The 65,451-nt window shown below is 35.2% G+C and overlaps 5 protein-coding genes across 6 annotated transcripts; 3 read left to right on the top strand and 2 right to left on the bottom strand.

Moving 5' to 3' along the window:
• Positions 1-5,022: 5,022 nt before the first annotated feature.
• On the bottom strand, positions 5,023-5,618 carry LOC132062937 (uncharacterized). The gene is made up of 2 exons (XM_059455399.1): positions 5,461-5,618; positions 5,023-5,397 (listed from the first exon to the last, which is right to left on the bottom strand). Exons 1-2 carry the CDS (start codon positions 5,590-5,592, stop codon positions 5,044-5,046), a joined length of 486 nt encoding a protein of 161 aa, XP_059311382.1. The 5' UTR covers positions 5,593-5,618; the 3' UTR covers positions 5,023-5,043.
• A 7,814-nt stretch (positions 5,619-13,432) lies between these two features.
• Positions 13,433-20,632, top strand: LOC132065517 (BEL1-like homeodomain protein 7). Of its 2 annotated transcripts, XM_059458940.1 has the most exons (6): positions 13,433-13,623; positions 13,824-14,974; positions 17,548-17,921; positions 18,594-18,654; positions 18,982-19,264; positions 19,836-20,632. In XM_059458940.1, exons 2-6 carry the CDS (start codon positions 13,997-13,999, stop codon positions 20,315-20,317), a joined length of 2,178 nt encoding a protein of 725 aa, XP_059314923.1. In that variant the 5' UTR covers positions 13,433-13,623; positions 13,824-13,996; the 3' UTR covers positions 20,318-20,632. The 2 variants fall into 2 exon arrangements, with proteins under 2 accessions (XP_059314923.1, XP_059314924.1); XM_059458941.1 differs by having other exon boundaries at positions 13,433-14,974.
• Positions 20,633-22,436: 1,804 nt separating this feature from the next.
• LOC132062289 (uncharacterized mitochondrial protein AtMg00810-like) lies at positions 22,437-22,901 on the bottom strand. Its single transcript, XM_059454888.1, has one exon. It carries the CDS (start codon positions 22,899-22,901, stop codon positions 22,437-22,439), a length of 465 nt encoding a protein of 154 aa, XP_059310871.1.
• Positions 22,902-28,666: 5,765 nt separating this feature from the next.
• Positions 28,667-35,845, top strand: LOC132065516 (uncharacterized). The gene is made up of 3 exons (XM_059458939.1): positions 28,667-28,833; positions 32,195-32,535; positions 32,889-35,845. The coding sequence occupies exons 2-3, from the start codon at positions 32,240-32,242 to the stop codon at positions 35,461-35,463; spliced, it is 2,871 nt and encodes a 956-aa protein (XP_059314922.1). The 5' UTR covers positions 28,667-28,833; positions 32,195-32,239; the 3' UTR covers positions 35,464-35,845.
• Positions 35,846-51,589: 15,744 nt separating this feature from the next.
• Positions 51,590-53,106, top strand: LOC132065514 (E3 ubiquitin-protein ligase PUB24-like). Its single transcript, XM_059458938.1, has one exon. The coding sequence runs from the start codon at positions 51,681-51,683 to the stop codon at positions 52,941-52,943; it is 1,263 nt and encodes a 420-aa protein (XP_059314921.1). The 5' UTR covers positions 51,590-51,680; the 3' UTR covers positions 52,944-53,106.
• Positions 53,107-65,451: the final 12,345 nt, after the last annotated feature.

The raw sequence follows: 65,451 nt of genomic DNA, 5'->3' as shown, positions 1-65,451 counted from the left end.
TTATTACACCCCCAACCCGGCCGTGGGGACTATTTCAAGGGGCCCGACGACGGGTTAGTTTGCACCCTTTTACAAGAGTGTGTGTTCATTTGCATTATTCACTTAGGGATTACACGAGACCTGTATATATATATATTTATGCTTCTCGGCGAAGCGTCGTAGGTATTGAATTTGATTTGCGATTTCTTCTCTCTTAAATTAAGCTCGCGGTTATTATTGGTCACCGCTTTACATATTCGCACATTCTTAAATATCGACCCCTTTTCTTCGGGGGCCGCGTTTCATGCCACGTGGTACACCTCCACGAGTAAAAGACTTTGCTAGGAGTCGTTCCAGCCGGAATGGCAGCTCCGTCGTCTCGGCCCGGAGTGTTGCTGTGTCGAGTACTCATGTCGTGGTATTTGTACATCCTAGAGACTTTGCACAATGTCCGTGGATAGTGCGTCGGGAAGGCGAATAATTTGTAAATGTTAAAAGAGTATGTATTTTCGCATAATGATTGTTGTTTGAAAAGTTCCATGTTTTAAGAAGTTTTCGAAATGGAAGTTTCATTACGCGAATGTCTAAATGGTGTCGCTCGACTGCGAGGAGAGTCGCCGCCCATCACACCCTAGTAAGGTCGGGGTGTGACACACAACCTGAGGTAAAGCATGCATTCGTCAAGGACGAGGTAACCAAGCTCCTTAATATAGGGTCCATTCGAGAGGTAAAATACCCGTTGGTTAGCTAACATTGTGGTAGTGCCTAAAAGGGGGAATAAGTTTAGAAGTGCGTCGATTATAAAGAACTAAACAAAGCCTCGCTCGAAAGAATTCCTTTCCTTTGCCCAACATCGATCGCGATCGACGCTACCGCGGCCACGACACGCCGAGTTTCCTCGATGCATATTCCGGGTACAACCAAATACAAATGGACCCGAAGGATCGAGAAAAAACCTCTTTTATAACTAGGTTCGGCACATATTGTTATAATGTAATGCCTTCCGGCTTAAAAAATGCCGGTGCCACCTATCAGCGTCTAGTCAACCGAATGTCTGAACACCAAATAGGGAGATCTATGAAAGTTTATATAGATGACATGGTCGTTAAGTCCCTGCGAGCAGAGGACCTTTTGAAATTTTTGCAGGAAACTTTCAGCATATTAAGAAAATACAACATGAAGCTGATCCCGAAAAAATGTACCTTTGGAGTCGGATCGGGCAAGTTTCTCGGATTCATGGTGTCAAATCGGGGAATAAAAATCAATCCGAATAAGATAAAGGCAATCGAAGATATCACCGTGATAAACGACATTAAAGCGGGTACAGAGATTAACGGGACGGATACCGCTTCTCGAGCCGATTCATCTCCGCATCCTCGGATAAGAGTCACCGTTTCTTCTCGTTGCTCAAGAAAAAGACCGATTTTGCATGGACCTCGAATGTCGTGCGGCCTTGCGGCAACTCAAAAGATACTTATCAAGTCCACCTTTACTCCACACACCAAAGCGCGAACGAGCATTATATCTATACTCGGCGGTGTCCGAGATCGGTGCGAGCGGTGTCCTCGGGTTCGAGGAGAACGGCACGCAATATCCGGTTTACTATGTAAGTAGAACTCTCGGTGATGCCGAAACCAGTACCCGCATTTGGAAAAACTCGCTTTGGCTTTATTAAGTGCATCTAGAAAATTGAAACCTTACTTTCAAAGTTGTCATCCCATATGCGTCGTAACATTGTACCCCCTAAGGAACGTCATGCATAAACCCGAACTCTCAGGCCGACTAGCAAAGTGGGTTGTGGCGATTAGCGGGTATGATATTGAATACAAACCCCGAACTGCAATTAAATCCCAAATATTGGAGGATTTCGTGGCCGATTTCGCACATTTACGATCCCCGAGGTCAACAAGGAAATGCTTCTTGCCTCGTGGACTAGCACGGAAGTCGGGACCCTTACACGGACGGCGCGTCTAATGTGAAAGGGTCCGGTTAGGGATCGTTCCCAAGCCCCCTCGGTGACACAATAAGACAATCTATTAGTCCGCCGATTTAACCAACAACGAAGCCGAGTACGAGGCTACGATTGCAACAGTTTGAACTGTATAAAAGCTCGGGAGCCGAGATCGTAGAGAAGTGCGATTATCTCTTGGTGGTCAACCAAACGAACGGAACCTTCGAAATCAAAGATGACAAGAATGCGGAGATACCAAGAGAAGTTGCAAAGCTGTCCTTCGCCGGTTCAAGGAGTGGACTTTGGAACACGTACCCGGGATCAAAATAACGAAGCATACGCCCGGCAACCGGGGTCTTTCGGTCGAATCGGAAGGTTCGCCTCCGAGCCGTGGGCACAGCTTGGACAAATCGTTCATAGAGACCGGCCACGCCGAGATAAACTCGACTAACCTCACTTGGGATCGGAGGAACAAATACATAGACTATCTCCAAATAGGGAAGCTACCATTCGATGCCCGAATCAAGAGCCCTCTCGAACCAAGGTAGCTAGATTTTTGTTTCGTCGATGGCCGGTTATCGAAGATCATTCCACGCCCCTCGGTGAGATGCCTAGGGACCAGGGGAAACCCTACGTTCGGGGAAGTTCCGAGGGCATTTGTGGAAACCATTCGGGAGCCGATTCATCGTCCGGCAAGTTGATCGCAGCCGGATACATCGGGAACGAGATTATGGGACGCCAAAACCTTCGTTTAAAAATGTAACGAATGCCAAAGGCACGCCCCGTGGAAGAGCTTCATCCGGTCCTCTCCCCATAGCCATTCATGAAACGGGGCATGGATATAGTGGGACCTTTGCCATGGGACCCAGGTAAGACGCAATTTATCTTACTTACGACTGATTATTTCTCTAAAATGGGTCGAAGCAATGTGCACTCGAGAAAGTCAGAAAAAGAGGTCATTGATTTCATTTACGACCATATAATGGCCGATTCGGTACCAAATGAGATCGCGTGTGATAACGGAAGCAAGCTCATAGGTAGCGAGGTCGGCAAAGTTTTTGAAGAATACAGAATAAAGAAAATCTTATCAACCCCGTACCATCCAAGCACGAATGGTCAGGCCGCGTCTACCAATAAAATCATATTGCAGAATTTAAAGAAGAGACTGGCCGGTTCGAAGCACCGATGGAAAGAGGTTCTGCCCGAGGTTTTATGGGCTTACCGCACAACGGTAAGATCAAGCACCAGGGAGACTCCATTTTTCCTTGTATACGGAGTCGAGGCCCTGATACCCGGTGGCGTCAGGAGCCGAGCTTGAGATTCTGTTATGCCACTGAGAACTCGAACCATGAAGCAATGACCGTCAATTTGGATCTCGTGGATGAAAGAAGGGAAGCTGCTCATATCCGGATAGCCGCACAAAAACAGAGGATGCAAAGGTATTATAATCGAAGGACAAACCTCAGACATTTTCAAATTAGGGACTTGGTGCCGAAGGTCACACTTCATACGAAGAACCCTCACGAAGGGAAATTAGCCCCGAATTGGAAAGGTCCATACCGAGTAACTGGAATAACCGAAAAGGTTCTTATCAGCTCGAGAATGAAGACGGACACCGCCGAAAAAAAACCGGAACGTGGACACACCTAAAGCGATATTATTGTTAAAGGTATGAATAACTTTCTTTTGCTTTCTTCTCTCTCGATCTAACCATGCAGGGATGCAGCCCGAGGGACAACGAAACAACACACCGGATACTCGAAAGTCATAGACTTAGGACTGAAAGCACGTGCTGCACTCTTTTTCCCTTCGACCGTTTTGTCCCCAAGTGGGTTTTCGGCAAGGTTTTTAATGAGGCGGCGCTCGAACAGCGTGCTATGCATATAGTAGCATAGATCGAGATCGGAGATCGGGAGGCCGCACATTCGTCGTCAATAATTACCCGAGCCCTCATACTTCGAACTCGAGCCTAGGGACGCTATACCATGAGTTAAGTGAAAACTATGTAAAAGCCAAGGCCTGAACGATAGGATCAGATGTAAGGACCAAACGATCGATTGAATCATGTCCACTTAGTTTGTTCTTGCCGCGGCAACAATTACGAATGCATCTCTGGCCCGTTTTTTCAATAAAAAAACTTACTTCGATCAAAAGGATCAGATGTTTCCAAATACCAAAAAATGCTATGGCATAACAGTTAAAGACTACGGTCTAAAAAATAAATGCTATGGTATAACAGTTAAAGACTACGGTCTAAACTATGGCATAAACAGTTAAAGACCACGGTCTAAAAATGCAAAATTATCACGATTGGGTCTGTCTTGCAAATTATGAATAAAGCAACGACTAACGACAACACGAACTAAAGACCTGTCGTGGGCCGTTACCATTCGAATTTTGTCCTGGCTGAAACAATACGACAAATTTTAATGAAGGCATAAACCGAGCAAACACTGAAACGTGGAAATACTTTGCAAATATCAAACACAAATTTCGATTCATTCATATATAAAGTAGATTTACAAAGGCTCGGACAGTGGCCTCAAAACAAAGATGCAAAAACAAAAGAGGGGGCACGAGGCCCCGAACCTAATCTTCATCCGACCCCTCGGCCTCTTCATCGGCTGACTCGAGATCGATATCCGAATCCTCGGGGTCGAACGCAGCCTTTGCTTCTGCTTCAAGCTCTTTTGCTTCCTCGATCAAATTTGATAAGTCCACACTAGTGGCTTGAACTTCTTCGAGGGTTTTCTTCTCGGGACAAACACCGCTCGTACTCGCCCCTCTAAGATTTCTTGGCCTTTTCGGCGGCAAATAAGTCACATCGGCCTTGTATCGCTCTAACATGTCGTCATAACCCGAGATCTGATCAAGAGCCTTTCTATGCTCGAACTTGCGTATCGGTGATGACCCAAGCCAATCGATATCTCTCACTCGGCAGCAACGAGCGGATGCGCTGCGGCCGTTCCCGCCTCTTCATCGGCTGACTCGAGATTGATATCTGAATCCTCGGGGTTGAATTCAGCCTTTGCTTCCGCTTCAAGCTCTTTTGCTTCCTCGATCAAATTTGATAAGTCCACACCAGTGGCTTGAGCTTCTTCGAGGGTCTTCCTTCAGGACAAGCACCGCTCGTACTCAGCTCTAAGATTACTGGCCTTTTTGGCAGCAGTCACATCGGCCTTGTACTGCTCTAACATGTCGTCATAACCCATGATCTGGTCAAGAGCCTTTCCATGCTCAGTTTGCAGATCGGTGATGACCCGGCTCAATCGATCCCTTTCCACCTCGGCCGCAGCAAGTGATGCGCTAAGGCCGTTCATTTGTTCCTCTGATGACCGAAGCTGCTCCCGGAGAACATCACATTCGGCCATAGCACCGACGGTTGTTTCGTGGAGGGAATCAAACTCGGGTTTGATCCCATCAAGCTCTGCCCGGAGTTGATCAATCTGGCTAACATAAGCTCGGGCCTGAGAAGCAAGGGCATTAGCATCGGCTATTAAAGATTTATTGTAAACTTCGAAAGCCTTTACCTTCTCTGCCAACTGGTCACGTTCCCGTTTGGCTTCGGCAGCTTCGTTTCGAGCCGCTGCTAAATTCGATTTAAGGATGGAAAGATCAGGGAGAGACGAGATATATTGCAACTTCTTTTCATATAGAGTCATGAGCTCGTCCACCTCCTGACTCTTACTTTCGAGCCTCTCGAGTCGACCCACTTCATGCCTAAGCCGGTGGAAGCTGTACGGTGAAGCACGGAGGCCTATAAGGGAAAAAGGAACGGTTATTAAAATGAGGCATGAAATTAAAAGCTGAGTAAAAAGAATATAAGGACGAGACTTACCCGATTCAATGCATGCTGAGCCTCGTTGAAAAGGCACGATTCGTCGACTTCGGCCATTTTCTTATGGTCCTCTTGGGACACCAGAGGATACAGATAGATGGATACCCCAATAGGACCCGATAACATATTCATATCGGCCGGCACCTTAAAAGTAATTAGCCTCTTCCGACTCGGGTCGACACTAGGGGCAGGAAACGATTTCTCCAACCTGGAATCAGAATTAACCCCGAAACGCTCAGCTACAGGGATGGGCAAATGCTCGAAACCCGACATACCCGGAGCAGGTATTTCATAATCCCCATGACCGGCCGCCCTTTGCTCGGTCACCTTGCCTTTGGCTTTTTCGTCATCGGTGGGAATATCCACCAATGGCGGCGGAGAATCCTGTATGCAAATTATCGTTTCAGATGAGGCCACAGCTTGTATCGGAAGGACGGAGCCAATACCGTACAAAGGCGGGATAGTAGGTACCTTAGAGCCTGATACCGATGAAGTTGCCCTCGATCCAGCAGCTGCGGCTGGCAATTTTTCAGTACTTCGGGTAGAAGTATGATCGGAGACCCCGACTTTCGACCCGAAGATCCCTGCATCCGTCGACTTCGAGATATCACTCGGAATTCGACTTGAACTTTCCACCAACGGTGGAGTAATTGCAACAGAACCAGTTAAATCATGCTCGAGGAGCTCGTCAATAAGACGATGCCCACCCAACACCTGATCATCGTCGTCTGAATGGTCCAATAATTGACCAACGACCTCAGCATCCAAAGCACGAGCCGAGATATCTTCCGACGAGGTCTCTCCAGTGACGTCTCTCGATCTTTTCTTAGCCTGGGATGGAGCTCGAAATGATTCGGAGGATTTTATTTTCCTCCTTACAACTAAGTCTCCCTGATCGGGAGCTTCGGTATCCTGCTCATCAGCTGAGGTCTCGGCAGTTTCCTAGGCCCAAATTCTGGTGGCCTTTGACAAGCCTGTGAAGCAAAGGGAAGAACAGTCATTACCTAACTAATGTGGCATACTACACAGGGTAGAAAGGACGACACTCTAAGAAGAAGACTTACCATGGGTCCCGGCCTCCCAACGGGACCGGGATAAACGCCTCCAGGTGCGTTCGGCATAAATAAGTTGGGAACATATTTTTCCAATCCATTGGTCGAGGTTAGGAGCCGCACCAAGTGGTTCGAAACGGTCACTGTACACACACTAAAAAAATAAAAAAGTTCGATGTCGGTACAGGCGCGCGACGGAATCGCATCGATGTAAAATTACTTATGGTAATTTCTCGGGGAAACGGTAATTTTGGATCGCATCCGTCGTCCCGATTCGGACAAACTCGCCTCGGCCAGCCCTCGGTCCCTATCTTCGTCTAAACCGTGAGAAGCACTTTTTGCAGCTCGTTTTGAATGTTTTATCATTCCCCCTTTGAAGACACGGGGGCTGTATAGGCGAAGAAGGTGTTGCACCGTGAACGGAATGTTCGCGTTTGTAGCGAAATAACGGAGGAGCACAACGATCCTCCAAAATGACGGGTAAATTTGGCCGAGGGTGATCTCGTACCGCTTGCAGAAATCGACCACCACAGAGTCGAGTGTGGTGAAGGTGAAAGGGTAGGTATAAACACTCAAGTACCCGTCCACGTGGGTCGATATGGCTTCATCTTGGTCGGGAATAACGACCTCCTTCCCTTTCCACCCACAATCTTCCTTAGCTTGTTCGAGTTTATTCAGGGGTATCGTGCACAGATAGACTGATATTTTGACACCTCGATCCCCCTGTTGAGAAGGTTTCTCGACTTTGAAGTCCCAAATTGTCGAATAGTCTTGAGGAACGAAGTCAGTCAGCAGTGGCTCTAGTTTAGGAGCCGAGGATGTCTCATTTACCCAATACATACTCGATATCGACAACAGAAGTCCTCGATTATTCTATGAACGGGGAGGGCGAACCCTATGGCAAAGGGATACGTGTATGACAACGAGTAACCGGGAACGTGGTGATTTATTTTCACACCCTCCCCAACGGGAAGAAGGTCAACATCCGCGCCTAGATGGCAATCTTCCCTGACCGTGATAATGGCGCTATCGTCGACATAAGACTCGAAATCTTCCACCGGGTCAAGATGGTGCAAGACTTTGCAGTCATTCGTGTAAATAAACCGACGGGACAATACCCTCGGAATAGATTCTAACTCCATCGAACCAAGCGGCTCCCGACGAAGGCATGAATGAAGACTGATCTTCACCCTGAGTGAATAACGGTACGTAGGCCACGATCGTGGAAGGTCCTTCTTAATAAAGGGTATCCTCACCCTGGAACAAGAAGATTGAAGATCCGAAGAGTATTATGGGATCAATGCAGGAATATCAGTAGGTTTAGAGGTGGAACAAAGTGAGATTTGGAGAAGTGAGGATGCATGGAAAAGAAAAAGACAAACCGCCGGGCTTTATATAGAAGAGATTTAAGAGATCCCAGCCGTATCAAGAGTTCGATACAAGGAGGATTCCCAAAAAGATTTGGTGGTCGGGTAATAATGACCCGCATCGGGCGGGAGATTTGACTAAAAGGTTCCGTCCGGGTAATTAGAGGCGGCTCGCCTTATTCGGGGTCCATTCCCCGCCGTCGTGAATCGCACCTCGGGAAATGGGGGGGACTATCAGATACGGGTAAAACCGAGGACACATGCACGCTCGGTTTCCCGTCGTCATGGTTATGCTCGGTCACAATACGACCGTCTCACCAGGAACGAGGTCTCGAGGTCGGGCCAGGATAAGGCGATAAAGGAAGGGCGATTGATTGCCATTAACGGGAGATCGAAATATCCGTCCTCACCCGGATATTTCGGCGTCGATCTCGGCAATACAACTGTCACCAGATTTACTTGCTTTATTTAGAATTGTACTAGGGTTGAAACTCCTCTACTATATAAAGAGGAGGTCATCATTCATGAAAGGGGTTGGCAATAACAAGGAAGGAAATAGTTTACATCAACAATCATAAGAATCTTATCAAATCAGTTCCCATCTGTTCTTGAGTTTCATTTTATTTGTACCTCGTGAGAGCTTGTAACAAAAAGGGTATCGACCTCGGTTTCTATACCCGAGGCCATACGGATTTAGCATTTGGTTAGATCGATTCTTTGTCCACTTTCTTGACATATCTCGCTATTTAATCTTTAATTGAATTTAGCCACATATCTTTGGCATCCCGTATAAATTTAACTGTTCTACGTTTTAAGGTTAAACAGATTTCACGACGATCGATTAGGTGAAAGGGTTTATTAAGTTATCGGAGCTCGAATGAGGATACTGCTTTTTGAAAAGCGCGGATACTATAACAAGTTAATAAATTGAGGGAGGAAAGAAGAAAAGAATAGTGAAAAGACCTATGTTCGGCCGGCAGATGTTGACAAACTAATTTACATAAAAATTCCAAGGACAAAATATAGAAAGGATGAAAAGAAAGATGAAAAGAGGTACGAGGTGAAAGGGAAAAGAAAGAAAGAAACAATTGTCTTGTGCCCATTATGGCCATCTAAAATGAGAATTGCTACGCTTTATTAATGTTACACACGTCGCAAAAATACAGTTAAATCATCCTTTTCAATCAGCATCTTTAACAAAACCCTTTTTTAAAATATTATTTAAGGAAGTAGTAGTATGTTATGAAAAAGTTGTTCAATTAACTAGATACTTTTAGGCAAATGAATAAATAATTGTGATTTGTGACGCTACTTAATTAAACGGATGGAACACTTGGCATCGAAAAAACTTTGAGTTTATCGACCGACTTGGATTTTACTGTATTTCATATTCCTCCCCTAGATTTGTCTTCAAAGTATTACGTGTGGATATCATTCATTTATTGCGTGAGCCACCATCCAAAATTGTAGTGAAATGAATAGGATCGCTTCACGCATAATTAGAAATTTCTAATTTAAATCTTGATAATAAAAAATTATGACTATTGATGATTTTTCTCGATGCAATTCGAATTAGTTCAACCCAAGAGAAATATCGAACACCGGATGAATTTTTTTCATTGCATCAGTAATCACCAAGGATTGTAGAAATGAATGGGATCCTCCACCTTTAACTAAAAGTATATGATTCGAGCTTTGGAATTGAAAAAAATCTTGATAGTAATACCTTTTCCTTTAATGAACCTCATGCAAATTTAAATGAGTAGTTGGAGACTTATATTAAGTACTGAACACCTGATAAGAAATCGAAACTAAAATTAATTCTATCAGTTGAGGATAATAATTCTTTGGTCATCTTTTGAAAGCCGTACCATGAAGTCTAGGTTTCAAAACATTATTGATCCATATATAGTACACTTAACATAAAGTCATTGGTGGTGTACACAAATTCTAAAGAGTTACTTTTGTCATCTTTTTATTTTATATTTTTACCGAAAACTTACTATGAAAAATAATATCTCCACTTTAAATTTGAAAGTTTACTTTTATTTAGATATATTAACACAAAAATGTATCTGCAATTACGTCATATCATAAGAATATTTAACATATAATTTAATTTAAGAAAAGTTCTCTTCTTATTTTAGGTGTAAGTGTTGATATATATCTTAGTTGAAATGAACAATTAGTCCAACCACATGTACTCTATGGTCAAATCAGGTGCGGAGCCCGCGGAGGGAGGAAGGGCCAAGGGGTATCCGAACCTCCTTCGGTAAAAAATTACACTGTTTATAAATGATTAAAATTATTTTTTATGTATATAGTAGACGCTGAATCCCTTTGACTTCTTCGTGTATTTATTTTTTTCATAGTTTGAACTCCTTTAAAGAAAATTCTGATTTTGCCCCTGGGTCAAACTATCAATTATTGTTATTATTATTATTATTATTATATAGGAGATGCTTCTCACCTTTTCTAGCTTCAAAAAAGTAGTTTTTCTTTAATGCATATTAAAAGAGCTTGCGCCATTTCTTTTTATTGATTGATGAAACTTTACTGATTAAAATTCTTGTCATCATTTTCCTACTCCTCTTAACTCTTGCCCCATACAACATGCTAAGTGTGAATGAGGAAATGGATTTTTTTTAAAAGGCAGTTAGTGCACGAACCATTTCACGTTCATTTAGAGTTCCGGATGTTGACAACCTACTGATCTGATGCAAGTATGAGTAATTGATTTCATGGTTCAAACCCCTAATTTATACATCACAGAGAGATAAATTTATTTTTGCTTTACGGCTCCGTAATATTTAAATGTCACTTTCTTGTCAGTGAAACTATTTGCACAATATAATTTAATAAAACAGACAATATAATTTAATAAAACTAAGTGAAAATGAGACTATCATCAAGTTGTTTTCAGTCGACAAAATAGAAAGCTGACAGATTTTTAAAAAGCTGTTTCATGATATAAGCAAAAGAAGAAAAAAATTCTAATTCTTCTGATAAAATAATCAATTCAATGAAAGCTGAATATTCTTGGATCTCAGAAAAAGGATCTGATTGTATCTTGAAGGAGTAACTAACTGTTCCTTTAATATGGATATAGTAATTTCCCTGTCAAGCACATGATTTGTGAAGTATATATTTGGTTCTTGATTTTAAATGTACTTCAAGAATGTGACCTATACTATTCAATAGAGTATATGAAATCCAATACTGAACACTTTTTTCTTATCGAAGTTGTCATATGGTCCATGACATAGGTACCTAGGAGGAACAGGATATATATACTTATATAGGAATTCATTTTAACGCTTTTGTTTTAAAAATTACATTATGTGTATATGAAGTTAATTTTTTTAACGTCTATATAATAGATGTGACTCCTCGATGAAAATATGTTGCGTCCATCATGGTTACCTTTTAGTACTCCTTTCGTATCATTTTTATGCGGCACATTTTCTATTTTGATCTGTCCCAAAATAGATAATTACAAACAATTCAACTTTAAATTTTAAATTTTATTTTTAATAAGATGATTTAGAGTCGCACACAAATATTTATAGCTTATTTTACATCAAAAATTTCAAATGTATTTTGAAAAAAATAATCCATATCCAATCAAATATCACCGCATAAAAGGAATATTAATTAGGGTTGGACGTTTCACAATTTTCTATTGGGGACCAACTAAAGGTATTCTGACATTTTTTCTGGAAGTCACAACACAATGCAGATATGATATAATTTAATAATTTAATAAGTAGGTTATTGAAACTCAATGATTGGGTGTGTAATTAATGTTAGAATAAATGTTCACGTTTATCCCTCTAATTATGATTTTTTTTTTTAAATTATCTTATATAATACTTTTGGGACCCTAATAGATTTGTTATTAGCAAACCGCTTTATATTTGTCTTTTATCTAACAGAGCCCTAATGTGGACGGGAACTTTGCACTCCGTCAAAATATTTTAGGAAAAAAAAATCAAGATTTAACCATCTAAATTTTATGTTTCTTGGATGGTTCAGTTGAAATAGCTTCTAATTAAATTTTAGAGAGTATTTTATAACAAGAAACACCATTTTTTGAAAAATATTTGCCTACGTAGCAAACATACCTAAGAGTAATACTCCAACCATTCCAATTTGTTTAACATTATTTCCTTATTAGTATGTCTAAAAACAGATGATATATTTGTATATTTTTTTTGTGAGAAATGTTTATAATCACACAATTATTATAACATATTGATAAAGTCATCCCAAGAAAAACAAATTAAATACCCAAAAAAAAAAGGGCTATAAGTAGAAATACAGAAAATTCGAGGGATTTCTATCATCTTGTGTTATCAATTATTACCGACCCAACAAATTGGTGGAAGAAGATCATCTCCTCATTTGTCATATGTTTGGCCTACCTTTTTTCTTTTAACATAATAGTCGTAGTAGTCGGGCCAGCTTACGAGCATTGCACATCAATTGATTTTAGAAAATATCCGTTATTACTTTTTTTTTTCCTAATAATTTTTAATTTTTCACTCAATATCTATTTTGAGACACCAATTAACTTTAATTTGCACCGTTATAAAATTCATAAATGGGAGAACGCTTTCGTTTTCTAGTGTTACTTCACTATACGCTTTTTCCGTTTAAAGAATTTAAAAAATCTAAATATGTTTAGACTCATCTATCGACTGTGCCAGCATCAAATCATTTTATAATAGTGAAGGAATGAGTTTTTTTTTTTTTTTTCCCTAACCGGTACGTACCTAACCTAACACCAAATAAAATTATTAAAAACATAAATATTCAAAGAATAAGAAGACGACGACGAAGAAGAAAAGGATTTAAGTGATTTTGGTATCAAATCATATTTACTTGTTACAGTAGATAAATTGTTTGGTTTTTATGAATACCATGCCAATTTTTTTTTTTTTATGAAGGATTAATACCTATAAAACTTGTAATTGTACCGTTGATTTATATAAGTTAAACTCACCACTAATTAAAAGAGTTTAAGACTTTAAGTGATACACACCACAAGTCAACATTATGTCGTTTTTACCGGTTATAATAGGTAACTGTTTTATTTTTAAGATCACAAATTCTACATTTAAAAAGACTAATTACCTGTAAATACGCTGACAGTGTATATGGCTTAAACTCTTACTAAACACGGTCACTTTTTTTTTTTTTTTTTTTTAATTGTGTTTAAGTGTGGGGTGGAGAGGATAACGGGTATATGTTGGGAGACTTGCACTAATAAAAATCTCTTTATTCATATTCCTCTTTTGTGTTTTGGAGTTTTGCAGAAAATATCTGTCTTCCTCCCTTTACAATAAAGACTCCCTTTCTTCCTTATTTTCTTATTTCATTTTTGCAGCTAGTTTATGGAAGAAGATATTTGATATAGCCTACATATATGTCACTGTAAGCACAAATTTTCTACTCAATTTTTTCTCTCTTAGTTGACACATCAAAATCAAAATCCTTCCTCAATCAAGATTTCATATTTGAGCTGTTATTTAATTATATATTACTCGTATGCTATCTTTGTCAATAATGATTCCCATCTTTAGGGTCTTGCATGGATTTATCATAAGCTTTTCCCTCTTACTTTTTAATTTCAGGTTCCATCATCAGCAAGTGTTAGAAGTGACTTCCATTTATATATGGATGGCCTAAGCTTTCTTCAACAAGATTTTCTTGAAATAGTTTTCTAAATAGCACTCTAAATAAAAAAATAAAAACTAATTTTCTTGATTGGTTGTGAAGAAGGATTTTTTTTTAGTTGGTGAAATCTATGGCTATGTACTATCAAGGAGGCTCAGAAATCCAAGCTGATGGTCAGACACTTTATTTGATGAACCCTAACTATATAGGCTATTCTGATACACATCAACAACAACAGCAACAGCAGCAACAACAACAATTAGCCAACATGTTTTTCTTGAATTCCGCGGCCGGAGGGAATTTTTCTCACGTGGCCCTCCCTTCGCAAGCCCACGCGCAGGGACACCTCGTTGGTGTCCCCCTCCCAGCCGGTTTTCAGGATCCAAACCGTCCTTCTGTTCAAGAAATTTCTACCTCTCATCATGGACTTTTGTCGCGTTTGTGGAGCTCTGTTGACCAAAATAGTCCCGGCGGTAGCGGTGGTGGTGGTGGTGGAAATGGAAGCCAATCACATATGCCATCATCCACGGTGGTGTCTCCCAACTCCGGCGGAGGCACCACCACCACGACGGACTTTGCTTCCCAATTAGGGTTTCAAAGACCGGGGTTGGTGTCACCGACACAGGTGCACCATCAAGGTCTTTCTCTAAGCCTTTCTCCACAACAACAACAACAACAACAACATCAGATGATCAATTTTAGGTCTATTCCACTAGACCACCATGAAATTTCAACGGAAAATCATCAAGTCGGAATACTATCATCATCACCATCACCGAGACCAAATACTAATAATATGGATCATACTCGAGGATCGGGGGCATCATCATCATTTTTGATTTCTAATGGAATGATTTTTGGTTCTAAGTACCTAAAAGCTGCACAAGAACTTCTTGATGAAGTTGTTAATGTTGGACAAAGCATCAAATTAGCAGATGGCTTAGAAATTGGTGTTAAGGAGAAGCACAAATTGGAGAATGAATTAATTTCTTTGGCTAGTGATGATGTTGAAAGTAGCAGCCAAAAAAATAGTGTTGTTGAGCTTACAACTGCTCAAAGGCAAGAACTTCAAATGAAGAAAGCTAAGCTTGTTAGCATGCTTGATGAGGTATACTTGTAATTCATATATTAATTAAATATCATATTCTATATTTTTTTCTTCTCTTCTTCATTATCACCTGCAAAGATCAACATCAAGTTTCTTGATTTGGATAGGAGTTTCAATTGGGCAAACTCCACTATTAAAAAAACGCAAAATAAATTCCAAAGGACTTCTGTCTGAAATCCATCAAAAATTCAAACTTTTCGACAAATTTCTGACAAAACACCAGTCAGAATTCTACCTTCTTAGTAGTGAAATCAATTAAATGATCCAAAAATTGTTTAATTGAATTTCCTATAAAACGTCTGTCAGAATTAACATTTTTTAGCAGTGAAATCAATTTTGTCAGAACAATTTTGTGTATCTTAAAGGTTGAGAAGAAAGGCTGGCCTTTTCCCTAAATTCATCATTTTCTAGTTATTTATTTATTGCTTTTTTTTTTTTTTTGAGAAAATTACACCATAGGTCACTATACAAGAACTAAGAACATAAATAGCACAACTTTTCATATTCTACAAAAAGAACACTATTTATTACACATTTATAACATTTAAAAATAAATATGTGACAATGGGAATGTCCCCTAAATTACGGAGTGATATCTTGTTTTCTTTATTTTCATTTATCCATCATTTAATAGATAAACCATCATTTATCTCTCTGATTTAAGGATAAGCATCTACCAACTTATCTATCTTCTTCAACCAATATATCCTCCATCTCCTATTAATCATTCCTCCATTCTTTCATTTTATTTATAAAAAACATATCCGAAAAAAATAATTATTATATGAGGTATTGCATACAAAAGTATTATTTAGTTCACACAAAAAATTTACACGAAAAATAATTATTATATGAGGTATTACGCACACAATATTATTTAGTTCACACAAAAAATTATACGAGGTATATAAAATTAATTATGTATATAAAATAATTATACAAGGTATAGCAAAACTTTACGAATATTATTCTATGTATAATAATGTATATTATTAATTCTACTGTAATATTATTGATTATATAAAAATATAATCAATAATATTATAGTATAATTATAATAATGTATATTATAATTGAGAGTAATATTTATGATTATAATAATCTATATTACTAATTATACCACTAATATTATATATAATAATAATGATTGAAAAAAGATGAATATATATTAAAGATAGAGAAGAAAGGTAAAATTACAATTTAAATAAAAATAATCATTTCTTACAAGATTCTTTAGAAGAGAGAAAGATAATTCCATTGTGCACAAAATCTTTGGGACAAAAGGAAATTAGAGTCATTGCAATTTGTTTAAAATAGAACTCTTATTTAATGTGTCATAGACTGTTAATTACATTTTCCTGCTAACAATATGTAAATATTATCATATTTTTGTCTACTTAAGTTTTTTTCCCTTTTTTTTTTCTTTTTCTCTTTGGGTAAAGGAGGGGTCAAGTTACTATTGATTCATATACTAGCAATAATTGTTGGTTTTCAAAGGTGCAATTTTGTTCATGTTGAAGCTATAAGCACTTCCAATAAAGAGTCACCAATCATGTTGGTTCTATGTGATACATACAAAATAGACAAAATGTGTGGTTCTACATTTTCTTCAATTGGGGTCCAACTAAAGTTAAAAAAATTAAAGACAATAAATCAGAGAGACCTAATATGTCTTGTTGGGTTGACAAAAAATCAACAGCACGTGTTCTTATTCAATTTCTCTTTCACTTGGAACCTTTCAAGTTTGGAAATATTCTTACCTTTCATTTGAGAATCACTTAAAAAACTTTTTTCCCCTCCAGAATATTTCTTGATCATTTGGACAAAAGTTCAATTTGAAAATAGTGAAATAACCAAGTTTTGTTTTATAATTTTGTCCATTATTTCGACTTGAACCCCGGACTAAAGAATTTGAAGCCAAAAAGCTGGTTCGAGGAGTATCTCCAGTCGAATAATAATGATTTTTCAGTTATAAAACTTCAACTTTCATTTTCAAGTTATGTCTAAATACAATTTTTTTTCATCTTCAACTTTAAATACTCATGCTGTTTAACTTCAACAATTTGTCCAAACGGGGAAAGACCTGAGTCCACTTGTTTTATAATTTTGTCCATTATTTCTGATTGAACTTGAAGTAAAGAATCTAAAGTTGAAAAGCCGGTTTGAGAGTATTTCAAGTAAAATAATGATTTTTCACCTACAAAAGTTCAATTGTTTTCAACTTCAGCTTCAAATATTCGTTCTTTTTACCTTCAAACAGATATTTTCCAGACCGGAATAGTTCACTTGTTTTTAGTTTGTGTTGAAGATTTTTCTTGTATCTTTTTGTTTTGTTTAAGCTATATACACTTTAAGTGTGAAAGACTTTTTTACATGACTATCAAGTCACTCAATACAGGTAAGCCTCCTTAAGATATGAGATTTACAATGGTGAAAATAAGACAGACTAATTGTTACAACATATAAAAGGGAAATGATAATGTAAAATTTTCTTACACTGACGGTCTGTATATTTTGAAACTCTTTTTTTTTTAAAATTTATTATTACTGTTTAATTTACTTGAATTTTGTAGGTGGATCAAAGGTATAGACAATACCATCACCAAATGCAAACAATTGCAGCATCATTTGAGCAAGCAGCAGGAATGGGATCATCAAAATCCTACACACAACTTGCTTTGCATACAATTTCAAAGCAATTTCGATGCCTAAAAGATGCAATTTCTGGGCAAATAAAGGCCACAAGCAAAACTTTAGGGGAAGAAGAGAGCATGGGAGGAAAAATTGAAGGATCAAAGTTGAAATTTGTGGATCATCAATTACGCCAACAACGTGCACTTCAACAATTGGGGATGATGCAACCAAATGCTTGGAGACCACAAAGAGGTTTGCCAGAAAGAGCTGTCTCAGTACTTCGTGCTTGGCTCTTCGAACATTTTCTTCATCCGTAAGTACCTGTTGAAGACGTAATTAAGTAAATAAACACATGTATTTAAGCTTTCAGATAAAGTAATCTCACAATTCAACACGTATATGAGTAAATACACTTATTAGGCGTTTGAATATGAATCTCATGATATTTGAAAAAAAAAAATAGTATTTAAAGTTAGGCTGACAAGGGTATTTGGAAATTTAAGTATTGTGTTTGGACATTAATTTTAATTGAAAATAATGTTAAAGTTTGTCAGAGATTTTTTTTACTTGAAAAGTGGTTAGAACCATTTTCTCAAACGTAACTTAAAAAATTCAACTTTAATTTGGAGTGAGAATTGACTATAATGTACAATAAAAAGTTTTTAAAAAAGGAAGTTGAAAAAAGCAAAAAATTATATGTTCAAACGGGCCCTTAGTTTCAAGTTTCACCATCAGTACTTATTATTTTAAAAAATACCTCATTGTCAAATATGTTATAGCAAAAGGGTTTCTATTACATAAAGAGTGTGCTCTCTCTATGTAACCTTTTAAACTTTTAAATGAGATTTACAACAAACACATTTAAGAAATGAACTTTGATCACTACTAAAAAACATTTTACACCATTTAGAAACCTCATAAAGAACTCACATATACCATCTTTCTCAAATTTTATAGATATAGCATCTTTGTTTTTGTCGTGCAGGTATCCCAAAGATTCAGATAAAATCACGCTTGCTAAGCAAACAGGACTAACGAGGAGCCAGGTTCTTGAAATTTTCATTATCAGCTTCTACTACTTGAGTAATTTTGATACTTTGTCTATCCCAATTTATGTGACAGTGTGCATATTTTCTCTTTTAGTTTGTCTAGAAAAGGATGTTATCTTTCTATAATTAGAAATAAGTCAACTTCATTTTACCCTTGATAGAATGATTTATAATCACACAAATTCAAAAATCTTTCTTTCTTTCTTTCTTAAACTCCGTCCCAATCAAATAATGTTGCATAAATTGAGACGGAGCGAATAATTAATTAAATTCTTGAAATACTTTCCTAAATACAACTTCCTAATTATAATGTATGAAATGCAGGTATCCAATTGGTTCATAAATGCTCGAGTTCGACTATGGAAGCCAATGGTAGAGGAAATGTACATGGAAGAAGTGAAGAATAATCAAGAGAAAAATGGTTTAGAAGAAAATATTGTGAACAAGAATGAGCCTAACAAAGAAGTAGTTGGCTCAAAATCAAGTGCTCCACAAGAGAAACCAATTAGTAGCAATATTCAGGATGCTTCTCCCACAGAAATTTCTACTTCCACCATTTCAACATCTCCGACTGGTGGCTGCGGCTCGCTTCCGGCTCAAGCTGCAGGTCAGTTGGAATATAAGCTCGGCTCTTCATAATATATTATGTCTGGAACGATGAGGATGAAAGAGGAAGATAAACATACAGATTCACTTTGAGATTATATTAAACACTACTCCTTTCTTATAAAACACACTTTTTGTAGAGAGTCTTGGAGCAATAGTAAATTTGTCTCGAACGAGTTCAAGTAGTGGAATCAGCTACTTACATTAGGTTAGGCGGTGTGGTCCTTCCCCGGACCATGTAGCATTCTTGAAGGAGATTGTTGGAGCAACATTAAAGTTGTCTCTGTGTGCCTTTAGATTACGGATTCGAGCCGTGAAATCTGCTACTGATTGATGCGTGGATCAGGCTAGGTTGTCTAGATTACACCCTTTGACGCACAACCATTCCTTAACCCGCATAAACACGAAATGCTTGATGCAACTGCCCTTTTTGACTCTTACAAAACAACACACTAGATTCAAAAGACAAATGAACCTAGCTAGACATTTATTTATAGTAAAAAGTGTCTCTTAGATTTTAGTTTGTCTCTATATTTAGACACGTTGTCTAATTAACATGTTTCTCTCAACAGGTTTCTCCTTCATTGGCTCATTAAACATGGAGAACATTGGTGATCAAAGGAACAACAAAAAGCCAAGAAATGGCATGCAGAATTCTTCTAGTGCAATTCTTTCAACGACCAAAAGTGAAAAGCTCAACAGTGACAACACACAGTCAAGAGACTGTTACCCACTAATGACTCCCTATACAATGGATGATCAATTTGGGCAAAGGTTTAATCCAAATCATCAACAATTGGCAACAACAAATTTTCATCAAGGAAATAATGGTCATGTTTCTCTTACTTTGGGGCTTCCACCAAATTCTGAAAACCAACACAATTTTTTGCCTAATAACCAAAACATTGGATTGGGAAGTAGGCTTGAAATGGGAAGTCATTATAATAGAATGAGCAATCCACCAAATATTCCACCAAATATTAGCTTTGAAAACATTGATTTTCAGAGTGGCAAGCGATACACGACTCAACTATTACCAGATTTTGTTTCTTGATACATATAATTTGCAGGTAAAGCTTGGAACATGAAGACCTTGGACATTTTCAAGTACCATCTTTTTGATATATAAAAGAAGGGATTGGAGATTTAGTCATGTATATGTATAGGTAGGAATTTTACTTAGTATAGCTAGGTTATACTTCTAGTTTCCAATGAAGATACAATTATTGTATTAAGATATCTAGCTTGGATTATTTAAAGTTGTTGCATGCATGCAACAATAGAAAAAACAATTCTCAAACTGTATTATGTTGTGAATCTGTGCTTGTTTTTGTCTCAATTTTCAGATATTTAGATAAATATTTACAGCGCAGCATCATGAAATCTCTAGCCTCTTTGTTTCGTTTTTGTAATTCTCCTTTAATTTGTCCCTTTTTCAAAGACTAGTGCTATCTTGATTGTATGGTATATAACTACATATCTTTTCATTGTCAATTTTGCAAGAAGTATGAGCTTGCTTTAGATTGTATCAAGGAAAAGTTGAATGATACATTGCTAAAAAAATCGATGGAATGGAAAACATGAATTTCCGATGAAACGAAAACGTGAATTTCAGATGAATGTTCATTGAAAATTGGCGCAGTCTTTAATGATTTCCGATGAAAGTCCGTAGGAAACATTTCGGACAAGCCAATTTCTGACGGAATCCATCATAACGTTACCTTTTTAGTAGTTATAGTTCTCAATGTGAACAGCCCGACAAAAGAAGCAAGTTATGCTCTCTTTCCTAGTTAAGAGATTATAAAATGTTATGAATGGGGCTGGACCAGTCTTAGCAACGTAGCCCAACACCTAATTAAGTGGCTATGTTTGAGATTCAGGTTAATAAATAACGACTTGTGGCAGAAAAATAGGTTTATGCATATTGTTGAGAAAAATATCATAACCTTCTCAATTTCCTTTTAAGGACTGTTACGTTGCTCATTGTTTGTTGTTCCCTTTTCTCAGTTGTAATTTGGTACATTGAGTATAATATACATCAATGTTTGAGTTGGACATTAGTTTTGTTACATAAAGTCTCGCCACAATTATATAGAGGTTGCTAGCTAATTAAGATCGTGAGTTATTGTTACTTTTAATTGAAAATAGTTTTTATTCACTGATTTTAATTAATTTTTAGTCTCAAATATATGGCTTTAAAAAACATGATCAAGTAGTTAACTCTAAATGGTTCTCCACCGAGCCTCTCGTGGTTGTATCATGTATGTGCGTCAACAAACAATATGATCATCACCGGTTTGAAAATATGAGATCTAATTAAATGTGTTGTTGAATCTCCCAAATTTGTGAATTTGGAGTCAAGTGATTTTTCCCCAAGAACCTTAATTTGAATTCCATACAACAACACCACCAAACCCACTACACTCCCACAAGTAGGTCTGGGGAGGGTAGGATATGCGCAGAGCTTACCCCTACCTTTGTGAGGTAGAAAAGTTATTTCCGATAGACCCTCAGCTCAAAAGAAAAGTAACTAATGCAAGATTTTTTGTTTATAAGGTAAGGTAAAGATAGTTGAATAAAGGGAGAACAATTTGGAATAAAAAATTGTGATCTGATTCAATGAGTAGAACAGTAGGATATACAACAGAATTATACAAAAAAAAATAGTCCTAATTGTCTCCTAATTACAAGCCTAATGACATGGGAAGATCCCTGATTAATGAAGAGATCCCTGATTTTGGGATGCTAAATAAGGTACATTCAACACCCTCCCTCAAATGTATGTTGTGTATGACAGAACATGAGTTTGGACAGAAGATAATTGTGTCGACTTCTTGACATGGCCTTTGTGAACAGTTCAGCCAGTTGATCTTTTGAGGATATATATCTCAAGTTAACGCTCCGATCTTCAACTAGTTCTCTAATGTAGTGACAGTCTACGTCTATGTGCTTGATATTTGCATGATGAAAGGGGCTGGTTGCTATTCGGATTGCACTGGTATTGTCTCCATATAATGTGGTTGATCCTTCCATTTTGATAACAGCCTTCGTAGCCAAATGATTTCAGAGCATGCAGCAAACATACTTCTATACTCTGCCTCTGTGGATGACTTCGATGTTCGAGATTGTTTCTTGCACTTCCAAGAGATCATGCACGAGCCATGCATTATGCACTAGCCTGTAGTGGATCGTCTTAAATCAAGGCATCTTTCCCAATCTGCATCAGCGTATCCCACAATGTCCAACGATGAAGATGATGGAAATAAGAGACTTCGATTCACACTACCTCTTATGTATCTAATAACCCTAAGCAAAGCTGAGTAGTAAATGTTGTAGGGCTTGGTAACGAATTGACTTAACACTTGTACTGCATAGGAGATATCAGGACGACTCATCGTAAGATAGATAAGTGATCCAACAAAACGTCTATACAAAGTCTGATCTCCAAAAAGCTCTCCTTCCTCTTTTCTGTATTTCGTATTCGCTTCCATTGGAGTATGAACGTCCTTCTTATGATCAGTGAGATTCACTAACTGAACAAGATCTTCTGCATACTTTTGTTGACTCAATCGTATGCCTTCTTTTCCATAACTCATCTCCAAAACCAAAAAAATTGTTAGCTTTCCTAGGTCCTTCATCTTGAACGAGGAGTGTAACAGGATTTTCAAATGAGAGATTCCAACTTCATCGTTTCTCGTGATAATCATGTCATCTACGTACATGAGGAGAATAGTAATGCATAAGCTAGACCGACATAGGAATAATGAATAATCTGAGCTGCTCTGAGTAAAACCAACACCTAGGATTGTAGTTCTAAAATTTTAAACCAAGAGCGAGGAGCCTTCTTTAATTCGTAGAGAGATTTCTTAAGACGACACACCTAATTCGGACTATAATATTTGTAACCTGGGGGTGGATTCATGTAGACCACTTCTTACACGTCTCCATGCAGGAAAGCATTCTTCATGTCCAGTTGATGTAACTTCCAACTTCTTATTGACTCTAGAGCAAGCAATATACGTATTGTCGCCATCTTAGCTACTTGAGCAAAGGTTTCATCATAGTCAATTCCATACTCCTGCTTGTACCCTTAAGCTACAAATCTTGCTTTGTATTAATCTAAGGATCCATCAGCTTTCATCTTGATTGAGTACACCGATCTACTTCCAATAATTGTTGCATCTGTTGGTCTATCCACCATATCCCATGTATTATTCTCCTCAAGGGCAACTAATTCGTCATGCATTGCATCCTCCCAACATTTCTGACCACTAGCCTGCATGTAAGAATTTGGCACAACTATAGAATTCAAAGTTGTTAGTAAGTCATATAGTCGACCATATTCACCTGTTGAGTATCCATATCGGGCTAGAGGAGGAACATGATGAGATGATCGTCTAACGGGGTCAATGATACTTTGATGAGGAGGAAAAGATTGGTTATTAAGGTTTAATGAAACATTATGTGTGTCAGGTTGGTGAGGTAAAGGATTAACGTTCACCGAAGTGGTGTCATTTAAAAAAAAAAAAAAGGATCAAAGTCATAAGTAGTACCTGTTGTGGCAGATAAAAAGAAAAGGTTTTTTGTTTTAGTTCGACCTGTCGTCACATATGAAATTCGCCGATGGACCAGTGGTTAGGTTATCACAGCAAGCAGGATCACGAGTAGAGTTTTTTTTCAAAAAGGATATAGCAGAAGATTGCGATTCTTTTCCAGCATAAGTAAAAGAATTCTCAAAGAAGACAACATGTCGAGAAATTCTCAATAAACGACGAGTTGAATCATAACACAAATACCCTTTTTGGATATCATTGTATCCTAAAAAAGTATATTTAACAGTTTTTGAGGATAATTTATGACATTCATGACCTGGAAGAGGAACAAAACATACACAACCAAATACCTTAAGATGCGAATAGTCGGGCAATTTTTTGAAAAGAATAAAATAGGGGAAATTTGTTTAATGACCGAAGACGATTGTCTATTTATAAGATAAATAGATGTTTTGATTGCTTCAACCCAAAATATTTTTGGAACATTTGATGTATCAAGTAGAGCTAAGGCAGTTTCAACAACATGTCTATTCTCACATTCCGCCACACCATTTTGTTCCCGTGTATAGGGGCAATAACGTTGATGAATAATGCCTTTTTAAAAATAAAAAAAAAGTTGGTGAAGTTTGTATTTACATACTCCCCTCCCGAATCTGAATGAAAAACCTCGATCTTTTTCTCAAATTGGGTCTCTATAAGGTTGTAAAAAAAGTTCACAATGTTTGGTACCTCAGATTTGTGTTTCAAAAAATAAACCCCTGTATAACGAGATGCTTGTTCAATGAATAAGATAAAATATTTGTATCCCAAACAAGATATAATAGGAGAAGGTCCCCAAACATCACTATGAATTAAATCAAAACAAGTAGAATAAGTAGTATTGCTTAATTGAAATGGAAGTTTATGACTCTTTGATCTTGCACAACTCTTACAAGGAAATTTAGAGGGAAAAATAAATGAGTTTTTATCAACCCCCCAAAACTTTTTTTATACACTTTAACCCATCCCCCACCCCTATATAAACCCCTGTCCATTTTATTTTCATCCACACCAATTCACTCCTCTTTCTCTCAATTGCTCTCAGTTATGGCTACTTTGCAACAATTAGCCACTTTAAATTTCTCTCAACTAAATACTATAAAGTTTAATTCTAGTTTCAATTTTATATTTTGCAATTATTAAAAAAAAAATTATTGGCGGAGTTGGTGATTTTGCAACAATTCAAAGTAGCTCCAAAGCTTTGGTGGATTTGCAATTCTAGCCGCCTTCACTTTGGTGGAAATTAGTCCGGCAATTTGGTACCTTCGTTCCAACTCTATCTTTATTTTCCACTATTTAATTCTAGCAATTTAACTTATTGCAATTTATTTTTTTATGATTTATTTGTGTGATTTAAATTATTGCTATTTAATGATGTCGAAGAGAGTGAGACGTGGTGGCGGTAGTGGTAGTGGTAGAGTTGGGTTTAAGGAGAAAACATTTGTGAGCGAAACACCTAATTTAGGTATTAATATTGGTGGAAATAATCCACTTTTAGATCATGAGGTAATGGAACACTATACCGGCACTTTTAATGAAATTGATGATGATGATGAAACACAAGCCCCCGAAAATCCCATAGGAGATACACATCCTGCACAATCACATACATAAGACAAACCGCCAAAAGCTCGTAAGCCAACCGCTAGAGTTTGGAAATTTATGACTAAAGATAAGGAAAGACAATTAGCTATATGTACTATATGTGGAAAAGAATTTGCTTTCAGGCAACAAACTAGTAAGGATGGTGGAACGGCTTCACTAACGGGTCATATGAGAGCTAAACATAAGGATGTTTGGGGAGAGCAAACGGGTTCAAATGTGGGGGGTATTCAATAAACAATAGACCCACGAACCGTTAAATTTTTTAGCTATGACAAGAAAAAAGATCATATAGAAATAGCTAAATGGTTGCTTTTGATGCTCTACAATTTTCCTTTCCTTCGGGTTTGGATTTTGTTACTTATATTTAACGTTGTTATAATCCGTTGTTTGAGGGTATTCCTAGAAGTACTTGTAGATCGGATATTATTGATTTATATAAAAAATATAGATTTTTATTGCGCCATATATTTAATTCTTTAATTGTAGTGTTTCTCTTACCGCCGATATTAGTCTTAGTCTTAACAAGTTAGATTTTTTTCTATTACATTTCATTGGGTTGATAATAATTGGGTGATGCAAAAAAGAATTATGGCTTTTTTATATGATAAAGGGAAAGATCGTCATGACGGAAAATTTTTAGCGGATTCAATGTCAACTATTATGAATTTTTTTAACATTTATAGAAAAACATTTTGTATTGCTTTAGATAATGCTTCTAATAATACAAAGGCGGTTGGTCTTTTAAAAAGGGAATTAAACCCTCCGCTAAAAAATATTTTTCATGTGAGATGTAGTTGTTACATTTTAAACTTGATTGTTAGAGATGGTCTTGACTATTTTGAAGATTCTATTCAAAGGGTTAGAAATGCGGTTGATTTTCCTTTTTTTAATGCTAATAAGCAAAAAATGAGAGATTTTAAGAATTCTTATTTGCAAAATAACCTTAGACCTAGGAAAATTCAAGTAGAAGTTGACACTAGGTGCAACTACACTTACATTATGTTACTATTTTAATACGGAAAGTGATGAGTGGATAAATAATAACGATTGGGAAAATGTTAAGGAATGTATTGAACTTTTACAAAAAAATTATAATGCAACTCTTCTTTTTCTAGACAATTCTATCCCATGGTACCCAGAATTTTAGCCTACTTAACGGAAATAGCTAGAGTTTCATATGAGTATAAAGATAAATCCGGTTATCAAGCAGCTATTTTTTCTATGACAACAAAATTTAAGAACTATTTTTTTCCCATCCCAACTTTATTTATATTGGGTTCTCTTTTAAATCATTGTTTTAAAATGTCTTATACTAGAGGATTGGTTGGTCAAATTTATAAATATTTAGAAATTTCCGAGGGAGTTAAACCATCTTCACTTGATGCCGAGCTCGCGGTTGATGCCGAATTTAGAAAAGCTTTTACTCATTATTCTACTTTGGAAGAAAGTGTTACACCCGTTGCTTCACGCCCTACTACTTCTCAAAGTAGCAAAAAGGGTTTGTCGAGTTTGTCGAATTTAAAATTTTTACATTCACATCCAACTCCTTCTCATAATGCAAACTTTGATGAATATCACCTTTATTTGATGCAGCCAAATGTGGATATCAACCAACTAGATGATTTGGATGTCTTAGCATGGTGGAAGAAATACAAGGCGAGTCATCCGATACTTTCAAGAATGGCTCGAGATATCCTTACGGTTCAAATATCAACTGTGGGTTCGGAAAGCGCATTTAGCCAAGGAAGACAACAAATTGGAGACCACAGACACTCATTATCCAGATTTAGCTGGCAAGTACTAGTTTCCATTCGCGATTGGATTAGATCGGAGCGACACAGCCAAAACTTAGAAGCGGTGGAAGGCAAAGAGGAAAAGATTGAAGATTTGATAGCAAGTGGAGTAGACCAAATGGAAGACTTTGAAGATATCTCAATGACCGAATTTAATATTGCGGAGATTAGCGAAATGATTCACACTTTTTGATTTTATTCTTGTACTACTTTTTTGCAACTCATGTATTATTTGCAAGTTAAAAAAAACTACAACTTGCAAATAAATGTTATCCATTAATAAATAAAATATATGGCTCATTGAGCTTTCTTCTATTTACTTGTGTTCATATTCTTACTTATATTAAGTTAGGAATATACCTAAAATATACTAAGAATATAATTATAATATACATCTACTTAAATTAAAAAATAGAAAGTTATATACTTGGAAAATACTTAAATTATAATACACACACACACAAACACACACACACACACACACACACACACAGATATATATATATATTATAAGTAGCTAAGCATATAAGTTAAGTTTTTTCTAAGTTTATAAATTTTTATTTTATAACTTAAGTATATTTATATTATAAGTATATTCTTAGTATATATTAGGTATATCTAGTATAAATATACTTAAGTTATAAATGGAAAGTTATAAACTTAGAAAAAACTTAACTTATATGCTTAGCTACTTATAATATACACATACTTGAGTTTTTAGAATTTATAATATTTATAAGTTTTTAGTTAGTAAATATATAAACTTAATTTATGATACATATAACATATATATATATATATATATATATATATATATATATATATATATATATATATATATATATATATAAAAAAATGTAGTTATAAACTTATATAACATATATAAATATACCTACAATATACTAAGAAATACTATAATATACATATACTTAAGAAAAACAAAAAAAAAAACACTTTTTTTTACGTTTTTACCTTGCCGGGTCCGGTTTCCAAAATTCCACCCGGTTAACCGGTGGCCAGTTCCGGGTTTTTGACCGGAAACCGGCCGGTTTTCTAACCGGCTACAGGTCCGGGCCGTTTCCAACCGGTTAACAGGCTTAGTTTTCACCAATAACGTTGTATAATATTGTATATTGAGCTACGTGGCCGTATATTTTTGAAAATTTTTCATTTAAGTTTTGATTGCCTTGTGGTTCTAAATTAAAGATGTGTTTAACGTTGAATTTTGTGGTTTTAAGTTTACGATATATAGTGTTTGAATTGTCAAACCTACTAAATATAGATTAATACGCTTTTTTTTTTTTGTGGATAAAAAAAAATGAAAGTAAGTTAAATTGGGATGAAGAGAGTAATTAATATGTTATTTAACTTTACTATAAATTAAATGATAGAAGAGCATATATTGACACAACAAATGTTTATTTAATTATTGAGTGTCAAATTTGGAGGCAATATGATAGTGAGATCCAAACAAAAGGATCCTAACCCAGACAATCCATTCTTGAAAATCCGACAGTGAAGTGGCGGACCTCGTCAATGGTGGACAAATCCAAAATACTAAGAAAATCCTCAGATTTAAGGTAAGATGTTAGAAAAAAAAAAAAAAAAAAAAAGAAGCCCTTTTCTTGAAAATATAGAAAAAAGATATTGAAGGTGACAATCAGTAAAGAAATGAGCCTAAATTTGCATATATTGAGTCTTTAATTTTGTGTTATTATTGAAATATATGCTATAATGTTACAAACCAAAGTTTTTTTTTCTTTCTTCCTGAAGGTGACCATGAGGAAAAATATGGATTTAGTTGACACTAATGTCCTTTTTATGCTATTTCTTTACTTGCTAGAAATTTTAGAAAATGAGGGTTGATGAAGTTGCTGATTGTTGCTTATATTGAGTCTTTAGTTTTTGGTTATTGTTTCTAGATAAGCTTTAATGTTATAAACCCAAGATCCCTTTTCTTCTGAAGGTGACAATTAGAAGAAGAAAAAAATGGATTTAGTTGATAGTGTCCTGTTTTTATGCTATTTTTCTTGATTGCTAGGAATTTTAGAAAATGGGGATTGATGAAGTTGCTACTTTTCATTTCTCCTGTTTGATTTTATTCATGTATTTTGTTTCTCCAAGCTATGGAATTACATCCACTTTCCCATTTTACTTGAATCTCTGGTGACAATGAGAAAAATTGGAGTTAGTTGACACTGTCCTTTTGTTAATGACATTACTTACAACAACAACAACATACCCAGTGTAATCCCACAAGTCGGGGTCCGGGAGAATAGAGTGTAATGTGCGAGCACCTTACCCCTACCTTGGGAGATAGGGAGGTTGTTTCCGAAAGACCCTCGGCTCAAGAGAAAACATGACCAAAAAGTTAGACAAGGACCGAAGAAAGTGGAAGTCATGACAAAATAGTAAAGATAAGCACTATGAAGAAAAGTAATAGTAAATGCAGCAAACTAATACGATAATCGAAGTACAAGAGATAGCAGATAGTAACAGGAAATCGAAGGACAAGAAACTACAAAGGTAATACTTTGCCTACTAGTATGAAAGGATACACGAGACACGCTCTACTATTTACGAACCTTCTACCCTAATCCGCGTCCTCCACAATCTCCTATCTAAGGTCATGTCCTCGGTAAGCTGTTAATGATATTGCTTAAATACTAAAAGTTTAGAAAATGAGGGTTGATGAAGTTGCTGCTTTGCATTTTTCCTGTTTGGTTTTATTCAGGTAATTTTTTGAGAATGATTTTTTTTTTTTTTTTTTAATGAATTCAGGTAATTTGTTTTCAAGCTATGGAATTACATCCACTTTCCCATTTTACTTGAATCTTTGGTGACAATGGTTAGAGTGTGAAATTTGGGCAGTGAAGTAAGAGGTATATGGTGATGCAGGCTACTTTTATTTGGCATTTTGGTATGAGATCACTAATGTAGCTCAGACAGACTTATGAGATCACTAATGTAGCTCAGACAGACTTTGGAACAGATTCTATAAGATCCTAGCATTTGGGCAGGGGCGGAGCTAGCTAGCATTCCGCGAAAGAAACTTTTGTCCAATTTTGTTTCATATCTAAGAGCCCTTTCTACATTTTTTTCCGATTACATTACGAAATAATGTAGGGGTAGGCCGAAGAAGTATTGGGGAGAGGTGATTAGACAGACACGCAGCGACATACCGAGGACATGACCTGGATAGGAGGGTATGGAGGACTCGCATTAGGGTAGAAGGCTAGTAGATAGCAGTTTGTTTTAAAAGGGAGGCGTAAGGCGGGGCGTTTACGGAGGAGGCGTAAGTCCGAGGCACGGGCGTAAGCCCCATGGGTTAAATTTTTTAGTATTTTATAAAATGATATAATTATAATAAATACTTTTAAATAGGTGAAATAGCGTAAAAAAATTGAAGAAAACTATAAATAAGTGACATATATATATATATATATATATATATATATATATATATATCCACCCTCACAAAAAAACTAATTAGAACAATCTATTATACGCTACTTACAAGTACAAGTGATCGCTCGTTACTTTTTTCGAGATAGTAAGACAAGATAAATAATTGGAAAAGAACATATATTAGGCATTCGGCAATAAAAAAAGGTCTTGACTTTTAAATTTAATGTTTTTTCCTTTTTAAAACATTTGAGTAATTAAATGTTGACTTTTGAGAATTTGGGCATTATACTAAGGACTTATTTAACAAATTTCGTTTTAGTTTGAAGAAGTTTTCTGGGCTTACGCCCCAACTCGCCCCAACAACAAAAAACTCGCCCCAAACGCTCGGGCGTACGCCCCGAATTGCTGGGCGTACGCCTTTTGGGACTTTCGCCCCGACCCATCGCCCGGGGCATTTTTGGTACGCCCCGCCCCAGGGCTCACCCCGGGACTCGCCCCGAAAACGCCTTTTAAAACACTGGTAGATAGTATCGTTTATCCTTTCATATTAGTAGTCGCATTATCGCAATATAAGTTCTTATGCTTTGATTTCTGCTACTATCTGTTATTTCTTGTACTTTGATTATCTTATTTTATCTGTGATAGCTACTGCCCTTTGCAAACTGCTTCATCATGGCTTAGTCGCTTTCGTTATTTTCATTTCCGTATCGCTTTGAATTTCTTGGCCTTATCTGACCTGTTTTTATGCTTTCTATTGAGCCGAGGGTCTTTCGGAAACAGCCGTCCTACCTTGGTAGGAGTAAGGTCTGCGTACACTTTACCCTCCCCAGACCCCACGTTGTGGGATTTCACTGGGTTGTTGTTGTTGTTGTACATTACGAAATAATGAATTGAGTTCGTATAGGCATTTCAGATGCTGCTAGTGAAATAGCCCTTTTGAACCGGTTTAACAACAACTATCCAATATTCAGGGGACCCTTTTCCTGAACACATATGTGTTTCTGCGGGTCTTAGTGTAATTGGTTTGTCTGGAAATATATGTATCCATATTTTTCCATCACGACATGCATTTCGTGTCATTGCTTGCCGGCCTGCTTCTATTTGTCTAGATGTAATCCAAGCAGGTTCAAGTGCCTGAAGAGCATACTTACCAAAAGAAACATGATAATACAGAATAGATGAAAACTTTCCCGGTTTACTGAACTGCTTTTCTATTGTGCTTGCACCTTGAGTTCTGTGTTCGTTAATCTTTTAACCGGTAGAACCCAGTAGCTTTAGCGTAAATCCTGTAATTGTGTTAAATTCACTTAATATGTATAAATAATTTATCAAGAACCCATTAACTATCTTTTCTAGAATCTAGAACACATAAACTCAAAATCCTTGCTCCACCTCTGCTGATCTGGGCAGTGAAGTGATAGATTATTAACATATTCGAATCAGTCCTACACATCCTTTTTCACCTTCTCCTTTATTAATTACGTAACAAGTGTTGGATATCTTAATGATTGATTAGCGTCACGTTTGATGCAGATCCATAATTATTGTTAAAAATTGATCATTGTCCCTCGATTTACAATGTCGAAGACGAAGAGTGTTGAGGTTTGGTGGAAAAGTGAGAATTTGGGTAAGCGGAGATGGGTTTTCACGGTTTTTCTTGGGATATTGATTCTTCATGGATTGGCTATTCTAGTCTTCACCAGAGGGTTCCTCCTAACTCGCACTGAACTTTCACAATATAGCCATTGCTCTGATATTCAACAATCTCCTTGCTTATCTCCTTCTCAAGATGATCAAATGGTCAACCATTCCAAAGGCTGCTGGACGAAACCAGCCGTTGATCGCATTGTCATCATTGTTCTCGACGCTCTCAGGTAGGGGTGTCAAATGGGCTAAGTTGATAAATTGTTACTTGGGCTAAAATGGGCTAAAAAGTGGGTCATAATCCAACCCACCCAATTCTTACTAAATTTTATTTTGTTTGTTCATTCTCTTATAATTTATTAAGAACCTTATAAAACTATTGTTTTTCTTCATTATGACTATATATATCATATCAAACAAATAATATTTTGACAAAGTTTCTCATGTGTTAATTTGGGCTACATGTCAGCCCAATTTTTAGATGCACTGAGCTAATAAATGGGTAGTTCCTTGATTCGCCCAAACTTGGGAGGGTTGAGCGGGTCATGTTTTCATGGGCTAATTTTGCCACCCCTACTCTCAGGTATGACTTTGTTGCTCCGAGCACCTTTTTCGAAGAGAAAAAACCGTGGATGGACAGATTGCAGGTGTTACACAAGTTGGCATCTCAGCCAGGTTCATTTGCTAAGATCTTTAAAGCTATTGCTGATCCTCCAACGACCAGTTTGCAACGTCTAAAGGGATTAACAACCGGCGGGCTTCCAACTTTTATTGATGTGGGTAATAGCTTTGGTGCACCAGCTATCATTGAAGATAATTTGATATATCAGATGGCTAAGAATGGAAAACGAGTCGTGATGATGGGGGACGACACGTGGGTTCAACTGTTTCCTGATCATTTTAATATATCTCATCCATTCCCTTCTTTTAACGTTAAAGACCTCGACACGGTAGATAATGGATGCATCGAGCACTTGTTTCCGTACTTGTATAAAGAAGATTGGGATGTACTTATCGCACATTTTCTTGGCGTGGATCATGCTGGACATATTTTTGGTGTTGATTCTACTGAAATGATAGAAAAGTTGGATCAGTACAATGGGATTTTGGAGAAAGTTGTTGATGTTTTAGAAAGCCAAAGTGGGCCCGGAGGGTTACATGAAAATACTCTGCTTCTTGTGATGGGTGATCACGGGCAAACCATCAACGGTGATCATGGTGGAGGTGCTCCAGAAGAAGTTGAAACGTCACTATTTGCTATGAGTTTGCAAAAGCATCATCCATCTTCCTTACCGTCCGAAACAGATAGCTCGTCTTGTCGACTTGACTTGGAGAAAAGGAAGATATGCACTAGCTCCATCGAGCAGCTTGACTTTGCCGCAACAGTATCTGCTCTGCTTGGTATTCCACATCCTTTTGGAAGCATCGGGCGTGTTAATCCTGAACTGTATGCATTAGCTGCTGGTACTTGGAACTTGGACAATTTTACTCCTGAAAGTGGAATAAATCTCTCAAGTTTAGAGAAGTGGATGCAGAACTATGTCAATGTCCTCTGCATGAATACATGGCAGGTGAAAAGATACATTGATGTATATTCAGCTTCATCGGTGATAGGATTTTCGGACAAAGATATGTTTCACGTATCGAATCTCTACGCTCAGGCAAATGATATTTGGTTACATACCAAGGAAGATTTTACATCGTTGCCTCAACTGCAGAAGCAAGTTGAAGCTTATACTAATTTCTTGTCGAGTATTGCTGCACTTGCTCGTTCCAAATGGACAGAGTTCAATGTAAAGATGATGGGAACTGGTTTATGCATCTTGGTGTTCTCTCTTTTTGTTCACATTTTCACCATCAAGAAATTGGACAAACTATGCAGTAGTTGCTATCTTCCTCGTGGTGGAAATTTTGTAATTTCTTTCGAGGCTATTTTTGCATATGCTGCTGTGCTGATCCGTGCTTTCAGTTTTCTTTCAAATAGTTTCATCTTGGAGGAAGGTAAAGTGGCAAGTTTTCTATTGGCCACGGCTGGAATGCTTCAATTACGTCATGCAATAGTGAAAAAAATGATGCTTCTTGAAGGACTTCTTTTTGTTCTGGTGGTTCCTCTTCTCAGATTCGGTATTGAACTTGGACAGTCAAAACAGGCTGTCAATTCTTTATTTTTGAAGTCATTTCCTTCGTGGACCGTAGGAGTTGAACAATCCACCAACTTATGGATTTATGTTGCTGATATCTTGCCCTTTTTAGTGCTTATCATTTTAGCTTATATACTTTACAAGAACATCAGACATAGTTCCAGTCAGGACATATTCAAGTTTGTTATTATTGGAACCATATTTGCTTCTTCTCTTGTAGCTCTAGCTTGGGCTTTAGATGGTAACTTATTTAGCCCGAGCACGATGATTGTGGATATAAAAGCATATTGGATTCCTCGGATCATCTATGTTTTTGGTCTTCTGCAACTATTGTTATTAGCAATATCCCTACTTTGTGGTAAAGAGAAAAAGACTTCGGGCTTGGAGGAAGGTACAATTGTTAAAGCAACTGCCATGTTATCTGCATGGAGTTCGACAATAATCATTTTATCTGGGAAACAAGGTCCTCTAGTTGCTCTAGCAGCGGTAATTCAAGGGTGGTGCATAATTAGGTTAATGATGTTAGAACAAGACTGCAATGAAAGTTCAACTTTATATTCTTCTCCGGTGGCAAAATCGAGCCTTTTAGCCGTGTGCTTATTTTTCTGCACTGGACATTGGTGTGCCTTTGATGGGCTCCGCTATGCTGCCGCTTTCGTTGGGTTTGAGGAATTCAACCTTGTTCGTCAAGCCGCCCTTCTTACCGTCGATACATTTGGTTTCTCCCACATTCTTCCAGTAATGGGACTTCCACTTATTGTTGCTTGCCGCCGACGTCCAGAGGTAGTCCAGGCTGAGAAAAGGAAACAACTGTTTTTTTTCCAGTTATGCCAGGTCTATTTGATGTATGGACTTATTATGGCTATATCTATGACACTTACAATTATATGTGTTACGATTCAAAGGCGGCACTTGATGGTATGGGGTTTATTCGCTCCAAAGTTTGTCTTTGATGCTGTGGGTCTTCTTCTTACCGACTTCTTCATATGCTTCGCATCACTGTACTATTTTGCATGATCAAATCTACAACTTCTTGAATGGTTCTATTCCATTGACATCGGTATATCGTTGTAGGTAAGGTAACATTTCGTTATGTCCTGATTCGTTCTCAGATTTTGATTGATTAATACAGATGTATAGCTACCATTTAAGGCGTTGACCTTAAGTCGGTAAATTTTGATGGATTATTAGAAGATCTTGTTGTGGTTAGCATTCTTTTAACGGAGGCAAAAACATTAGGTAATTTTTTTTCCATCTGTCCAAGGTTTGTTGGATAGAGTTACTTGGTACATGTGCCGGTGGGTGGTAACATTATTATAGTGTTGATTGTGATACGTTGAGATATGTTTCTAATGATGTTAGATCTTACCGAAGAGAATTGTTCTTATTGTTTTACCTATACTATGTTTTTTTAGCATTTTCACTTAGAAATTAAGTTGTTGTACTAAAGTCATTTCTGGTGTTTGCCTCCTGTCTTTGAGTGTCCGACTATTATACTGTGCTGGCAACTGGTGAGAGAGATAATTCTCTGCCCAATAAGTATCTTTGGAATTAATCGAGGTGTCCTTTGTCGCCCCCGACACCATGATTATTAAAAGAATGACAAAACACGAGGGATGATGCACACTCTCCAAAAATATCGTTTGATGTGTGTTAGATTCTTAAAAAATAATGCATTGTTGTAGAATCTGACACGGGCGCTTTAACATAGCTTATCATCCATGTTGGACTGGAGAAGTGCTCGCTTTTCAGTCTTGTGCTGAGTATATCTGTTTACGTCAAAACTGGGTCAGTTTCTTTCTTTCTTTCTTTCTTTCTTTTTTTTTTTTTTTTTTTTGGTTGTTGTTTGTGTGTGTGTGTGGCTGCCAATGCTCATATTCAAAGCTGACTATTCCAATTGACACTGTTTAGTAAGACAATGAAATGAATATGGTGTGTTGAATGGAGCAAATCATTTACATGGAACCTTTCTGTCATTTTCTTATTAATCTGTTTCAGTCAATTCTTCTTCTTGCTCTCTGTCTCTTCTGTCGTTTCGGTTGATTTGTTTCTTTGGTAAAAGTCCAAGAGACTTCATAACTGATAACACATGTGGATAAAGAGGCGGCTGCAAAAATGAAAACCCAGTGTCTCAATAGGTAAAATGAGTGTGCATTGGGGTGCGTGCACGGATAGCCTATTTTATCCAGTTTAGACGTTTCAGAATTAACGTCAAATTTAGGAGACTTAAGTTGAACAGTTTTGCATGTGTAGTTACAAACTTCCAAGACATATATGGATGTGATGTTTTGGCTTGACGTCTCAAACTTCTAAAGAAATATTTTCGTTCATGGTACCTTATTCATTTTATCAATAGGTATTGAATTATTCATCCATTTTATTTCACTCATGGTCAGAGGTGGATCCAAAATTTAAACTCTGTGGGTTCAACCTTAAGATTCTTAGTGTAAACCTGTCGTATTTTAAAAATTATGCGTTCATGTCTATTATTTATTGCAGTTTTAATAAATTTTTACACATAAATTTATGCTCCGCATCGAAAGTTGGGGGTTCCGGAATCCCCACCTAGCAAGCTAGATCCGCCACTGCTCATGGTACCTACCCGTTTCATCTATGGTATATCAATTTTGATTGATCCCTTTTCAGTCCAAAACTAGCCAAATTAAATAAAATTACAAAAAAATTACAATAGAATAATCGAAACTTTGAGAAGAAAAGGAGCATGTCGCATTAACACTCGGTGCCATGGAATTTTTGTTAACCAATAAGACCAAAGCTTTTGAAGGAGGATGAACTTTTATTTAAAGTTTGCCTAATCGGCAATAGGTTAAATGATTATAAAAGGTGAATATAACGTAACCAATAATATGAAAACTGGTCATCGAGTGCAATTAATATGTGCTCATTTTCAGTCAAACACCAACAAGAATTTGGCACATATTAAGACAATACCATTTGATAAGACATTTTAATGCTATACTGAGTCATTTTCTATCACAAATGCTTGATGTTATGTTTGATCAATTTTAAAACCCTTCTAGATATCGTCTATGCACTTTCAAGGGATTGGACTGTACTCCATCGACCATATACCCACATGTCACAATATTCTCCAAAGGGATTAAATTGACTTGACCAAAAAACAAATTGACACCTTACATATATAGTCTGTAGTCCACTTTTTATAAATTGGCAACTGTCTGATTGGTGTAGAAAAGTCATATTTGGGCGGTGAGGCATGTGATTCAAAAGGGAAAATCCACAAAATAAAATAAAAAGAATATTGCTCAGGACTATTTCAAAATGAAATTATTAATTACTAAGGGGTCGTTTGGTAGCTGGTTAGAACCTAAGTTATTCATGTATTAAATTCAGTATAAGTAATATCATGTCTGGTAGCATTCTTTTGCTATGCATAAAATTAACCACGCATATATAGTGATTGGTTTGCAATTTGGAAACCCGCATAACTAAGACATGTATAAGTTACGAAGGTATGTGTTATTTTAAGCAAGATAGAAGATGGAATAACTAAATCCCGTGTACAATAATACATAGATTCTCTCGCAATTAATCAATGTCTTACTAATACCTGCATAACTCTAATCAACTATAAAACGACCCCTAAATGCTTATGTGGCCAATATACGTTATTTCTAATTTTTTTTGCTTTTCTTTTTCTTTTCAATCTCTACTTTTGTTTTCTTTTCTTCCTCCTCGACCAGCCCCATTGATGATGCCATCACTATTGTTGATTCTGTCATGATAAATTGGTATGACTTCATATTATATTCAATTCAATTGTCTTATTCACAAATCATCTCGAATCATCATGATTAGGAGTACAACCAAATAAGAAAAAATATAGAGAAAGTCCATATACTGCACCCTAAGCTTGTCTCAAAAATCATTTACATACTTAAATTTTACGGGTGACATCTTTACCCCTATCTATCTTAGGAACTATTATCCTCTTAATTGATGATGATGTGACAAAGCAAGTTTAAGAGCCTGTTTGGATGGGGCTTTTTTTAAGCAGCTTATAAGCCGAAAACAACTTATAAGCCCAAAAAAAAAAAAAAAAATTGGGGTAAAAAAAGTCCATCCAAATAGCCTAACTTATTTTTTTGGATTTATTTTAAGCACAAAATGACTTATAAGTTGGCCAGCCAAACACTCAGAAAAGCTGAAAACAACTTATAAGCTAAGCCAAACGAGCTCTAAATACCTTCTCAAAAGTGCGTGAAAGGCAAGAAAAAAGCTAAAAACGGACTAACAGCCCGCTTGCATTAGGTAAAAAAAAGTGCTTTTTAAGCATAAGTCCTTAAAGTACTTTTTAAGTGCTGAAAATTATTTTATAAATAAGCAGTTACGTGCTTGGATAAAAGTGCTTAAAGGGTTTTTTGAAGTAAGGGTAATATTGGAATTAACAGAGAATATAAGGGATAAAAGGATAAAGTTGTTGGTCAAATTAAAATGGCTTTTAAGCCCAAAAAAAAATAAGTTGGGGTTGACCAACTCTTGGTTTTGGCTTATTTTAAGCACTTTTTAACTTAATTTAAGTTGTTTTCTATTTTACCATACACCCAAATAAGTTAAAAATGGCTTATAAGCTGGTTTGACCAACTTATAAGCCAATCCAAACGGGCTCTAAATCATGAACGTGTCATTTTCGAATTGGTTGTTATACAACTAATAACCTGTTTGGCCAAGCTTCTAAAATCAGCTTATTTTAAAAAGTACTTTTTGTACTTTTCAAAAAAGCACTTTTGACGAAAAGCAGTTTGTGTTTGGTCGATTAATTAAAAAAACACTTTTGAGTAGTCATTAGTGTTTGGCCAAGCTTTTAAAAAGTGTTTCTATTTGTATTTTTCTCAAAAGTACTTTGCAAAAAAGTGCTTTTGGGCAAGTGTTTATTTTTAGCACTCAAAAATTTTCACTAACCCCAAAAGCACTTATTTTCTCCCAAAAACTTGGCCAAACACCTCACTTTTTTTTTCAAATAAGCATTTATTGAAAAAATAAGTACTTTTGGGGAAAAAATAAGGTTGGCCAAACAGGTTATAAGTATACTTAAATTTATGATTTTCTTTTCATTTTTATTTTCTTTTTTCTTATTCTTCACTGTTTTTCTTGTTGTTTTTTCTCTTTCTTCTTGTCACCAAACTTAGCAGAATCTTCACTGCTGCCGGTTACCGTCATTAAGCTTAACGTTTATTGAGTTCGATCTATCCATTGCAAGGATCAAATTTTGCACTAAACTAGAACCTTTTAAAGTTTGTTTTAAACAATATATGGAAAAGGGCCTAAAATACCCTTGAACTATTGAATTTGGTGCAAAAATATTCTCTATCCATCTTTGGGGCCTAAAATATCCTTGATGTTAATCTTTGGGGCCTAAAATATCTCTGACGTTAACCTTTGGGGCCTAAAATACTCTTATTTTTAACGGACCCCTTTCATTTATTACGTGACACCTTTTGATTGATTGACAATTTAATTAACTTAAAATAATTAATCTCCCCATCTAACCCGATCCAACAAATAAAACCCCGCCCGCCCCAATTAAATCCCTATTCCACCGTATTAAAAAAAACATACAAACCCCGGTCATTACAAACCATATAAAAAAAAATCCACGAACCCATTCCATTGCAAATCGTGAATTGTGGTGCTTCAATTATGATGGTTCATTTTTTATCTAAATTATTTATGATTTTCAGCATTTCACTCTGCATATCAGCTGTATTCTTGATCGGCCTTGTTATTTATGTGACTGTGATATATATATTTTTGCTGATGATACCACATCACCCAAAATTATGTGAATTTCCAGTTCCATGACTTTTATCTTCATCTTCTGTCATTGCTTATGATGAGTTGTGATATTATGAAGCCAATTACCATACCCGTGTACCATATGAAGTAAGGTTTTAGTAAACGTTATGAATGTGGACATTACTGAGCTTAACATGTCAAAATTTGAGTAGAAATTATGGTTTGTTCTCTTTGGGTTCACGATTTGTAATGAAATGGATTCGTGGATTTTTTTGATATGGTTTGTAACGACCTGGGTTCGTATGTTTTTTTTGATACGGTGGAATGGGAACTTAATTGGGAAGGGTCGGGTTTTATTTGTTGAATTGGGTTAAATGGGGGATTAATTAGTTTAAGTTAATTAAATTGTCAACCAATCAAAGGGTGCCACGTAATAAATGAAATGAGTCCGTTAAAAATAAGGGTATTTTAGGCGCCAAAGGTTAACGTCAGGGGTATTTTAGGCCTCAAAGGTTAACGTCAAGGGTATTTTAGGCCCCAAAGATGGATGGAGGGTATTTTTTCACCAAATTCAATAGTTCAAGGGTATTTTAGTTTATAGGTTCTAGATTCTGTTACAGACAACTTATTAAGCTAGCATTTGGCTATAGATCATTCCCAAAAAGAAAATTGAAAAACTAGATTTTGGGTGAAGTTTTTCAAGTTTTGAAAATATGTTTGGCCATAGTTTTTCAAAACATATTTCACTTTTTGTTTTGGAAAAAATGAAATATTACTTATTTCTAAAAACTATCAAGAATACCCAATCATACAAAACATACATACTTGTTAATCTCAAATTATGCAGAACGTGATATTTTAATAACTGTTAATAACACACTTACTAGCTACTACAATTCGCATTACAATACAAAGATCCATTTTTATCGTTGCAACGGATTTCTATTGTTGGTAAAGCAATTTTTCCTGTTCTACTATTTGGGCACGCCTTAGCTCGTTCACTTTATAGAAGATACTGCTTTAATTGTGGAAACATGATAGATACGGCTGTAATGGAGGAACATTGTAGATAGAATTAGTTAGGTCATAAATTGATGGGATACAAAAGTTTGGGGTAATTTTTAAAAGTTTTGAAAAGGCTAAAGCAATGAAGCATAGATCTTGGCCCAAAAATAGGTCTGAGCCAGAATTTGGGATTTGAAGATTTGTTTTCAAAATCTGAAAAAATTTTATGGCCAACATAGATTTGAAAATAAATCTTTAAAGGGAAATGGTCAAAAATACCTTTATACTTTGGGAAAAGGGCTAAAAATATCATCAATTGCAAATTTCGGTCAAAAATACCCCTCCCATCATTAAAGTTTTCAAATATACATCTGTCTTAACGGAAATCTCCAAACTAATACGATTTCATTTTTAAACCCCCTTCATTTAAACCCGACCCAACTAAATAAAAAACCCATATAGGTTACCCGCTCCTGTGCCTAGTGGCTCCAGATAGGACTCGGGAACAAGTTGGTCGCATATGAATTTTTTATGTAGTTGGGTCGGGTTTAAATGGAGCGAGTTTAAAAATGAAATCGGGTTATTTTGGGGGATTTGGGAATTTCCGTTAAGAGGCTCGAACCATTTCTTCTGACTCTTTTTCAAATTTGATAAATATTGGTTGATCGTATATTTCGTTTTAGTTCTATGATTCAGAGTATCCTTTCCTATTTGATCCCTTTGAATTCCACAGGTATATTTGAAAACTTTAATGACGGGAGGGATATTTTTTACCCAAATTTATAACGAAGAATATTTTTAGCCGTTTTTCCAAAGTAGAGGAGCATGTTTTACCCTTTTCTCATCTTTAAAATATGCTAGCAAAATCTATGGCCAACAAGAGCTTAAATTTGGTATAAATTATTTATATATGTTAAGCGGTTTTATGACACAAATACAGAGTTCGAAATCAAATATTATTGAATTACGTCGAACCCGTGATGATTCACTCATGTATCACGACAGGTCGTCTTTTCCCTCGTAGAATGTTTACTTTTGAGGGGGGAAAATAGATGGAAAAGTAATTCTTTTTCAAACATGTGTTCTTTGCTTTAATCCATGCCGTATAATTGGAATATGTACTTTCCCTTTACTGTTTAAAAATCATACTGATTGAAACATTTTCAATAAATCAAACACTAAAGTTTTGAAAATGGGAGAAAAGAAGGTGCGCTGGATAAAGCTACATAGCATAGCAAATCTTTCACTTCACATTCACATAGGAGTTAGGACAACCATATTATTTTTTTCACACGTTAATGGCATTTAAAATAATTCTTTGTAGGGCCTTTTGACCGTAATTTTTCTGAAAATAAGCCAGTCTTTATGTTGTTTGTTTTAGATGAATGTATTACTAGTATTAATTTGAGTAATTTTATGTCCATAAATAAGTTCAATTCTCCACGTTTAAGTCATGCAAAAGTAGCTTTAAGTTCATTTCACTTTGTAATTCAAATATAAATCTGTCATTTTTTTTTGTTCAACTATTTCTTCTCTTTATTGGTCGATTTGATTTACCGCTAACTGTTTTAGCATTTCTTTTTCCAATATGATCATTAGACTATTCTTGGTGTCAAAACTAAATCACATGTACCATATTAAACTATAGTACGATACCTATAATAAAATCAGTTTTAGCACCCAAAAATATTTATCAGTACTTGAATTACTCTTAATCAACTAACTCAACGGACTCTAAATCAACTTAGTAACACTTCACAAAGTAGTAACTACGAAATCTCTGTAGTATTTTAAAAAAAATAGTATGCCATTATTTGAAGCCATAAATTTATGAAATGTTAATTAATTAATTCATAATAAAGAGTAACGTGTACTATATAGTTGGATCATTATTCATAATATAGTTAAATCTGGAACTCAAGTTAGTGCTAATTGCTTTTGTCGCCACCAAATTAGGTTGTGATGCAATCCTAGTTACCCCAAGGTCGTCCACATGGAGTCGAGTTAAGGAGCTCCATACATCACAAGGGTTGGACATGAAGACAGGTGCTCGTGAGCACGCATTGGGGCCGTACCGAGGATCCCAAGTTTAGAAGATAACATGGGAGAGTGGAATGGAGAAGAGTGACGAAGATGGTTATGCATGCAAAGAGGCTAATCCTTAAATGCAAGCCTTTTCAAGTTTCACTTCCAAGGGAGATCAACCAAACAAGGCTCTTATACTTCATTAAGGTTATAATTGTAATAGCTAGCTTGTCTTCCTTATTTCCCTAGTATAAGTAGTAAACTTAAACATTTCCTTAGGGTTAGACTATTTTGATTATTGTTGATGTTAAACATACTCTTTGAGAGTTGTGAGCTTGTTGACACTTTTGATTGTGTGATTGTTGAGAAGATTGGTTAATTGGGAACTTAGATTCTCTTGAGGTCATCCTAAGAGGATTGGTACTAGACTGTATGTTAAATGGAGGTTTTTGATATTATAGAGCTTTAGTTGCCAATTAGTGTCTTTCTTTATGTCATCCTATCTATCCCTTTACTTTTCTTGTTGATTTCTTGTCTTTCCATATCCATTATTGCATCAGGTTGTCACGGGGCGATAACTCTTCTATCTCTACTTAGAGGTTTCGGTTCCGAGCCCTGGAATGGAGTCGTCTTTTATAGGGAGTGTTTTACTCCCGAAAGTGAGACTTCTCAATATGAATCCGGATTAGTTAGGACCCAAAGCGGATAACCCTGGAAATGGATGGGAGTCGGCTTGGGTTGGAACGCCTTACCCTCTAACTTGGAACTTTCCGGCGCAATTCCGAATTAGTCGGGCCCTAAACAGGGCATCCCTAGCTAGAAATGAAGTCACCTTTATTAAGGGGCGCATTTATCCCTTATAATGGAACTTTCCGGTGTAATTCTGGATTGTCGGACCCTAAAGCGGGTACCCCTAGGACTAGATTCGCGTTTTACTCTCCAAAGTGAGACCTTCCGGCACGAATCTAAATTAATCAGGTCTGAAAGCGGGTATCGAACAAGAAAAACTTCAGTTTGTTTTATTAATCGAGGTCTTTTCCTTTTTGTAACTGAAGGAAAATACACAATCTACAAGAACACATAGTTCTCCTAGGAATCTCCAATATTTGTTTCGCTAGTCGATGGTGTAATCACATGCAATAAACACGAACTAAACCGTAAAGTTTCACAGTCCAAGTCGTACCTGAATTATAGAGAAAAATGCTCCACGAACAATGCATAGAATTTCTTCGCCACAAAGAAAAAGAGAGTTTTTCAGAGTTAGGAAGAAAGTTTTCTTTATTCTGTTTCTACATAAGCACGCTTTTGGAGAAATGAAAATTTCCTAATGTTAGAACTTCTTTTGTCTTATCTGAAGAGACACAATTCTTCAGATAGTTTCCCAATAGACATGTCTTTTCTCTCCTTTTTATTTATTTATAATTACAATATTATAATAAATATATAACACATATTTATTTATTTGGTTATGAATATGGGTTGACCACATGGCTGACCCAAATCCAATTTCCAACAGTAAGTTTAAAGACTTTAGTGCTAAAGCACTCTCTTCCAGCTGCCAATTACCAATTTATTTATGATTTCCTAATTTGAACGAAGGACTTCCACAATTTTCGGTGTCTAATTTGTTACCAATTTATTTTTTTCATTCAAAGATTTTATTTTAATATAACGGTCTTCAATATTATTTTGGTAAATTATATTTTTCCACAATTATAGGTATGCTTGAAATTGACTTTCAATGAATGCTAGTTGTAATATATGATCAAGTGCACCAAACAGAATATATGATCTGTTTGTCATCTTGAATAGTTCATACTTCAACAAACAAACAAAAAATTAACATATACGACGTCAAAAATCAAACTTTGTAAGTCAAAATTGGAAGCTTGATTAGTTTGACTGAAACTATATAGATCACTTTAGTTTCTCGATACTATCAAAAATTTATATGGCAAATAATGCACTTTATTTGTCCAATCGCTATCACGATTAGAACTATATATTAGATTTTAGAAATCACAATTTCTTTTTTGTTTATTATTTGAGTCCGGGAAGAATGGGCTGCAAAAGAAAAACGACATTAGAGGGTGGAAACGCTTATTATAGCATTAGAATTATATACCTAAACGATATTTGGCGATTTTTTTGTTCAATTATTTGGTAATCAGAACACACTTATCTAAGTAATTTAAATTCAAGTCACGTAAAAGCATTTAAGGAATTGAAGCGTTTACTATCAGGAATTTTTTAATTCTCAAGGATGTCCGATGATTTTCTAATTACTCTTTTTCCTTGTTTATATTCTTTTTCTAAGTAGAATCTTCAAGGATTTCATTCTATTTTTTTAATGGATATTGGACCACAAATGCATTTGGTGTAAGAGTTAGGATACTTGAATGCATTAAGTTCATCTAGATGATTCAAACTACTTGAACTAATTTGTGTAGCACGACAAGTAAACAGACTCTCAGCGACGACTTATTTACTTTCCATGCTAAAGTGGCTTAAGTGTTTTATCTTTTGGCGTGAATTTGAATTAGTCGAGCTCATCGAACACTAAGTAAGAAAATAAGAAGGCGGAGAAAAGGAACATATAGGTCACACAGCACAGAGTTTGAAGGTCAAAAGAAGAAGAAAAAAGAACAATTCAGTTAGTTCTATGAAGCAAATTCAAGGCTGGGAACTTCAAGGTATCACTTTTACGATGACAAATAATGAAATTACAATTTTTGTTATTTTAAACAGTTATCTTGTTGGTATATACTTTTTGGTAATGTCCCCACCTCTCACGTCTAAATATAGCTAGTGCCTAGTAGCAGAAGCCTAGAAAGGTATCTGAACGTACTGATCCAACTAATTAAGATTCACGTCTAATAGGAATATTGTTCCGTTGTTTACACTCATTAGAATCTTCAAGATCTTCTTTCTAATTGTTTTATTTTTTAATGGATGGACCATAAATGCATTTGGTCTAAGAGTTCAGATACTTGAATGATTAAAGTTCTTGTAGATGATTCAAATGCTTGAACTAATAGGGTATGGATTAAAATGGTAATTATTCTTAGATTACAAAAAAGGGGACCTCCCATTAGAGTTGATACTTGACATGGGCAACGAGGGAAATTAAACAAAAATAAATAATGTTGAAAGGGAGATCGATCAGTGAAAGAAAAAGAACCGTCAAATTGATGGGTGGTAAGTACTCTTTATCCGTATAGCCAGAGATCTCGGGTTTGAGCCCTGGAAATGGAGTAATATTTGATAGGAAACGATTTACTCTTCTAAAGTGGAACTTTCCGATGCGAATCAAAATTAGTTAGTCGAACCCAAAAGCAAATACCAAATCTTTGGGTGAGATCAAAAAAAAAAAAAAAAAGGATAAAAAATAACATAGGTCATAGAAGTAGAGAGTTTGAAGGTCAAAAGGAAAAAAACATTAGAACAATTTAGTTTGTTCTATGAAGCAAATTCAAGGTTGGAAACTTCTAGACATCACTTTTACGACGATAATTAAATAACGAAATTACCATTTTCGCTATGTAAGACATTTATTTTAAACATATAAATTCTGTGCTTAACATATCTATAATCCAACAAGACTAAAAATGAATAGCTTGTTCATTAAATTTATAGGTCGTCTTGCACCGCTTCATTCGATTGTCTAATCCTAAATAAAGTGAAGATTTTTTTTTTTTTTTTTAATCAATCGCTTAAATCTGCATTTCTTTCTTTAGCAGGAGGGGCAGCCTAATTTGCTAATGGATCTCTCAACGAAAGTCTTATTCTAAATCGTTGTTTATATGTCGATAAGCACTTACCTTTTGATCTTGTTGTTATATGCTTTTTGGTAGAGGCCTTGCCCCTCGCAATTCCCGGCTAAATAAAGCCAATTGCACAGGAGCCTAAAAAGATATACACACTAGTTCATTTGGTCAATAATAGTTACAGTCATGACAATTATGACTTAGAATATATACACACACGTAAGAAGGGATATAGCGCACAAGGTTGAGGTACATCAGGATGAAAAACATGTTATAGAAACTGTTTAATCGCAAATTTATGCATTTGATGCAATGACTGTATTTTAAACCTGCATTTGATGCAATGACTGTATTGTAAACGCCCTCTGTCACTGCGTGTTCCTCACTTGCTTTGACATGGATGACACATCATAACCACGTCAGTTATTTTCATAGTTAAGATCGTTATCTTTCACCTCGTTTTACAATCACCTAATTCCGAGACATATAACCTGAGATACGTCCGTTTCTTGAAATTTGCCCACCAAATCGCTTCAAGAAGAAAATCCTAGTCGATTGGTTCTTTGTTAACTCGAAGAATCACATCAATTCTTGTTCTTCGAGTTAACAAAGAACCAATTGACCAGGATCTTCTTCTTGAAGCGATTTGGTGATCAAATTATTTTGGGAATCAAAACATACTAAGATAATGTGTTCACACTATCATAAAATGTTTTTTTTTTCAAAAATTGAAAAAAAAAAAAAAAAAGAATAACTATCTGAAATATGGTAAAAATGATCCCAAAAAGAAAATATGCATGTGCAAGGCTCATGGAAGATAGATACCATATATGAAGACATTTAGAAGTTGATGAGTTCTTTAGTGATTGTAAATTATAATACACAATTTACTCCTAGAATTTTGAATTTAGTTGTTTGCAGTTTAGCTTAGTTGTCAATTTCCTCTAGCTATGTGAAGTCGTTTGAAATATTGTTATTCCAAGTTGGATTATAAATACTATTATTTCTTATATCGCACATTTGAAATCCTTTATATAAATAGAATAATAATATTGATGTTTTCGAGAGAGAAAAAAATTAATCTTTTAAAAATCACGTTTAACTAGTACTCTCTTTGTCCTAATTTATGTGGCACCATTTGACTTAACGCAAAGTTTAAGAAAAAAAGGAAGATATTTGAAATTTGTTATCTAAAACAAACCTTAGATATTTGTATGACTGTAAATCATTTCATTAACGGTAATAGGAAAATTTTAAAGTTGAGTTGTTTCTAATTATAGAGAGATGACATTCTTTTTGAGATAGACAAAAACGGAAAGGATGCTACATAAATTGGGACATAGACAGTATATGTTAATGATGTCAATTTATATGCATAAATTCTCAGTTGGATTAATCTACAAGTAACATCACAAAATGGTGAAAAACATGTTCTATCTTGATGAAGAAAAGGTAAGAAGAAAAACATAGACTCGAAAACAACTACAGCGGGTCAAGCCGAAATTAATTACTTTATTGATTCATATGCCAAACTTCAAATTAACTTTACATTATTCCCGTGAACATGAAACGATTTATACATGGACAGCAGATAGGGACCAAAGTGCATGAAGATGGAAAATAAAACGGTTACCAAAGGTTGTGACGGGACAATATCTTGATCTTTAATTAGAAACTTTGAATTCGAGTTCCAGTGGCGTAGGCAAAAAATTTCGTAAGCGATATTATATACAATTGAAAAAGTGAATGAATGAATAAATTACTATAATAACAAACGACGGCGTTACTTTTTATATTTATACCCATTTTTTAAATTTTGCTTATATATATATATAACGGCAATATATATATATATATATATATATATATATATATATATATATATATATATATATATATATATATATATATATATATATATATATATATACACGTATCGAGTAAAAATTTATTGACGAAACGATGTCCGACGACACCACTCAATTATCTCGTGTCAAGGTATATTTGCCCTTGTCGATCCTTGAAAATGGAATAGTCTTTGGTAAGAAGCGCTTTATCTTCCAAAGTGAATTTTTTCAACACGAATCGAAATTAATCAGAGTCCAAAATGAGTACCGGACACCGTATGAACAACCAAAATGAACTAGAAATTGAAGCAATAATCTTATAGAAAAATTATAATTATAATTCAAACAAGCATGCAATGTTTCGTGAACTATAGGTTAAGCAAATTCAAATTGTCATTCCAATTTCAAAAAAAAAAAAAAAAAAATCCAAAAACAAATCAAACACTCCATTGATTACCTTTTACCTTTTACTTTATATAAATAGAGTAATAATATTGACGTTTTCGAGAGAAAAAAAATTAACCTTTTAAAAATCACGTTTAACTAGTACTCTCTTTGTCCCAATTTATGTGGCACCATTTGACTTAACGCAAAGTTTAAGAAAGAAAGGAAGATTTTTGAAATTTGTTATCTAAAACAAACCTTAGACATTTGTGTGACTGTAAATCATTTCATTAAGGGTAATAGGAAAATTTTAAAGTTGGGTTGTTTCTAATTATAAAGAGGTAACATTCTTTTTGAAATAGACAAAAACGGAAAGGATGCTGCATAAATTGGGACATCAAGAGTATATGTTAATGATGTCAATTTATGGATTGGACTCCTCTCCATTTCCATTCTCTCCATTTTTCCCAAGTTCTATCTTGGATTAGAAACACATGACATGGATTAGAATTAATGGTTAAGATTTAATTGACTAAAATAAGGCCCTAACCATGATTACATAATTAATAACTTATCCATTAATATATTAAAATATATTCTCTCTCTTCCTATTTTAATATTCCATCTTTTTTTTTTCAATCATGACAACTCTTTAATGGTGATATTTTCCAGAATATAGACAACTCTTTCAGAAATATACAATTACCAATTGAATAATGGGGTCTATATTATGTGAATTAGTAAGCATCATAATTGAAAAAATGGAAAATATCACCAATTGAATAATTGGTCTATTAGGTAAAAAAAAAATTAAGTGGCAAAAAATAATTGGGTAAATCAGAAAAGATATTTTACTGGGATAGGAAAAGTAAATTAGGTAGAGAGAGAAAAATATTCTAAAATATTAATGGATAAGTTATTAATTATGTAATCATGGTTAGGGCCTTGTTTTAGTCAATTAAATCTTAGCCATTAATTCTAATTCATGTCATGTGTCTCTAATCCAAAATAAAACTTGGGAAAAATGGAGAGAAGGGAAATGAAGAGGAGCCCAATCCTCAATTTATATGCATAAATTCTCAGTTGGATTAATCTACAAGTAACGTCACAAAATGGTGAAAAACATGATCTATCTTGATGAAGAAAAGGTAAGAAGAAAAACATAGACTCGAAAACAACAACAGCCGGTCAAGCCGAAATTAATTACTTTGTTGATTCATATGCCAAACTTCAAATTAACTTTACATTATTCCCATGAACATGAAACGATTTATACATGGAAAGCAGATAGGGACCAAAGTGCATGAAGATGGAAACTAAAGCGATTACCAAAGGTTGTGACGGGACAATATCTTGATCTTTAATTAGAAACTTTGAATTCGAGTTCCAGTGGCGTAGGCAAAAAATTTTGTAAGCGATATTATATACAATTAAAAAAGTGAATGAATGAATAAATTACTATAATAAAAAAACGACGGCGTTACTTTTTATATTTATACCCATTTTTTTAAATTTTGCTTATATATATATATATATATATATATATGCGACGACACCACCCAATTATCTCGTGTCAAAGTATATTTGCCCTTGTATATATATACACACGTATCGAGTAAAAATTTATTGACGAAACGATGTGCGACGACACCACCCAATTATCTCGTGTCAAGGTATATTTGCCCTTGTCGATCCTTGAAAATGGAATAGTCTTTGGTAAGAAACGCTTGATCTTCCAAAGTGATTTTTTTTAACACGAATCGAAATTAATCAGAGTCCAAAATGAGTACCGGGCACAGTATGAACAACCAAAATGAACTAGAAATTGAAGCAATAATCTTATAGAAAAATTAAAATTATAATTCAAACAAGCATGCAATGTTTCGTGAATTATAGGTTAAGCAAATTCAAATTGTCATTCCAAAAAAAAAAAAAAAAAAAAAAAAAAATCCAAAACAAATCAAACACTCCATTGATTACCTTTTGCTTTTTGTTTTTCTTCATGTCTTGGCCCCTTAGCCCCATTAGAAAGTCAACACAAAAATGTGAGATTTTCATATCTCTTTTTAAATTGCTTAATTTTGTCGTGGGTTTTAATCAGCCACCACCTCCTTAGGCCCATTCAACCTTTGACCAGTAAAACCAAATGAAAAAAATAAAATACTCACAATAATACTAATAATTTAAAAAGTACAAATAAATAATTAAAGTGCACTAGAATTGTCATAGTCTTCATTCTTCTTCTCCTTACTCCTTTTGCTTTCTCATTCAAACTTCCATGCATTATATATATTAGCCGCTTTTGCTTACCACCAACAAAAATAACAAAAAAGAAAGAAACAAAGAACATATCTTTATTTCTCTCTCACACACACTATATATATACTTAGGTTCTTCATTTTAGTTTGTAGCCAAAGAAAAAACAAATATGGAAGAAGTAGACATACCACAATATTTTTTATGTCCCATATCACTACAAATCATGAAAGATCCGGTTACTACGGTTACCGGAATAACATATGACCGGGAAAGTATCGAGATGTGGTTGTTAACGGCTGAGGAAGAGGTGGTAACCGCCACGTGTCCGGTGACAAAGCAACCATTGCCTAAAGATATGGAGTTGTTGACTCCAAATCATATGCTCAGGCGATTAATACAAGCATGGTGCATAGTCAACGGTGTTGACCGGATTCCAACACCAAAGTATCCTATGAATAAATCGAATATTCTTCGATTAATCCGGCAGGTGAATAATAATAGTAATAATGATCAACAACTTTGTGTTGATGCTTTGAGGAAAATGGATGATTTGGTTAGTGAAAATGAGAAGAATGGGAAGTGCATGGAGGAAGTTGGTGCACTTAAGGCTATTGTTGGTTTTATTTTGAGAAGTTACAAAATTGGGAAATTATTAATTCCTGGCCTTGAAGAAGCTTTGAGGATTTTTCATTTGATTTGGAATCCATCAAATGGAGACAAGCATCATGTGAAGGATAATCATGAATTAGTCCAAGCTATTTTATGGATTTTGAAGCAGGACGAAACGAAAAATAGTTATCACGTCCTGATCATTAAGACTCATGCAATGATGGTCTTGAAGGACGTGATAGAAGCCTCGGGTTCAAATCTTCTATCAGGATTAGACCCCGAGTTTTTTCAAGGGATACTGCATACGTTACGGAAAAATAGCAGAAACTACATATCACAACAGGCGACGAAAGCGGGCCTGCAGGTGCTAATAGGTGCATGTCCATTTGGAAGGAATAGGTTGAAAATCGTAGAATCAGGGGCTATATTCGAGCTCATAGAGCTCGAATTAACTAACCCTGAGAAAAGGGTTAGTGAATTAGTGTTTTATCTATTGGCTCATTTGTGTGTTTTGGCTGACGGGAGGGCAAAATTCTTGGAACATGCAGCTGGGATTGCATTGGTCACAAAGAGGACATTGAGGATTAGTTCAACTATAGATGATAGTGCAATTCAAATTCTTGGTTTAATCTCCAAATTTTCAGCCACAAATGAAGTTTTATTGGAGATGTTGAGAGTAGGGGCTGTGTCAAAAATTTGTATGGTGATGCAAGCAGATTGTGAAGTTCATTTGAAGAAGAAAGCAAGAGAGATATTGAGAGCACATTCACATGTTTGGAGCAATTCTCCATGTATACAAATTTATCTTTTGACAAGACAATAGAGTAGGAGCACTAAAACCCTAGATTACCTTTTTAAATTTTATTTTTCTTCTATAATTGTAGCAATATACATCATTTTTATGACTGTAAAACAGCAATCAAATTTATATACATAGAAAATTAGAAACCACAATGGTTTTTATGAAGTACTTGTTGTTTGTCTCATTTTTTTTAATATTTTTTTTTTTTTTTGGCTTCTCACCCAATGTTCAGTACTCATTTTGGAGCCCGGCCAATCCGGATAGATGCGGGGAGGTTCTAGTTTTGGGGATAAAACGCTCCATGTGAAACGCGACTCCATAACTAGACCCTCTGATTAAGGATATGGGGATACTTACCATCTCACGGCAAGTTTTTGGTGGTCTCATTTTTCAGTTTACCGCAAGTAACTTGGGTGTTGAACAAAAATAAGGATAATGCTTCAAAGTATGAGTTAATCACTTAAGGTTTTTTATAATAGAAGTACGTATTATTTTGTATACTATATGTGAGGTATTCAGATCTCTATAAAATGGATTTCAGAATAAAAATTTATACTAGCACTTTGCCATTCAATTTAGAAGCCAAAAAATAGATATGGTCTGGGTGAGAATTTCATACATAATTATTTTAGATACAATTCTCACTGTTCCGATCCCTTCTCTCTTCTCCTTCCTGATCTCCAAATGCAATAGATTAAAAAAAAAAAAAAATCGTGTATAATATATGGTCTCAATCAAACTAATTAGGGCAACAAGAGTGGGTATATGGTTTCAAGCAAACTAAACTTTGTAATAAGTTTTATTCAATTGAACCAAAAAAAAAAAAATCACCAATTAACCCTTTTTTGGGATAGCTGTTTGGTAAGTGATCCTCTTTTTATTTTCTTACAACTTATTGACCTTTTAGACCACGGTCTAAAGATCCTTTTGGAGCAAATTAATATCTTTATGAGAAAATTAATAACTACGGTCTAAAATTTTGTATTGCAAACATTTGACTGAAGTCTAGTGTTCTACCTGTAAGGTTGAGAAATATATCAATACACATTAGACCCGAGTCTAATATTGTCCGGAAGGATAACTTCTCAAGAGATGCAGTTGCACAACTTTTAAAAATAGCACAAAATTTAAATGATGGCCTAAAAAGGTCCATTTGCATAAATCAACCAATAATGATAGGACCTGGGCCACTTCTTTTGTGTTTATCCAGGCCTGAGCCCAATCAGTTATTCTCATGGACTGAACTGGGGCAAATGAGTCCAGCTTGCTAAAAGTCATGCACCACAAAAAATCCTGGAAGGGTTATTAGAGATAAAGGGAGGTAGCAAGAGTTTTAAGTGTACAATTAAATATTTACAATTTTGCAAACTACAATTAAGATTTTGATGAACAAATGTTAAGCTGCATATAGAGGTAAATTACTTGATCAACCTGTTAAAATAACAACATATTATCTCACTAGTTCACTAAGAGATCGATTACAAAGATAAGGATCTATAAGTTTGAGAATGCTATGATTAGGGGTGTCAATGGTTTTAAAAAAACTGACGTAACCGACCGAACCGTACCTTACCGAACCAATTTTAGGTTTCCTTTAATAAAACCGACGGTTTTTATAAAAAAATTATAACCGTACCGAATAATTGGGTTGGTTTTTAATTTTATAAAAATAAACCGAAAAATACCGAACCGTACCGAATACATTTATATGTGTAAAATATATTCTATATATTAGATTTAAATATAATAAATATTAAAATTTGCACCTTGAGTTCGGGATGATGAAATAATTAACACCTAAAGTTTCAACTCTAAAACCTATTTTACTACTCCTATTGAAATTAAATTAGTTCTAGCGTCTCGAATAGTAACTAGCTACTCTTATTTGATACTTAATCTTAGTAGTCGCAGTTCTTGAGTCTCATTTTGATTGATTTTTGCCCCCTCGTGCGATATAAATTATACTTTTTGTCTTTGCTTAACATTGTTTTACACTACCGTAAAATAGTGGGATCAATCTTTATTCTTGTCGTCTTTCATGTCTTTCATATTTTCTTGATTCATCACCTTTTAAACAGTAAAAATGTCTAGAACTTTAGCCAAAGTCCCATTGAAGTATGCATGATATCGTGTCTTCAACTTTTACTAGTGACTATGACATGATGTTGCTTTGTTTTAAAAAAAAAAATCGAAAGTTAACCGAACCATACCAATACCGAAGAAAAACCGAGATGATGGGACGGTTTCGAAAAGTCTAATTTTGGTTCTACAAAGTGAAATAACCGAAAAATTGGTATGGTATAAATTTTATAAAATAACCGCCCGAATCGTACCACTGAAACCCCTAGCTATGTTGTTATACTTATCCTAAGTGACATATTTATCCTCGGAACTTATTTCATACGTGTACTATTCATCTATAAATTGGAGTACGACAAGCTTTAAAATTCATTGAGCCTTTTAATATGTCTTTAGCTTTTGCAATTTGTATTATGTATGCCTTCTGTTTATTAATTAATCCATGAAAGTCCTATTGTTAACTTGTCTCAAACATGCCCTTACACTAATAGTTCTCCATCATGGAAAAATTGATCCAATAATTGTCATTGGGCATCGGTAAAAGAATTTTAATTGAAGAAAAGAACATATACTAGGGCTAATTTTTTTTTCTTATGGCTCTGATACCATAATTTTGGTACCAGATATCGGAGCTCGTCTTTGGCATAGGCCCAACATATATTTATAATGTAACACCCCAATTTTTTTTTTCTTTAAGCTAACTCTTGAATTTTTGATTGACCATATCTTGATAGTAAGGGTATGTTTTACTTCGCACTTCTTGAATGTGAACTTGACGATATTTGAAACTTGTGTGAAGTGTTATGGTGTAGTATATAAACTACTCCTACTATGATTATCTTATTAAATTAAATTTATTAAATGGATTAATTATTCATAAAAGTGGGCAGCCCTTTTTATTTTATATTATTATTTTTCATCCTTAGCTTACTAAGTAAGATATATACCCTTTGGTTCTTATCCTCTCCACCACCCCTCCAATTTCGTTTTCTACAAGGAAGAAAGACACCAAAACCTCTCTTCTCTCATAAGATTCATCCACTAAATCAATCATCAAGACTTGCCTTGGTTGAGCCCCAAACAACTCCACACGATTAAGGTAAGTTGCAAACCCGTTTTTAGACTGGATCGTGTTATCGTTTTTAGCATAACTCCTTGTATAAAGCTCCGTTTTAAGTGATTCAAGATGTTCTAGAAATCTATTTCATAGCCCTACAACTTTTGTTTAGGCTTCAAAACCCAGTTTTGCTTGTATTTACTCGAAAAGGGGCGAGGAAGTACAGTAGCAGTGTGCCGCCTGCATTTTGTTTTGCAAACCTATATGTGTCCGCCGTTAGTATTCTGAGCATATCTTTTTGTACAAAATTGTTATAGGAGTGATTCAAATTTCACTGAGACCCTAAGACATATATCTACAACTTTCATTGAGGCCACAAAGTCGATTTTTGCCGTTTACTCCTTTGAAACTAAGCGACAAGACAAGACAAGAGTACCGTAGTCTTGCATTCCGGAATTCTGTTTTTTGATGGTTTAGCCGATTTTCATCGATTTCTTGTTTAGTTTCGACGTGCTGAAACTATTAAACTTAAGTAGATATTTGATTGTGTATTTAAGGTATATATGCTCTTGTACAAGCTAAGAGGAATTGTTTGACGAAGTGAACTTTGGTTGGTCTATGGCGTAGACGATCTAAACTTCGCGAGTTGTGGTAGAACTTGTTGTGTGGTAAAACGCCAAGGTTTGTGTATAAACTTGAACTTGGAATATCTTTGTTTTCTGGAATTTTTGAAGTACCTTGATGGGTTGTTTCCTTACTCTTCATCCTATATCATTGTATGGTTATTATCTCAAGTATTGCAAAACTTTCGTTAAATCGCCCACTTGTACGGATTGCTTGATCATTTTGCATTCTTGTTGGGACTTTGTCCTTCTTGTTACGGTGACTTTGTCATCGATATCGGCATGCCTCTCGATTCGGATCTTTCCCATCTTGACTTTGGATTTACATTTCGTCTTGATGATGATTTTTGTCCATTGTCGAGTACGAGTGAAAAGCCACTTTCAACATGGCTCTTGATTCTCTTGACTATTGGGTGACGACCTTTTTTGATTTGGGGCTTCGGTCCATCTTGATATTGATTGTGCTTAGTGTGATGGCATGACGTACATATTGGGCGAAATTGGTTGTTTGACAAACTCTCTTGAATTGAATTGTAAGCTTTCTTGATACTTGAACCTTCGAATATTGATTTCGACATTTGGAACTCTTCAAGGTTTTGATATTTGATACTTTGATATATTTGTTTACTTGATTTATTGTTATCTTATTGAGCTACCTATGACGGATAAGGGAATTGGAGAATCTAATGGCTCCAAGCCCAAAGTTTATACACCACTAAGCTTTATGCTTAGCGATAGTTGTTTTCTATCGTAGGTAATGTGCGGGAAGAGTCTTGAAGATGGCCATTTGGAGTAGACTTTTGGGAGCCTTAGTGAAGATCACATTTGCATAAGCATCTAGGTCTTGTAAAATTTTGGGGACTTGTACATGATCCATATGTGGCTCTTATGTATGAAATTTTGGAGGCTTGTTGGACACAAGACCATATGCTTGTAACTTGAACTTGGTGACTTGTTTTGCTATTTTAGGGTGTGCTTTCAACCCAAGTCATGCCATGTACTGGGTTTATATTTTGCCTTGTAATTATGTACAAAGAAAGATACTAGGTTCTGCGATAATCGCAAGTTTGAGTTTCGTGTATCTTATGGACCCACAGTGGTGTTGATTTGAAAATATAAATTTCAAAACGAAGTTTCTTAATGTGTTGACTATTTGAGAAGGGCATTACCATTTTAAATTGATACCCTGATATTGTATTTCATCAAAGAAATTTTTCGGAGGGTACAATGGAAAAAAAAAAATGTCGCACTTTCACCCTTTTTTCGCATGGGCCTATTTCCGCTATTAAATATTTTTGTGAATATCATTTGGAATAAGTTTCTTTTAAACGTTGTAAGTGTAAAAGTAGCTTTTGTTTCGTAAGTGGTATCCTCCCAAAGGGGATGCTACATATAATTTTATCGATGCAATCATAAGAAGGAAAATTTACTTGTCATAGCTACTTTTAGTACCTATTTAATGTTAATAACTACCATTTATTTTAATTAATAACAATAGCTAATTACTTTTCTAATTTACCTATTATAGATACAACAGTAACTCGCATTTATCAATTCACAAATACACCGTAAAAAACGCCCCCCATTATCCCAAATCCCCATTTTGAAACTCACGTAATATACATTACGTTTCTCTCTCCTTTTTCATAAATTTTAGCCCCTTTTTTTCTCCTCAGAATCTTTCCATTACCATCAAGCACGATTCAACCACAATTCATTGTGCCGAGATTTGTGGGTGGTGGTGTATTTGTGTAAGTTTTCATTATTTTTGTGTATTTTTGTTCACTTTAATTCAATATTTTTGACTATTTTCAAGCTTTTTAACTTTCAATTCTCAGGGTTTCCCAGTTTTAGTAGTGAAAAACATCAATTAATGACGGATGAGAGCATACTTAGTAGGGTTACGAGAGGTATACCCCCTACTCTTCAAAATTTAGATTCCCCTTCTTTTGATTTGGGTATTTCTCAGCAACAACATGATTTTGATGCAGCTTCTGCTGAGAAATTGGCTGCTGAAAGGAGATCCAAGAAAATCCATGATCCTATCAAACTTAGAAATCTTTCAATTGTTAATTTGGAGAACAAAATTGATTATGATACTGTCACAAAGAGGAGAAAACCTCTGATGTTGCTTCTAGTAGTAAGGGGAAAAACGTTATAGAGACAAACCCCGAAAAACAACAATTAACAGTGAATAAGCAGGTATTTTTTAATTTTATATATATATATATATATACACACACACACACACACACACACACACACACATATATATATATATATATATATATATATATATATATATATATATATATACATATATATTTGAATAAAATTGTATTTTAGATGTTGCTCAAATTCGGTTAAATTTATGATTTATGTATTTGACCGCATCTGTAAGTATATTTGAATGTATTTATTGATTTGAACAGTTCATTAATAGATGGGTAGCATTCGTATGTATTTGTTGTTTCATGTTCAATATTAAAATTTGAATGAGTTTCGTATTTGACAAACATTTTAATAACCGTATTTGTTATCAAATTATGAACTTTGTATCATGTATTTGTAATTTCACACATTTGTGTATTTTTTGAATTAATCACAGTTTTATGTATTTTTCAAAATAGGTATGTGTATGTGTCAGATAAATGTGTATTTGTGCACCTTTGTCAGCTAAACATCTTAATAACTGTATTTTGTTATAAAATTATGTACTATGTATCATGTATTTGTAACTTCACACATTTGTGTATTTTTTGAATAAATCATAGATTTATGTATTTTTTTAAAAAATAGGTATGTGTATGTGTCATCTAAATGTGTATTTGAACATATTAGAAAGTTAGATTCAAATGTGTTGTACAACTGAGTTGATGTTTTTTATGATTTTTTTTTTTTTGCTGCATTTTAGTACACATATGTATTTGATTATATATTTCGATTCTCATGTGTTGCCATTATATTCAAACTTTCAGGCCTCCAAATTCCTGGTTAAATGTCCCCCCACTCAACGGATACGTTATGTTTCATGTATGAACCATACCATTAAAGATGAGTTGTAGGACAAACTTATCGATAGACAATTCCAGCTTTTTTCCAAAACTATTTTTGGGAAATATATGCGGATTAGACAATTCTAGCTTTTTTCCAAAACTATTTTTGGGAAATATATGCAGGTGCAAGTTGTCACCGAGGTTCATGGTCAATTGTTTAGGTGTTTTATGGTTAGGGAGTTGAAGCGTAGTAATAGCAATGCGTTTGTTATCGATATTAATGGGATGGAATTGACATTCGGTCTTTTTGAGTTTGCATTAATTACTGGTTTGAAGTGTTATGGTGAGGAAATTATTTTTGATGAGGGTCGCAACAGAATTTTGGAAGAATATTTCGGTGGTTCTGTTAACGGTGTTTTAAAGATGACTTTAAATAAGTGCTTTGAAGACAAGGATTGGGGTGTTGGTGATAACACTGATGAAGATGCTGTAAAGATTGCGATCCTTTATTTCATTCATAATTACATACTTTCTAGTCAAGAAAGGAACGTCACAGTCCCAAGACATCATTTTGACTTGGTAGAGAGTGGACGGTACAAAGACTATACATGGGGTAAGGAAGCATTTGATGATTTGATTAAGAGTATTCACCACAAGATGGACAAGCCGAAACAGTTTTACTGTTTACGGGGTTTTCCTTTTGCTATGCAAGTGTGGATATATGAGTGCTGCTCTACTATTGACTCTAATTTAGCAGTTAAAAATAGAAGCCGAATACCAAGAATGTTCAACTGGAAAACAGTGAATCCAAAGCCATTAGTTAAATACTTGATGACGGGCATATTTAAGGACGGTGTGTCTAAGGTAAAATACTTACATTAAATACATGCCTATCAACTAGTATTACATTTGTATTTGTTTATTTTTTTGCTGTGTATTTGTCAAATACACAGAGGGTATAAACTGACAGTTCACAATATTTGTATTTGCAGGACATTCTTAACTTTAAAGATATTATTCCGACCATCGCAGAGGTTGAGAAGCTTGGTTTGCGTCCATACGTGATCAACAGATCTGCAACACCACCTTAAATACACCAAAAAGAAGATGAATATGTAGATTTTACCACAACACCACCCCATGTTGCTGCTGCAAAAAATACTCAAAAGAAAGATGCATCAAAATCTCCACCGCACAAGAAGCCTACGAAGATGTCAACGGCACCATTGCTTGCGCAGAAGTCACCAACCCCAATCCCAAAAACTAATACCCATCCTACAATTGGACAATCCTCTAAAAAATCTGCTTCGGTGGCAGATAAGCCTGTTCAATCAAAGGAAAAAGAAAAAGCTGCTCTAAGTGCTCACCGTGTTCCTATTAACGATGTATCTACCAGCAAATTAGATGATGTCAAAATTTTGAGGGAGGAACTTAATCAATTTAAGCAGGAAGTAAGTTTTATTATTTTTTTTGATATTTATCTAACTACCACAAATAAGAAATTTTAATGAATTTGTTGTTTTACCATTTAGTTGCTTGCTGAATTCAAGGGTGTTTTTACTGAGCTCAAGGATCTTCGCAAAGTGATTGATGAAAACTTCGAAAAGGTTTTGGAACATGTCAAAGTGAATCAAAATACAGAAAAGGTAAACAAATTAATAAATACATATTGAAATGATTGCCTTCAGTATAAGTATGAAACATATGTATCTAACAAATACATTCTTGTATTTTAGGGTGATGAAAGCGAAACTCCTGTTCCTTTACCTGATGGCAACATACATCAAGAAGCTGATGATTACATGGACCATGCTGATGGTATTCACATGGAGACTGATACAGGTGATGTACATTCAATAGAGGTACACATTTTTTGATGTATTTACCATTTTTTACTCATTTGATATGTTATTTTTTGTTAAATATAATTTAGGTATGATGCAAATTTGGTGTCTACTGGACTTTAATAAATTATGTATTTGATATTGATATAAAAATAGTAGTTTCATGTATTTGTGTACTGTATTTAGACAGCATGATGGTGGCATTAAATTCTCTGAATCTATTTGTTGTATTTAGTAGATTTTTCTCAATTTAATGTTACTGTGTTTTTCTTATTTTTTATATCTATTTGATTCATGTATTTTATATACTTTTGGGCTGTGTTTTAAATAATTTTAAGGAAAAGGGTCTTGCACCGGATATTCAAGTTGGTATTGGCAATGAGAGCGGGGATACGGTGAAAGCTTCAACCGAAGAGATTGTGGAAGGAGGTGATCTTTCAGGAGAACCCAAGACTTCGGTTGAACGTCCGGCTGATCAAACAAGAAAAGATAATGTGGAAGAGAAAAAACATTCTAATGATTCAAATAACTCCGGGATTCAAAATAACCTTAGTCTGATTCAGCCATTTTTTATTTATTTATCATACAAGTGCCTGAATAACGTTTTTTTTTTTTTTTTTTTTTGTATTTTTAAGTAGGTGATCGCATAGGTGCTAGCAAATATAGCAGCATCAGAAATGGCTAATGAACAAGTTCAAGAGGAAAAGACCGGGGAAAACACCAGCTCGACTGTCTTAGAGGAAACCCAGACAGCAGTTTGTAACGCGAAACCTTTATCTCAGTGGTTGTTGCCTGATGAGTATTACCTGAGCCAAACTCCGAGAAAAGAAATCATTTTGCATCCATCAGTCCCTCGAGCTACACGCCCCAAGAATACAAGTCTTCACCGTTTGTGACAGATTTTGGTATATATTTATTCAAGTTTTAAATTTACTTGATTTTTTTTTAATACGCAACTGTTAATGTTTAAGTATCAAATACACAGGTAGTAGTTCAGGAACGGATCATGTTCTTGTGTTTGATAACAAATATCCATTCGAGCAAGATCCCATTACCAGTCCACTAGATGTACAACTTGTTGATGAATATCATACTTGGCTTTGTAAGGGTCTGCTTGTGAGGCATGATAGCAAGTATGTTTTGATTCCAGTATTACATACAGTAATTTAACATGGTTTTTGTGAATAACTTGATGTATTTGTTTATTTTGTTGCCGCAGAAAGAATTATGAAGACCATTACCAAAAAAAAAAAAAAAGATGGCAGTTTTTTATCATGGAGTCAAATTTAATTTTGGCATCATAACTGTCGATGATAAGAACTGGTTTTACCTTTTATCGATGGATGGCCAGCTTTGGAATGATGAGGTGAATTTTATCAGGAATGACATTCACGGTTTAACAAAAAATATTTTTTTTTATGTATTTGAATGTACTCTAATTGATGTATTTTTTATCATTTCATCACATTGACGTCATTTTCTACTACTTTCGGAAGAAAGGAAAGTATGACAAAAGGAACAATTACAGGTTCAGCATTGTTGATTGCCTATTCAAGCAGAAAATTGATGTGTTCCACCACGCATATCACAATGTTGAAACCCAGACCAATGTGGCAAATGAGAGCAAGTATTGTGTGAGTATGTTAAGGGCCACAGGCTTATCTCCAATGTCCCGTGGCACACGGTTGACAATGTGCTAATACCAGTGAATATAAAAGAAGAAAATCATTGGTTATTAGTAGTCCTTTCATTCATGGACATGTATTTTTGTTGATGAATTATTTTAACATTAGTGTTTCATTCATCATTTTATCACAGATTTTTTTTTTTTGAAGTGGACAGGCGACTGTATGTTTACAACTCGTATCAAGCAGCCGGGCATAACGCAGTTGTTAGGAATGAAATACAAAAGTTGTTGCACTTTTGCCACATTTCCTACGCCTGGCTGGATTCTATGTAAATCAAAAAAGCATAGATTTGGTGAAAGACCCAGCATATGCGGATAAGGGACAGATTGATATCCTTGAAATTGTCTATATTGAAAATCTGCCACATCAACCTGCTGGTAGCACGTAAGTGGTAAACATATCTTTTTGAAATATCATAGTGTATCAAATACATGATATATCCTATCACTTTATTAGTCATTCAAATACATGAGTTTTGATAGGTGTTAGACCTTGAAATACATGATTTATGCCAATAGACGTGTCTAATATAAATACATATCTGAATATTTTTTTTTGTTATTAGGGACTGTGGTGTATTCATGGTAGCATATGCTAAGTATTTGACATCGGGTGAAAGGATTCTAGATCTTATTGATGCACATATGCAGCGTATGAGATACGGTCCACTCTTATGGGACTACGCTGAACGCAAGGTTGTTGACAATGCCGAGAGCGATAATGAACTTCCATCAAGACCAATTAGGCCAGCAATCGATTACGACATTGTTGATGCAATTGATGTTTCATCAACACTATTCGTACATTCGATGTTTTTTTGTCCTTTTTTTCCTTAAAGCAAACAATCTGAAGTTTTAGATGTATTTTGACTGATGTTGGATTATTATCATTTTATCAAAAGAATCTCAAGGGGTTATGTTCCATATGTTCGATGTACTTAGTTATTTTTGGTCCCACCGAAAGTTGGTTAAAATACAGTAAACTATGACAACTTGAATCCGCAAATACATGATCATTACCCTGGAATTTCAGTCACCAGGTTCACAAAATATGTATGTTTTATTACAATTTATTAATTTTTTCTGAAGTTTAATAAACATATCTTGTGTATTTGACATGACCAACACAACTATATGATTTCAATCAAAAAAATTGAAATAATAGACAAACTTCATTAGTTTCGGAAATAATACGTATGTTCTCTTACCACCTATGCAATGTTATGAAGTTGATAGAGAACACCATTTTTTTATCGAAACATGTTTGCCTTATTTTGGTGTTCAAGTCAGACACCAGGATCACAAAAATATGTATGTTCTATTACAGTTTATACAATTTTCCAAAGGCTAACAAAAACATATGGTGTATTTGACATGACTAGAACAACTACTAGCCTCCAATCCAAAAAAAATCCAGTAAAAAAACAACTTCATCAGTTATGGAGATAATATGTATGTTCTTTTACCAACTACGCAGTATTTTGAAGTTGATAAAAACACCATACGTGTCGGAATAAAAATGCCATTAAGATCATAATGTATAGGACATACATTTCATAGCAAGAATTTCAGTAATACGACAACATTTGTCAATAGAAGTTATTAACACGTGCGTTCAAATACTTAAAAAACTAATGTATTTCCCTAAGAAAGTTAAATGGATAGGAATACAAGAAAAATCTATTCACTTCTTTCGAGGCTCAAAACTACATGAACGTTTGTTGTGTCTAAGTTGTCCATAAGTACTGCAAGCATGTCTGTTCTTTCCAGCAAGCAATTCAATTAAAGGCTTATCACACCTCTTCTTTGGCCTACCAGGCGGTCTCTTGTATCTTGGTGGCAAAACCACATCCTCCAAGATGTATTTGGGAATGTTCCGTTCACGCTCGTTGGGTAAAGGATCCATAGGTACATCATATGTCTTCAACACGGTCTCCGGTTTGAACAAATCAGAGCAATAATCATCAGCAACTAGATTTTTCTTCTTAATGATAGCCCATGTACGCGAGCAAGGGATTTCATCTAGTTGAAACATACGACAACTGCAAGTTTTGTTATTCAAATTAAGAATGAAACGCCTTCCTCCATCATGTACTGTGTACACAAATTCGGTTGACGGTTCTACCTCAAAAAATAAACATTACATGTATTTGTTATTGAACCAACCATAATTTTAAAATAAATAAACATACGATTAATCAAATACATATCGATTTTCAAAGAAGCATATCTTCACTTACATT

The sequence above is a fragment of the Lycium ferocissimum genome, chromosome 7 (assembly GCF_029784015.1).
Source record: "Lycium ferocissimum isolate CSIRO_LF1 chromosome 7, AGI_CSIRO_Lferr_CH_V1, whole genome shotgun sequence".
NCBI classification, from domain to species: domain Eukaryota; kingdom Viridiplantae; phylum Streptophyta; class Magnoliopsida; order Solanales; family Solanaceae; genus Lycium; species Lycium ferocissimum.
This window is presented reverse-complemented; position numbering and strand designations above follow the sequence as displayed.

What these genes read in the sequence shown, in the direction of transcription:
- LOC132062937 (XM_059455399.1), bottom strand. Translation starts at nt 5,592, where the DNA reads ATGACTCTATATGAAAAGAAGTTGCAATATATCTCGTCTCTCCCTGAT. An exon ending in GTGACCAGTTGGCAGAGAAG is followed by an intron (nt 5,398 to 5,460) that starts GTAAAGGCTTTC and finishes CTTGCTTCTCAG; the next exon opens with GCCCGAGCTTATGTTAGCCA.
- LOC132065517 (XM_059458940.1), top strand. Translation starts at nt 13,997, where the DNA reads ATGGCTATGTACTATCAAGGAGGCTCAGAAATCCAAGCTGATGGTCAG. An exon ending in CAGGACTAACGAGGAGCCAG is followed by an intron (nt 18,655 to 18,981) that starts GTTCTTGAAATT and finishes TATGAAATGCAG; the next exon opens with GTATCCAATTGGTTCATAAA. An exon ending in GCTTCCGGCTCAAGCTGCAG is followed by an intron (nt 19,265 to 19,835) that starts GTCAGTTGGAAT and finishes TTCTCTCAACAG; the next exon opens with GTTTCTCCTTCATTGGCTCA.
- LOC132062289 (XM_059454888.1), bottom strand. Translation starts at nt 22,901, where the DNA reads ATGAAGGACCTAGGAAAGCTAACAATTTTTTTGGTTTTGGAGATGAGT.
- LOC132065516 (XM_059458939.1), top strand. Translation starts at nt 32,240, where the DNA reads ATGTCGAAGACGAAGAGTGTTGAGGTTTGGTGGAAAAGTGAGAATTTG. An exon ending in ATTGTTCTCGACGCTCTCAG is followed by an intron (nt 32,536 to 32,888) that starts GTAGGGGTGTCA and finishes CCCTACTCTCAG; the next exon opens with GTATGACTTTGTTGCTCCGA.
- LOC132065514 (XM_059458938.1), top strand. Translation starts at nt 51,681, where the DNA reads ATGGAAGAAGTAGACATACCACAATATTTTTTATGTCCCATATCACTA.